Raw genomic sequence first — 71,823 nt, 5'->3', positions numbered from 1 at the left:
TTAGGACTTCCGGAGGAATGCACAGCCTTGTCTGGGACTTGATATATTCAGTTAATGCTTTATGTAAGCAGAAGGCTAGAACTATAAAATGATTTTCACAAATTTAGACAATTTGTGCTTCAATTATGTTACATCTCAGGCCTTTGCTTTCATGCGATGGCAGTATCAGCAAGGTCAGGGTGAAAGTAAAGCCCAAACTCTGGCACACAACCAATGTAGGCTGCAGGACACTGGTCATGTTCTAGCCAGCAGTGCAGAAGACTTTATCACTAAGGTGGTAAAACATGGGACATTGAACACAGAACATTTTGACATCCTGTGTTTTCCATCTTCCCATGAATCCACAGCATCATTAGCAGACATGCTGAAGAGTGGATTGTTAGCAAGTCTGTAGTCTTATAAGAGCTTGTTATGCAGAGACTAAAACTGAATAAATTAGAAAAGCTTAATAAATAGCCATCTCACAATATTAGAGCAAAGGAAAAAGTTCTTATGCTGGGTCAGATGCAGAGAGAAAACCAGTAATCATCTGGAAACTGCACCAACTCAATAGCCTGGGCACTTGTAGTCAAATATCTCCTCTCTGCTTAGAGGCTGGCAGAACTGTCTGCACAGGATCCAGAAAACAAAAAGCAGGACTCAGAAACAGTACTAGGATTTCATTTGGGGGAAATTCAGAGATCTGCCAGTGGGACATGTGGGATGCTACCTGTACTCTCTGATCTTCTAGTGTTAACACAGTGTTAACACTCTGAATAAAAACCATGAAGCCCTGCTAAAGGAAAAAAAAAAAAGAAAAAAAAAAAGAAGAATTACTTCAACATTTATGGAGTCAAGCCACAAGGAAGGGATCCAGAAGCTTTGCTTTTGCTTTGCATCCAGATGTGCTTTTTGTTGATATCTTCCCTAAGGGGATAAACATTTTTCTGTCTGTCATACTGTGGTTATGTTAAATGCTTTAAACCCATGTCTCATAATGAGCACCACTGCGAGTACTGGCTCTGTAGAGCAGATGGCTGCAGAACATGAGCGCCCTGAGAAATCCAGGGGACGGTCTTGAGCTGTGGTTTTATGTTATCTGCCTTCAGCTGGCACTGGAAAACCAATACATCACTTTGACAGCAAGGGTGCTAAGCCTCACCAGCATAACACCCCAGCAGAGGTTCTGCCTTCCTGAGGTGCAGGGTTTGGAAGTGTGATTTCACTGCTCGTGCATGCAGTGGTCATTTCCACCTGTAAGGAAGGATAACTTCTGTGCCTCTTATGACTATCTGCTATTTTCTTGGCACATTTCACATTCACACCTTTCTGGGCATCTTTGAAATTAAGTGAATAAAGAAGTGGATCAAATTTCCTGTCTTTGAAAGAGGGACACAAAATAAGCACTGTGTTTCAAGACTGGTTAATAATGTTCATGGAGGGCTTGATTCCACCAAAGTTAGTCATGCTGAGTAGTTTCTTTTTCAACAAGTAGCCTATTCATCTCAATTAGATTAGTCACAGCACGAGGAGAACAGAATTGGACTTTGAATAATTTAAATTAATTTTCTGCTGTAAAAAAACACTATTAATTAATATTTCCCATTTCCTTGGCATTTGGCAAATATGTTTTAACTATGCACAAATATTACTCATTTCTACATTTTCTTCACATAAAACATTTTGGATAGTTTGTCAAGTTCCACTTAGCTTTTTAATACAGCATTTGTCTAAGCATAATTCACTGCATGATCTAAACAGAAGTGCCAGCCCAGAGCAGGCATTGCTTTATTCTGCTAAAGTTTAGAGTACTTGAAGTGAGGGCCAAATTTTTTGTGTACAGAATTAGGAGAATTATTTGACTGATCTAATGAAATTGCTAACATTTAATATTATCTTTTCTATGTCTTTGATACTATCTTAGCTATGTAGAGATGTGCTGAGTTCTGCATTTAATCCTCATGGTCGAACACAAAGCAATTTTGAATCAAAACTCTCTTTCACTCTTACATGCTGCTCTGGGTCTTCTTCCATGTAGGATAAGATGTCATCTTCTGAAAACTGCAGTGTGGTAAATAAATTGCAGAATATCAGTGTGCAGGTATCTCTGAAGATAGGAGAAGGGGATCCTGTGGGGTACCTAAAGCATACATATGGCCTTAGGACCAGACGTGGTGACTTTGCTCCAAAACCATAACTGAAGGAAGGAGCTGTGCTTCCAGAAAGAGGTGCTACAGCTGGATTAAATTCCTACATCAGAGGGCAGTGATTCCCCTGCACCCAGGCAGGAAGAGAGGGGGTATTGACCTCCAAAAGCAGGAGTGAGATGTTCCTCAGTTTGGCCCTGCTGGTCCCACATGCTAAAGGGCTCCATTTCTCTATCTCTGCTTCTGATCATAAACAAGGGCATAAACAACTTAATGAATGGTCAGCATATGCTTCCAGAGAGAATTGGAGGGAGCACCAGAGGGACAGAGGTCAGGGCAGTCAGGTGAACTTTGGGATTGGGGTTCTGACAAAGACATTCCTGGACCACTTCTGCAGACACAGATGTTCCATGACTGGCTACTGTGGGAAAGGGCCAGGGAGCACAGGTTGTTTGCCTGATCTGCTGCCAGATAAATGCCAATACTTAGTGGCACCAAAGCATTTTTCCATCAAAAGTGTCTTCAGCTGATGATGATATCTGGCCAGTTCTGCCCAGAGGAGTCTTCTGCAAGAGCCTCTGGAAATATCTGAACAACAAATTTCACCTGCTATCTGCATATCCACAGGGATTTTAGGTGTCATTTGATGAAATCCAAGTCTGTGCTCATTTCTAACAGCTTGTCTTTGACATGCAACAAGTGACCTGTAAAGGTAAGGGGTAAATCTGAAAAGGGGAGAAGCTGGTTTCACTCGATGCTTAGACATCTCTCTTTTTAACTTCTCCTGGGAAACTGATACCTGCCAGAAGTTTCACGCTGTTTTCTTACATAACTATACCAGTTCTCTCCTCTGCATCACTGCTCCTGACAGACACAAAACCATTGCCTCCCAAACAAGCAGCTGATCTCCATGAGACTAACCAGAAACGTAAGGAACCAGATCGAGAACCACAAAGCAGACAGGTATCTCACTTCTGTTAATTTCTACAGATATTAGGCTGTGTTACAGATAAGGACCTTATTTATTCTGAACACAGAGTGTAAGCAAAAGAAAAACACGTGTTATGAATACAAAAGAGGTACATTTGTTTCACAAAGCTGCGCTGGGTTATACAGATGACATTACAGAGGAGTAGCTTCAGGGAAAACAATGTTATTCAGCATCCTTGAATACTGAAAATTTAAAATCCATGAGCAGAGAAACTAAAGAGATGATCAGACCTCTTCAACCAGTCATCCAGAATGCAGTATTAATTTGCTGCTCTACCAAACCCTGAAATGCCATTCTTAATAGATGGGAGTGATTTGTTAAGATCCATGTTATATGCCTCTGGGATTTATAGAGATAACAGCAGGATCAGATAGAATTAACACCTTATCCTATAATATCTCATTTCTCTGAGAACATCTGAAAACACTTTACAAGCAGCAGTGATCCTTCACTGATTCATGGTACACTGAAGACACTGTCACCTCAGAAAAATGGACAAAGGACCACTGTTGTTCTCCTCCTTAGCAAATATAATCATTGGCAAGAAACAAGTATAACTTTTCACCACTGCTTTGCTTCATGGACATTTCTTTTAGAGTATTCCTTGTAAAATAACTAAAAAGAAATGGTGCACATAGGTGCTATTTTCCCTTACCATAGAAAAGGTTTTCCCACAGGACCAGTAATGGCATACTACAGCAGTGACGCTGGCCTCCATTATCTCAGGAGCTGCATTTTCTAGTTGCTGACACTGAACAGCTGGTCTGATTTGTTTCATATAATGGTATAAATGAAGTTGCCATGTGAATCAAGAATGAATCCCACCCCCCCCCACAAAAAGATATGCAATGCCTTTTATTTAGCTTTGTGCACTAGAAGTGTTCACAGTACTGAAACCTACCATCCTGTAGTGAGGGAGAGATACATATTGGGCCATTTCTTTGAACACCAAAGATGTTCCTTTAGGCTTTGACTCTAAGAGTAGGTGAATCCATATAAAATATGGATTTTTACAGCTTTAAATAAATTTCTGTAGTATAGCTGTGTTTTCCTTCAGCAGCGTAGTTTTTCTCTTGTCATTCACACAAACACAGTTATATACAGAGGTTAATGAATATCCAGTTTTCTGATGACACCCCGGGGACCTGTGTTTTATTGTAAGGATGCTCCTTCAACAAATATCTCACTTAACTGTCAACTTGGAGATGTAAGACTAAGGATTTCTGTATTCTCATTTCATTTTTACAAGTACTGCTTTTAAAAGAAATTGTTTCTGGCAGCAATCCACTGGAGTTTCTGAATGACCTAGTTCCCTCCTGAGGCATGACTCCTAAAACCACTTAATTCAAAGGCAGTTATCCTTAATTCTTTAAAAACACTTTGAAAAAAAAAATCCCAAATTTGGTGTTGTGTTTACTTTTGTGCTGACTCAGAAGTACCTTCAAGACAAAGTTCATTTTGGCACATCCAATCAAGTAAGGGATTTGTGCCTCTCATGTGGGAAAATAACAAACAGGCAGCTTCAAGGAGTCATTGCACTGCCTTGCTCTTCAATCATTCTTGCTGTAGAATATTGGCTTTTGTCTGCCCTTCCAACTGCTGGCAAGGGAGGCAACAGGAACCTTGCAAACAGAACAAACCAAGCCTAGCTGGACCATGATCTTCTTTCCCTTTTTTGAGTAAAAACCTCTCTGAACCTGTCAGTGCCCTTTCTCTCAGATATTTGAGCATGTATCTACATCATTTCCTCTTGTGGAACAGTGCTGTCCTGTTTCCCTTCTTGGAAGCATTTTCCCCGTGTGCAAAGGTCCTTACCAATGTGCAGCCTCCAGTGAGGGATGTGCTGATGGCTGTACTGTCTGAGGAACAGCACCACTGCCATCCAGCCCACAGCCAGAACCTGCTGCATGGGTGCCCCCAGCTCCCCGTGGGATCATAGGGAGCTCTCGTGGAGTGAAAATGCTCTCTAAATCCTGCTTATCTAGCAAGAAGATTTGCAAAGGAGCCCTCTGCCCCCTCATCTTGCACATACGGTCTGACTCACTGGACTCAGGATTCCCATCTGGATGTCTCTTTGAAAGATGGGTGCAAGCCAAGGATTTCGTCTATTCTTAGCCTTATCTGTTATAAAGATAGTTTTCCCATAAAAATCTACTGTCATTCAGCCATCTCAGAGAACACCTGTCTCTAAGCAAAACCAGCAGCAGTGTGAATCCTGCTCCCTGCTCATTTTAATGCGGTGTTAATATCAGAGCCCGATGGAGATTATATAAGTGCTGACATAGCTGAGGAAAACCACGAAAGAAACAAAAATAAATGGAAGTCAAATAATTTGAACCCTGTCACCATGCAGTGCCAGCCACAGGAATGTGAATGGCACTTGGAGGCAGAAAAATCTTCTTACACCTCCTGTGCTCCAGAAAATGACACCACTTGCTTGCCAGCTTCTCCGACCAGCATCTTCCCACTTTCTCCTATGCTGCCTGAGGACATGGCATGTTCTAGCTGACGTGATCCATAAAACTGTGCCTCTCTCTGGTTCTCTGCAGCTCTGCTCCCCTCCCCTTGCACTCGGGATTGCTGCAGGAGCTTGGCCCCCCGGCAGCCAGGCAGCAGCAGAGGGGGATGCCAGAGGGGGCAGTGTATATTAAAAAACAACACGCAGCCTCTTAAACCGCCTGGAACAAAATTGTGCAATAATTGGCTTGTGCAACCATGTGATCTTATCACTGTGAGCCAGGGTTTTCAGAGGAAACTGAAAGGAGTGAAACACCCACTAGATCCTGCTTCAGATCATCTGAAAAGCTCGGCTGTTTCTTCATCCTCCTGTCTTCATGTTTTACATTTGCTCATGGTGGTATTTCTCGCTGAGCTCCTGGGAGGCCAGGCTCTTTGCCAGATCTGTTTGTACACACTCCCAGGGTGGGTTTGGGTTGTTGGCCAGTTTCCCTGTGTCCTGGCTTTCCCTGTAGCTTGGAGCTGAGGCAGCCCCCATCTTCCAGCAAGAGGCTGGTATGACCTGGCAGGGCCAAGCATGCACGGGTAACATTGGCCCTGTCCCTAAAGGGCTCTGCAGGCTGCCACCCTAACAGGACCAGGGGTGTGGGGGGCACCTTGGAGAGTGATGTCTTGAGACAGACAAGATGTGGAGACTTAAAAGGCCTGAAGAGAATGAGGAAAGAGAAATCTTCCTCACTGCACAGTTAAGACAGAAAAATAAGAGTCTGTATAAACAGGAAGAAATTATAGCAGAGCACACTGGTGTGCTGTGTAGTTCCTGTGCTGGGCTTATCAAGAACATTCTGGATCACTGTGTTTCAGTCTCTTGGCTGTCCATGACCAATACCTGAGTCTGTCCCTTTTCCCCAGATGTATCTTGCAGCTTGCCCCACACTCAGAAAGGACCTCTGGTTGCAGCACTGTGTGTTTCTGCCGGGGTTACATGGTGAGGCTGACCGTGTTTCCTGCACACACGTGTTTCCTGTGGAAGCCACAATCACTCAGGGATGCAGGGAGACACGAGTGGCAGGGGGAGCGGGAGGGTTGGGTGCTGGGATGGCAGCTCCAAAACAAAGCTCTGGACTCCTCTGATAGTCAGGGGAGAGAAATCAACATATCCAGAACCTGATTCCTCTTGCCCTTGTGCACATGCAAAAAGAACAGGCAAAACACCTTCTAAGTGCCTGTTTCTCTCTACACTACAAAGGGAGCCCAGTTGCTTAACTGAGAGATGTGAAAAGCCCTGAAATCAGATGGCATCAATCCCACCACAGCTTTAAAAATCAGGGCAATTTCATGCAAGGGCTTGATATATGGCACTTATATGTGGACACCATTATGTGTGGAGACACTTGCATGTGTAACATTATACCAGTGTGCATGAGGAACTGTCAACCTCAAGATGGTATAAACATACCCTTAATAGCTTTACTGTCATATGGCCACTTAGTACTTAAAACTCTGTAAAACACCAGAACGACTTTAAAGAGTCATCAGGATAATGCCCAGCAGTGATCTGGGATCACAGGGACCCCAGAGCTGCCAAACCCCAAATTGGAAGAGTGTGGGGCATGAGGCCTCATCTAGAAGTCATGCATGTGCCACAATTTTTGTTCTTTTTTAGTACATACTGCCCTTGATTAGTCATCGACCTGGTTTAGAAGTTGCACTGCTGCCACTCAAGCTGTGAGTGGAGTATATAGTTAAATATAATAGACTCTGCAATCATTTTAAAACTGGCCTAGATCTAAGCCCACAGGGAGCTATAACTAATTTGATAGAAGCTGTAGCTTCTAAATAGAACCACCTGAGACCTCTCTAGAGTTCAGCCATGGGGTTCACTGTTCCAGCACAAACTCTCAGTTCAGGTCCCCAGACTTTTTCATGGCCCTTCTCAGCAAACTGAGGCCAATTTGGGGAGCAGAAGAACTCAGTTTCCTCATGGGTATCCTTCCCAGTGGGAATTATGAACCAGAGGGAGGAGGGGAATTATGACTTCAACTCCCCAAACCATCAGAGGGCTGCATTTTTGCACAGTTTTGAGTCAAAACCATATGCAGCTCCACAATTTTGGCTGTGATTTGCCTTAGGTTTTTTAAGCTAACTGCAATAGTGACTGATCCAAAAGGTAGGAGGAAGTAAAGTCACCGTATGTTTTAAACCTTCTATACTCAAATGTTTTTCTCAGTGTTCAAGTCCCGTTTTTAATGTCAGAAGCACTACCCACCTTAGATTTTCACTTCTTCAGCACTGACTGAGCACCTCTGCATACTCAGGACTAAATATCTGCCTTTTATCTGCAAGCACAACACTGTCAAGCAATCAGGTTTGTGTATCTGTAGTGATTTTGGTTGAATTATTTGCAATAGATGGTACTCCTATACCAGCTACACCTACTAGAGCTACCTAGAGCTGCTCCAGATCAGAACATCATAAAGGCTGACTCTACAGAGTGAACAAAACTTTGGCTGATGGTGGGTGGCACTTAATGCTACTGAAGCAAAGGCATCAGCCTTCAAACAGCACCATAGCTGAGATTGCCTTGCCCATCTCTGATGTCTGCTGAAGTGGAAATCAGCCATTGCCCCAGGCTCTTTATTCAAATTTAATTTCTTTCAAATTTCATCTGTTTCCTCTCAAAAAAAAAAAAAGTTTAATGGAAGATTTGTGTGAGAGTGCTGCTCTGTTTGCCTCTCTTTCCCACTCCTCTACCATAGTATATATACCACAAATCCATAAAAAAAGAAAAAGTAAAGCAAGTGTTAGTGCTATTGAGTTCTAGGATCATTTTTATTCACAGAATCGCAGAATGGTTGGAAGGAACCTCTGGAGATCACTTAGTCCAGCACCCCTGCTAAATCAGGTTCACCTAGAACAGGTTGCATGGGATCATGTCTAGGCAGGTTTGAATATTTCCAGAGAAGGAGACTCCACAACCTCTCTGGGCAGCCTGTTCCCCAGGTTTTCTGTCACCCTCACAGTAAAGAAGTTTTTCCTCATACTCAGATGGAACTTCCTGTGTTTCAGGTTGTGCCCATTGCCCTTATCCTGTCACTGGGCAGCACTAGAAAGGATCATGCCCCATTCTCTTGACACCTTCCCTTAAGATACCTGGGTGCATTGATAAGATCCCCTCCCAGCCATCTCTTCTCCAGGCTAAACTGCCCCAGCTCCCTCAGCCTTTCCTCATCAGAGAAAAGCTCTCTCATCTTCACAGCCCTCCACTGGACCTGGTGCAGTAGTTCCTTGTATTTCTTGAATTGGAGAGTTCAGAACTTGTCACAGCACTCCAGATGTTGCCTCACCAGCACTGAGCAGAGGGGCAGGACCACCTCCCTTGACCTTCTGGCCAAACTCCTACCACCCCAGGGTGGCCACAAGGGCTCACACACTTGTGGCTCAGGGAGCCACAGGTCCTTCTCCACAGAGCTGCTTCCAGCAGGTCAGCCCCAGTCTGTGCTGGTGCATGGAGTTATCCCTTCCCATTTATCCCTCCCCAGGTGCAGGACTCTGCACTTGTCTTTACTGAACTTCTCTCTAGCCTGTCCAGGTGTCACTGAACAGCAGCACAAGGCTCTGGGCTATCAGCCACTCCTCCCACTACAGAGCCACCAGCAGACTCACTGGGGATACACTCTGTCCCTTTGTCCAGGTCACTGGTGAATCAGGTGAACAGACTGGCCCAGTTCTGACCCCTGGAACACCCTGAGCTGCAGCCTCCAGCCAGGCTCTGTGTCTGTCCACAGCCCTCTGAGCTCTGCTGTCCAGGCAGTGCCCAATCACCTCCCTCTGCTCACCCAACACACCTGAGGCTTCCTGAGCTTGCCTGTGAGGATGTTAAGGGAGATGATGCCAAAAGCCTTGGTGAAGTCAAGGTAGACAACCTACACTGCTGTCCCCTCATTGACCCAGCCAGTCATGACAGCACAGCAACCAGGTTGGTCAAGCATGATTTGCCCCTGGTGAGTCCATGCTGACTACTCCTGATCACCTTCTTTTCCTCCATGTGCTTAGAGATGACATCCAGAATGAACTGTTCCATCACCTTTCCTGGGACTGAGGTGAGGTTGCCTGGCCTGTAGTCCCCTGGGTCCTCCTTCTAGCCCATTTTGAATACTGAAGTGACACTGCTTTTCCTCCAGTCCTCAGGCAGCTCTCGTGTTCTCCATGACCTTTCAAAGATGATGAAGAGCAATGACATTTGCCAGCTCCCTTAGCACTCATGTGCACATCCCATTGGGCTCCATGGATGTGTGTGTGACAAGTTTGCCTAAATGTACTCTAACCTGATCCACCTCAAACAGTGGGAAGTTCTCATTTCTCCAGGCTTTCTCTCTTGCCACCAGGCTCTTGGATTCCGGACAGCCATCTCTCACAGTAAGGACTGAGGCAAGGAAGTCATTCAGTAACTCCACCTTCTCTGTAGCCTCTGGCATCAGGATGCCCACCTCATGCAGAAGCAGGCCCACATTTTCCTGTTTTCTTTTTGCTACTTATTCATTACAGATGATGCTACAACACATATTCTGAATTCAGTGCTACACAGCTGACCAAATATTCCAGTGTAGGTAAGGTTCACTTATAAAAACATAAATATCAAGTGCAATTTATTTGCTTTTTGGCATCAAATGAAAGCAGACACTCCTAAAATGTTGATTATGTTATGCCCTCTCCACACCAGCACAATCAGCGTTGCAAAGTCTGCAGTATTCATAATAAACTCCTCATCCCCTAGACCTTTGTCATCAGAACGGCATCATGCCCTTTCTTGCCTGGGGCACAGGAATTATGCAAAAAAGAGACTTTCCCCCTGGATTTGAACGAAGGAGGGATGTGGTTCACTATACATGCTGACAGGGTTAATTTTTTCTTCTTCCTGCATTCTTTCGAACAGCTATCCCGAGGAGAAGTGTCATATTACCTTACCTCTCACTCTTAAGCTTCTAAGCTGAACCTGGATTTGAATTTCCCTTGCATTAGAAGTTTCAGTGTTCTGGTTTGGGTCCATCGCACAGTGGTGGGTGGGAACTTCACATGAAGGGAGTTTAATTTGCTTCTTCCCCTTCCAGCCTCGTGTTTTACACAGATCCTCTGTCTAGTCTCCCCCCTTTTGTGCAGCTGTGGAAGATACAGGGACGAATCACTTCTTTAAAGAGGAAATGAAGCATTGTCTTCCCATGGGAGAATTCCTGAAGACAGAAAGACAGGATGGTTAGCACTGCAGCCTTGTCCTGGCTTGCCTACACATGAAAATTATTCCAGAATAAGCCAGGGGTTGAATGTAAAGCAGCATAGGCATTCCACAACTGCTGTGTATGTTGCTGAAATCTCAACAGAAGCGATGGGCTGAAGTAGCTGCATGCTGATTCATTGGGACTCCTCTGTGTCTTCTTTATTTGTGTCCAACAGAAAGAAACAGGTGAAGATTTTTGGAACTCTGTGTGTGGTACAATATATACAAAAGCAGAAGTAAACTGCTGCAGAATAGTCAGGATTAAATAAAGAATTCTTATTTTCCTAACTTTATAATACTAAAGCAATGAGACATCTTTAGGACTTCTTTTCAGAGTAGAATGAGAAATCAAGGTGAAGATATGTGGAAAGGTGACTTCAAACCATTTTGTTCCTTCTAGGTCCCATACCAAAGATATTTCAGTCCTGCATGTGTCCCCTTCAGCTGCACCATACCTGGCTCTGGCACACTCAGTGGGAAGCTCTTCACCACTTGAAAGGCACAGTGTGGTGCAAGATTGCTCAAAGGAGCCAGGTCACAGTGCAGAAACATCTCCTCCATTTCCATATCACCACAAATGCAATCCAAAGACAAACACTGCCAGGCATCAGTTTAGCCAGATTTCACCCAAGTATTCTATGCTAACCTGAAGCACCAGGTTTACAGAGATGGCTTTTAACAGAAACTTCATCTCCACCACTTCCTGAACAGTCTGGCAGTGCACCTTTGACTCCACCTCCATCCCTCCCTGCTGCTTGCTGCAGGACAGAAGAAGGGCACTCAAACCAATATAAACCCCAACTTGCAGGTGGAGAGGCACTGGCACAGCTTGGCCAGAAAAACTGTGGCTCCCCCATTCCTGGAAGCATTCCAGCCAGGCTGGATGGGGATCTGGGCAACCTGGTCAAGTGGAAGGTGTCCCTGCCCATGGCAGGGGGTTGGAATTAGGTGATCTTTGAGGTCCCTTCCAACTCAAACTAATCTGTGATTCTATGGTAATATGTTGGAATAAAATGTTTTCAGAAGAGTGACTACTGAAATGAACACCATTCAGCATGTTCAGCATAAAATTAAATATGTTTTTAACATACTCACCTCCCCCAAATGTGGTAGACTCCAAATTTCCCAGCTGGCTGAAGCAGAAGCACTTTTTGCCCCCCAAATTTAGGAAATATTTCCCCTGGATTTATAAGTATGCACTTTTTTTCTTCCCTAGAATGTTATCAGAGACTAATGAACAAAATTTAATGTAACAATGGCTTAAAGACTTGTTTGTTGTTTTTTCCCCAAGAAGTCCTAGGCTGTCTTTACCTGGAATAAAAAAAAAATGTATTTTAATGCACCTATAAAATCCAAATTGAAATAGGTTTTCGTACTGTTCTGCCACAAACTGACTGCTAGAACCAAGGTTAGGTTCAATTTTAGAAGGTCTATCAAAAAAAAAAAAAAAAAAGAAGAAGAAAGAACACTTAAACATTTTTTCAGCTTCCATGGAGAAATCTGGGGAAAGTGCATTATATTACCTGGGCCTCATTGTGAGAAACACCTCCAACTGTGAACAATAAAGTAAAAAATGTGTCTGAACAGACATAACATTTTTGGAGGGGGTTGAAAGAAAAGCTCAATAGATCACATCAATTTGGTAAATCTGAACAACACTCTCCAATACCTTTCACTTGACACATTGGCAGCAGTCACAGATATTTTCTCCTCTATCTGGAGCTGCTCTGCAGTGAGAAGCTCCTGCCCTCTCCCTTCCCTGATCTCCATTTTCTCCAGCTCAGAGAAATGCAGTCAGGGAACATGCTGATGTCTTGCTCCTGTTTTCTGCAGCAAAGATATAATTCTTTAGTCAAACACATCAATTCTATAGAGGTAAAGCTTCAAAAACAGACATACGCAGAGTGCTCCAGAGAAGATGTACCATCTGCCTTCCCCTCTCCTCCTCCTCCTCAAAGGAAGGAAGAAAGAAATGTAGCAGAGGCTCAGCTTTTCATTACCTGCTTGCACTGACATTCATGAGATTCCCTGCAGGATTTTTCTTGCTAACCAGGCAGGATGAACACCCACAAAAATTGGCAAGGAGATGACTTTTAACTCGTTTTCACAAACTGGCTCTATTTCAAGTAGACAGTGTCTCTCTGGTATCAAACCAGGAAAAAACTTGGCTTTGCTTTCCTCTGAAAAATAGAAAAGGCAAGTAGCCATCCTACTGGTTGCCTTGAATACTAACAGTGAAACATGATGTTTCAAGGATTAAAAGGAATTAGATTTCACCTCTCAAAGCCTGAGGATGAAGTTCCATGTCGGCCTGATGATATATTTTAGCCGAGAATTGTAAAAACCCAAAGTAGAGTTTGTTTTCTGCATTGTCTGCCCCCTTGCCGCTACTCTAGAGGTGCAGACACCCTTGCCTGCAGCAGGGAACACCCAGATGTGGAATTCAGAGCTTGGACATTGTATCAGGAGAGAGCTGTCACTGCTACACCAGTGGTTAGAGTGCAACATTCTGCAACCACATGATATTTGTATCCTGGGAAAATTAGACTCTTGGTACAGGAGCAAAAATGTAACTTTGTTGGGATAGGTTCTTAGACTGAGAAAAGTTAAACCTTCTCCTTCAGAGAAAAAAAAAAAAAAAAAAGGAACTCGGAGAAGAAAACAAAATAAAACCAGCCAAACTTCTTTTATCCAATGTACCCTGAGTAAGGAAATTTACTCTCTTGGCAGAGCTATACAAGGCTTGACAAGGCTTGAGATAGACTTGACAGATGACTCAGATCAGAAACACAAAGAAGCAGTGGGTAAGAAAGTACTGTTGTAGAAGTGTAGCTGCAGAGCTACTCAGTACAGGAAAGCATGTGCACTCTCAGATAATATTAATCTTAATTAGCTTTAATTTAAGTCAATTTCTTGTCTGGGTGCTACCAAGAAGTGTTATGCCAAACAGGTTATCCAAGACACTCCCCTATCTCAGAATAGTGACTTCTGGACTTTGAGTTACAGCTTGTCTGATTTGAGTCTCCTGGGGCAGTGAGGTTTTGTGACTGCACATAGGAAGTGGCATGTTGGAGAGACAACAACCAAGAGTTGTCCAGAGACAACTGGAAATGACCAAATTTTCTGTACACTATCTCTGTTGTACAGCCGCTATTGCAAGATCAGCAAGCAAGGCTCTGGGAGGAAGCAGAACCCAACAGAATTACATGATTGAGGCTTTTATGAGTTACTGGAAGTTTTCCACAGCCCAAAGAAACAGTTGCAATTTATTGCATCAATAAGAGTACAGTTTACATTAGAAAGTAAAAGTACGTTGTTTGTTGCAGGAAATTATTGCCATAGCTTGACACCACTTACTGCCTTGAAGAGCAATCTCACTACCTGGTAGTCATTAGCAATAATTGTGAACACCTCATCAACTTTAATACGTCCTGTGGCAGACAGGGAAACTTTGACTGCAATTGCTACCATGTATGAGTAAGGATAGCAAGTAAACTGAATATTGGTGACAGTGGGATGGATGATACTTCTGTGTTGCTACAAATATATGCAGCACTGGAATCAGTTACCTTCCACCACTTTGTCTTGATCAAGCTTTTTGATTTTGACTTACCACAGGAATTTATATGGTTGCCTTTTACCAATACTTTCCAAAAATATTACAAGAAATATTGATGTTTCCTGTTTAAATACCCTCTGTTTCCAGGCTTCTTTTGTGTTTCTCTAACGCCACGTTAGGTATGGAGTTGTGTTCCAGTTAAACACCAGTTGAATGGGCTTGTCTTGAGTGTGCTTAGTTAGCTCTAGATGGTCCCGCCACTGCATCTGGCTGCTCTTTGCTTCAGATTCAAAATAAATCTGTTGTTCAGATTTACCACCACTTCTGGCCTGGACATGGTCTAGAAACAAGAAGAGATTCCTTCTATTTCATTCACCTGTAATGAAGGTTTGAGGCTGAACTCCAAATCCACATACTCCAGTCACTGCAGTCATTTGCATTTTGATCCTACACTACAAAAATTTTGCTAATAACTATACACACAACTTCCGTGTAGGATGGAGAAACATTTTACAGTAGCAATGGAGACCTGTTGCTGCTGACAGAGTTAAACCATCTCCCTGAAAAATTCAGGCTATCTAGCTTTTTTCACCTTTATGTGTTGTGTCTGATTTGGCTTTGAGTTCCAGGAGAGGTGCCAGCAAATCTTTGTTAGTGAGAATATTAGTTTTTTCTACTCCTGAGCCAATGGGGCTGCTGTGCTGGGAAAACTTGGTGTCCAGGACCTGCCTATCATGACTCCAGTCCACTTTCACATCTCTCTGGGCAGACTTTACAACAAATGATGTGCAATATCTCACTGCAGGCATTTCACCACATCTCCCTCCCCAGATCACTGCAGCTGCTAGGAAAACCAGTATCCCTCAAATTAGACACCTACTTTAAAGAAGAACAGTGTGCTTCACAGCAACAGACATGATAAATGCTGTGAGTAATGACAGATCTGTGTGTTAACAGCACTATCAGCCACCTACTGGCTCCTTTCTTTTGATAAAGGCTTTTCTCCCCGGTTTTGCATGAAGCACATACTTCTGGTGTCAAGGTGGATCTCTCTGCAGAAGCAGTGGGAGCAGAAGGCAGAAGTTCTGAAGTCCTGACTGCAGCAATGAAGCAGGCTCAGTGCTGATCAAACAACTGGGGTTCTTTGCCTCAGTTTCCCCACTTGCAATAGGAATAATGTCTGCATTGCAAGCACGCTGCAAGGTGCAGTTAATATTTGCACAGTGGTGCTTGGGAGATACCAAACATCAGATATTCACAGGATACACCAGTAAATCAATTGTATCAATGCAATGAGCAAAAGCAGGCACAGATGCTAGCATAATGTTATGTATTTTGCTACAAAGTGAAATAAAAAATCTTGCCTTCTGTCCCCAGATTTCTTGTCAAACTTTCATTGTTTCACATGCTGAAGCAGTTAGTAATACAAAGCACATTTCTATCCCACTTTATTTTACACTAAAGAGTGAAGAACCGTGATTGAATCTTAATAAAAAAAAAGGGGCTTAAGTTACATTCTCCTGGGATCATCTGTAGCAAAGCATAATAAGTTTCTCAATATCTGACCTAATTATATCTGTCCTTCTAAGTTTTGTTTCCCATAAGAGCTAAATGTCTGGTTAAAAATAATATTTGAAATTCTTCCAAGTTCCAACAGAACTTTTTCAGCCTCTCTTAAATTTAATACCTATTTTTGCTTTAATTTTCACCCAACTTTAAAAGTTATGGTTTGAAGGCCAGCATTCTGCTCTGTTATCCAGTTCCTAAATATGTTTGCATCAGATAAAGTTGAGAAATAGGGGGGAAAATATTTTGTGTGCTTATTTCATGTCAGAAAAATATGGCAGCTATCGAAACAAATGACAGATACACATGGGGAAGGAAGGATGTCTTTGTGGTTGGAAAGGAATTGGCTGTGTTAGAAATGTACCTTCTGATTCCCATCAAGGTATTTTGACAGAAAGCACCAGGCGATTCTACAGTGGTTGTTTGTGTTTTCTGTCCTGCCTAAGCAGCCAGTGTGAGCCAGTGCCCCAGAGCAGTGGTGATGGAAGGTGACACAGGCCCCAGACCCTGTCACCCATCAGTCCTGCTTAGAGCTCCCCATATCCAGGCAAGAGCTGGCAAACCGTGCTACTGTTGGGATGGCAGAGTTCTTCACACTGATCTCTTCCTGATGGCCCTGGTACAAGAGGGCTGGCACAAACCTGAAGCTGAAATACTTTGCATCTAAATTCACTTCACACAGCAACCAGGGATGCCAGTGGACATTTAAGACTTCTATGCCTCAGTGTCCCACCTGTAACCCATGGATAACAGCACCGACCTTCCTGAAGAAACACCACAAGGCTGAAGTGCTAACATTTGCCAAGAGCTAGGTCTAAAGTGTTAAAGAAATACAAAGGATTGTTATAAACAGTCCCACTCCATTACCAAGGAAAATGATAATAAATAATCTTTATACAGCACCCTCCACTGTGAATAGGCCAAGATACAAGAAAGTCTGTAAACAGAGATACAAACAGGATTTCTGGATGGGAAATTCAGATTAGCTCTTTTCTGTTCAGAAGCTTTTTAGGCCTTGTGGAAGGAAGAATCTGGAGACCAGGCTGACTATTTGAACGTCAAGCTTTGTGCACCTGCAGGAGTTTTGCACCCATCACTGAGAATGGGTCATAAAACCCCATCCTGGAGGTTTATAAATGGTGCTGCCTGCTCACAAGAGCAGAGCTGGTGTGAGCTCTGTTTTCACGGTTCAGCTCACGGGAGGGGGGCGCAAGCTGAACAACAAATGCAGGTTTTAATTGCCCAGTCGTTCTGCTTCAAGGGTCTGGGACATTTAAATGTCACAGTATATAAATGGGAATTGTTGGAAGAACTAGAGCAAAGTGATTTCAAAGGCACCTGAGTTCAGTGCTTTTGCTAGCTCATAGTACAGGTTCAAGGCTGGAGCAGATTGCCTAAATTCCCTCAGAAAGAGGCAGTGAAGGGCTGGATGATGAGGCAGCAACTCCTCAGCAGGTCCTGTGGTGAAAAGGTCTGGTTTTGCTAGATAGGCAGCAGCAGAGTTTGGTGGTTACATTATTCCCAATGGATGTGTGCATTCAGATCCCTGCTGGCTGAGACGGGCCAAGCTCTCTGGTTTCCTTGCCTTAGCTGTGAGGTTATTCTGCTGGTGCAAAACCTGATTGCAAGCTCTGAATCCTAATGTAACTTAAGCATTTGTCTTTTCCTTAAGACCTCCTGTGAGGGACACATTCATACCTTTCCTGTGCGTGGCCTTAGCACCAGAGGCTGCTGTGAGTCCCCAGCTTTAACTGCAGCACTCTGCTATGGGGAATTCAAGGCAGAATCAAACAAAGGCTCCTCAGAAGAGCTGGTGGTACTGAGAATTGCTATCCTGAGAACAAGGGGCCAGGGCTGAGTCGCTCCTGCTGCAGGAAAGGGGAAGGAAGGGCAGCACTGTGACAGAAAACCAGGCTTGCCACTGCCACCCCTACTGCAGAGATAGGAAGGGTGAAGACAGAAATGCAGTTGCAGGATGGGGCCCTCCCTTTACCCCCAGCAGCAAACACTGGAGCTCCCTGTGTTCCTGTGCCAGCCACTGCAGCCACAAGCATCGAGCACCAAGCCTGGCAGTGTTCAGGAAGTGTTTGAACAATGTTCTCTCACACATGGTGTGGCTCTTGGAGGTGGTGCTGTGCAGGGACAGGACATGGACTCGATGATACTTGCAGATCCCTTCCAACTCAGCTTATTCTGTGATTCTGTGATTCTCTGAACCCTGTTTCCCAGGGCTGATGCCTTGTGCTGCTGTGACAGCCTGAAGTCCTGTGCCTGTGCTGTTTGTGCCCAGCACTCACCCCGTGTGGGGAGCATATGGCAGTGTACATTTCCCTGGGGAGCTGGGGGTCTGCATCTGCAGCATGTCTGCACTTGGTGAAAAAACACTGTCTAGCCCCTGCAGAAGGCTTTGCTAATATCTAATATCTGCTTGGACTAGATGATCTCTGTAGGTCCCTTCCAACAGAACTATTCTTATTCTTATTCTTATTCTTATTCTTATTCTTATTCTTATTCTTATTCCATTCCATTCCATATCTCAGAGCTGTCTTACTTTTCCCAGTGATAGAGTCCCACACAGGAGTCACTTTGCAAAATGTCTGGATCAAGGCCTCCCTTCCCAAGACAGAAACTGTCATGGGGTGGATGGGGCTGGCAGGGAGCAGAAAATCCCATGTTCATCCCCAGAACAACAAAACCACCAGGCAAAGGAGGGAAGAAGAAAAGACAGCAACAAGACATGGGCTTTACTTACATGGCATTCCAGTAGCTGAGGAATGGAATATAACAGTGGTACCCTGGCTCACTTTTAATGCAAAGGAGATGTTACCTGTGAATTAAATACCACGTGCTTCTGTTCTCCATTTTCTAGCTATTCTCCCCTGTCTAAGGTGTTGATCTGAGTTTATTTCTTTCATCCATTTTTTAAGAGTAAAGTATGGTAGAAATTAAGGATCCTAGACACTGCTGAAGGTTTAAGTAGCCCAGATTCTGGAAATTGGAGGGGGTTCACTAAGATGTTTTCTAATTAAAAGTGGTTTGCAAGCACTGAGCCCATTATGTTATTTGATGATCTGTCACAGCTCTACCACTACCACTTTGGGAAGCAGTACATGGGGAAACGGCTGCTATAGAAAAGCCAGTGAGATAAATCTTGAAATAATTTTACCAACATTAGGCATCCTATTTTGGGAAGAAACAGAAGAGATTTTTTTTTCCACAGAAAATACTGGTATTTCCAAAAGTAAGATATTCATAGGTGATGAGACTGATTTACAGCAATAGTGCACACACACATTCACTTGTTCCTATATTTTGAGCAGGAATGTCAGACTCATTTCTAAACTGGGCATTTGCACCTGTATGTGTAATATTCCAAACACAGTTGGTGCTTCTTACTGTTTCCCTATGTCTAATTTTGAAAAATCTCTTCCTTGCTAGATTGAACTCATTGCTCCTCAGCTATCTTCTTTAAATACAAGTTTGTATGTGACATTCGTCCAGGAGTTCTCTGCAGATTCAGTTCTGGTGCTGTACTTTCAGATGTTATTTGTTTTCATTCTTCCATAACATTTTTCAGTCCTCCCTTTCATTTCTATCTAGCTCTCAATAAACCTTTATAATCCTGATGTGCTCTTTTCATAGTTTCTCCAATAATCTCTTTGAAGAAGCTGGACAAGCTAGACTATCTCTCAAATGATACAAAACATTTTTCTAATGTGGATATTATGTGTGCCAAGAAATTCCTGAATTAGTTTGAGTACTGCCATACTGCATTAATGAATGTCAGCAGCAGTCACAGGAGCTGTCTGTCCTTGCTGGAGACTCCTTATTCCCAGGAAGGGTATTTTGCACCTCTAGGTTACCACATCTGCCACTGCCAATTCTAATAAAGAGTTTCCCATCCCTCAACAGGAAATATACTATCACCCACCCAAAGCCCACCAGGACTAATTCTATTCAGTATCTAAGCAACAATTCAGACAGCAAATGTTGGGGGGGGGAAGGAATTTATGGCCTAATACTGTCCCAATGTCTCTTTCTAAACAATTACCTTTTTTTCCCCCTGCTTCTTATCTAGACTAAGTTCTGATCACCCAGGAAAGGCCAAAGCAAAGACACTTTAAGCAGAGAGACATAAAACCGGGATCGTGTCCCATGGTAATTTTGGATTTCCAGCAGAGCTGCTCTCCAGCTGTTGCCTTTACACAGTCACTGTTCCTCTGCTCCTTTCCCTGCCCTGTAGGGAGGTTTCAGCACCCAGGCTGTCACAGCCTGGCTGGGCCATATGTGGCCGAGGTGCAGAGCTCTACTGTGCCCTGGCAAGGAGGCAGAGCCCTGCCCCTGCACCCCTGTGCAGGCAATGGGGCTCCTGCTGCTCCCAGCTGCTGCAGGCCTGATAAAGGGAACGAGGGCTTGTTCTGCTGTCTCTATTTGTGAGAATGTTCAAATACCAAAGTTAAATCCAGGCTTATCCTCTCTTTTCTTTACATAAAAGCTTCCACTCAAAGCAGATGTTCTCAAATCTATTATCCTTTATATTGTTCATATTGGTTCTAATTTTTCCCACGTTGCTCAAAGCTCTATCCTCAGGTGACTGTTCTCTGAGCTTTCCCAGCTCAGCTTTACCTTTCAAATAAGATTTATCCATTAAAAAACAATTCTGCTGCTTTTCGCAGCTATCATTTTGTCACATATGGATTTATTCAATAAATGCTTTTAATAGCAACATTTCTAGGCTTTGTTTGTCAAGAGCTGCCAGGCTTTTACAAGCCAGGCTTGGCACAGATGCAGAATTGCCTCTCTGTACCCAGGGGAGAGTTTCCTGCTGGTCATGACAGAGGTCCTGCAAACACAAGAAAATGAAAGGAAATTAAAAATATGGGTAGCTACATAATTCACAGCCAGTAAATGGTGAAGAGTATCAGGTTTCCAGCAACTTCTGGACCTCATCAAAGCTTCTAGTAAAAACAGGGATATGTGATTTTAATTTGCACTTCCAAGATCTACTGAAAAACCTAAAAGCCCGGTTTCAACACAAGCACCAGGACAGGGAACTACAAAAAGGCCATCAACAAGAGCAAATTCAGCCAGCCCAAGGGCACTGGGAAGTAACAGCTGACAGGACAGAAGAGAGGTCAACATCAGTATGCCAAAAATCTTTCATTCAAGGGTCAGGCTGAAATTAAACAACCTTGCTGTTGCCTGCCTGCTGTGTGCTGTGGTGCAGTGGATGTCCAGTATTTGTGTCTTGGTGCATCCAGCATCCACCCATGCAGGATTTCACAGGTGTCTCTTGAGCAACTGTGGAAGGTGATGGTTAAGAAAAAAACAGGGAATCTTTCCCTCTGTTCTGTTTGCCCTGTCACTTCTGAGGTCCTCAGATGTCTATTGCTAAAGTGTACTTACTCCTTGAAAGTGGCAAAGTACTAAGTTTGTCTAAAGCAAAATCAAAAGAGAAAATACATTTCCTAATAATATTTTTTAGGTTTCTCAAGAACTCTAAACTTGTTTTGGTGCATCTTTTGCTTTCTTTCAATGAAATATTTAATATAGCCAGACATTAATAGGATTGCTTTTTGCTCGTCTTTCTCCATTCTTTCCATACTCACCCATTCAGTCCCACAAGGACTTATTAATTAAATTCTCTCAGTACAGTGTTATCTCTCTTTAACTATCTCTATTTTCTGTACTGCAGCTTGTGTACATTGTAGAGAGGAGCCAGAGAGAGAAAAGAACCAAATAAAAAGATCCCTCCAGGAATACAGCATTCGATTATACAAAGAAAACCAGCAGTTCCGATTGCTCATCCTTATTTCCCAGAGGAGGCCTCAAATGTCTTTGTTCTTTGGCTCTTTAAAAAGAATTTCCTTTTCTGGTAAAATCCTTTTACCTGTGAACTGCAGGCCAGGCTTTTGGTCACATTCACCTGCTTTTCCATTAGCAACTGTTAAAATTCTTCTTCCCTATGCTCAGCCTCCAACAAACAGCCTGGGGTATTTTGCAGCTCACCAAGGCTTTGTGCCTGGGCTCCAGGACCTTCCACCAGACCTGGGTTTCCAGGGTGGAACATGGCCTCATGTGAACCACACAGTGGGCTCCTCTCACAAACATCAGAGTATCATAAGTGTGTTATTGCTGACAGCAGTGATGATGAGATCCTGGAGAGGCCAGGGAAGGAATGAGCATGGGGTCCCAAGCCCTCTCTCATCTCCTGAAGGGCTGTACCTGTTTAATGGACAAAGAACAACTTCTGCTCCCAGAGCTGTTGAAGTCAGCTCCCCCAGTGCTAAAGTGGCCACAAATGACAGAATAACTCTTAGAAACTTAAATGGGAAGTACAGTGGTAAATATAATTAACCAAACTTTTCAAGCTGTGAACTCCCTGTCTCCTTGAAGTCTGCAAGTTGTATGACTCACAGCCATCACACCTAGGGTGTATGGGCACACAGATACGTGTCCTGATATGTTCAGTATTTTGTTCTCGTCTAAAAATAAGGTTGCAAAATGGAATGGTAAAATACATTTGCTCCCTTACACTGGGAACCTGATATTACCCAGTTTACAATTTCCCAGCTGGGTAGATATCATATCATTATGTCGGATCTCCCCCAAGATTAACAGCATCATCTGTACAGTGTTAACAGCCTAATCTTGCTAAATCTCTTTGTTTTGAAATTTGATTGCACCTGATCTTCATTATTCTAATTGTTTAATATATTATAATTAATTAGATCTAACAGATTCCAATTCAGCCCGACCTATTCACATCCCTCAGTGAGCTGTGGGAAGCACAAGACAAACCAGGCTGATTTCAGGCTGGCTTTTCAGTCCAAAGACCAGGTACTATTTTTGCCACTGTCTTGTTTATCTGCAGGCAAGTCATCTATCTTCCTGTTTCTCCAAGGGATTCCAGCTTGCTGTGTTTATAGCCTAACTGGATCTCAGCACAGGTTGACATCTTTACACACAAGTGTTACAGAAGTAGGAATAACATCCCACAGCCCATCCCATACACAGCTGCCTTCTAAGTAGGACTGGCTCCTCTTTAAACCAAGCGCAGCAATAAAGACTGTGAGCATGGACACTTGTGAATATGTATGTTGTTTCAGCACAAGACATGGAAACCTCCCTTTCCTCCCCACCCACCTCATGTCAAGTTCTGGCAAGATTTTGGTACTTCCCAGAGGACAGAGTTTCTGCCTACACCTTTTATTTGCTGTGCATGACAGAGCCCCATCAGAGTCATATCAGTTTTTTCCTGAAAATTCCTCTGCTGCTGCTGCGTGCACAGGCCTGGCATCCAGAACCTGAACCATCTCTCCAATGGTGCATCTTCATTCTGCCCACATCCAGGTTGAAAGGAAGAATATCTTTTTGCCAGGGATTAAGAGCTAGCTGTTCCTTCTGAAGGTAGAGCTGTGAGAAGTGCTTTCCTTTCCAACAGTGAATGAAGTTGCGTACCTTCTCTTCCTCATCACCTTAACAAAGTACTTCAATGGGAAGAGCACTCACCTAGGACATGGAGGACCCAAATTCAATTCACTCCTCCACTTGAGAGAAGTCAAATCCATCTCTTCATGACACACTCTTGCTATTAGTCCCCACAAGGGGATCTTTAGCTCCTGCTAAATATTTGTCATATTTGTCCAAAAATTAATAATAGAGCATTGAACCTAAGAGCAACAGCAACCTGTGGTCTTCTGTTCTGAGCTCACAAACAAGGCTGAAAAGATTTGATTCTGCCCTGTGCCCTAAGGACTACTTTTGCATCTTATCTGGTAATTACTGTGTAAAATAAATTCAGGATATCTTTCCAAGGAGTAACAGGGTTCCCTAGCACCCTCCTTGCAGCACTAAGCAGTATGATGAAAGACCAAACCCCCCTTATATGTAACAAATCAGACCTTGACTGAATTCACCACTAAAAAGAAGATGGGAGGAAACAAACATATGCAGAAACCTGCTGCTGCCATCCCCACAAGAAAACCACATGTTAATGCCCCCCAGCCTGATAAAAGACATTCCCTGCGGTGCTGTAGACAGCCAGCTGCCCGGGGTCCCTTGACAGTGACAAACAGATGCTCCAAGGAAGACACAACAGGTGTGATGTGAAAAGAGCAGCATGCACTTGGTCCAGCAAAGATCCCCCCTCAGGGGCTACCAAGCAAGCTCCCACCAGTTCCACACCTCAGAAATACTGCCTTTGCAGTATCCATGGTTTGGGGGCAGCCAGTCTTCCCTAGAAATGTCTAATCAAGATTAATTAAGACCTTCCCCCAAAAACTCCAGGAAAAACGTTATCTTACTTGGGGACCTTGGTACAAAAGAGCAGAGAAAAGGATTTCTAGATGGATTTCAAAACACTAGGGGAAAAAATGTACCTCCTGTATTTTTGAACCCCATTAATAATTGTCCGATCTGTAAAAATATGCAGTTAGAAAAACTGTAATCAAAATAATATACTGTGTGGTTTTGTTGTCTTGTTTAGGGATTCTTTTCCATTCCCGAAACATAACAGGCTTGATTTTAGGCAGAGACACTTTTCCTTTTGCAATTTATTTTTCCTCTGAAGAAAATGCGCTTTCAAATTACATGCAGGATGGATTCACGAATTTGAAGCAGTTTGCAGGCTTTTGGGGGTGCAAAGGGAGAGTTTGTGGCTTTGGGGACAGGTATGCTCACACCCACCCCAGCAGCTATGACCACAGATTGGGAGGAACCCGGCAGGAACTATTGTAGCCAAGGGAGAATTTGTCAGAGCAAGAAGTTTGCTGGGAAAGGGAGGAGCAACACAAAATCACCAGCAAGGCTGGTCTGTGGGAGGAAGATCACGGCAGGAGGGAGAGCGGGAATTTTTGGTTGGTGGCAAAGCACCAAGACACAGGAAAAGAGCACTTTAGTGCTGCATATATCCAAATGAATGTATTGAGCAGTCCTCGACCACCCTCTGAGCTGCTATGCCATATTTACATGGGAAGCGATCTGCTGGGGATATAAATCGCTGTATGAATGTCACAGTGGTGCCAGGGAATGTGTGAGCCAGGGGCAGGACATGCCAAGCAAACTCCCAAATCCTCCTGGGAGTGGCACACTGTACAAAAGTGCCAAGAGAGGTTTCATTTACAGCCGAGGTGAAGACACATGAGCCTAGCTTGTTACCCAAAAACCTGCAGGAAGAAAGTCTTCCCAGAGTTTGTGTCCAGATGCTGAGGAGTAGGTTTGGAGTCACAGACCAAGTGCCTATGCACCCAGAACTCAAAAGCTTCATCAGAAAGAGAACTCCTAACTGTGCTTTCCTCATCACCAGCTAGCAGTAGGAGATGGAGAAAACAAAAAGTTCAGAGAGTCAGAGAGTTTCTTCATCAGTGCTGAGCAGCTGCAGCATAGTCTGCATTGACAGACGAATATAAGCCTGGAATTCAGGACACTTTGAGAACTTCCTGCCTGAACATCAACCACAGCTCTAGCTGGACACCTCCAAATCTCTACTTGGTCCTGTAAACTGCTGCTTAAAAAAACTCCACCCCATGTGCTTTCTATGGATCTCATCTGTTAGTAGTGATGTTTAGACTTTTATTGCCCTCCTTCTTTTCTGTTTTCACAATAAGTGGAACATTTTCTTCATCAGATTTGTTTCCCCAAATCTTGTCCTCCACCTATTCTCCTTAAAAAGGCACCCAATCTCTGCTTTTGAGTTCTGAGCTTTCCTCATGCACACCATCTTCTATGAATAACTGGATTAATCCATAGCCTAGCAAGTCTTCCTGCATGCTGTTGTCTCCATACAACTTTTTGCATTTGCAGGCGTGAGCTGTAACCAGCTCTGGTGACAGTTTTTCTGTAAAAGAAGAAAAATGACATTGTAAAATCTGGAGCTGATCAACAAATCTGTTGGTGAAGCTCAGAGCAACTTGCAGCATTCTGAAGTTAGTCTACTGCTATTATTGCTGCTCACATGCTGCTTATATCATAGGGATCATCTGGTTACAGCCTAGTTGCACTCTTAATTAGCCAAACCAGGAGTCTGCCAAGTTTGAAAAAAACAAAATAATTTAACTGAGAAGTGAGACATTAACTATTTGAGAGATAATATCATCTACAAACTTGGTAGTCTTGTTCAGGAGTTTAACCTTTTTCTCATTAAAACATCCTTTTCAAGTTAAGTAATACAAAAAAGAGAACCCAAAATTTGGGAGAAAAAAAAAAAAAAAAAGAGTGCCTGCCCTGTGAGACCTTAGGCCTGGATTTTTTTCTTCAAAAATCTTTCTTTGGGGCTTAGGTTTCGAAGTCTGCCCTAGATAAATGACAAGAAAGATTGTCTTGGTAACTCTGGCACTAGCTTGCAAATACAATCTCAGTCCCTTTTTCAGCCTCAGGTTTTTCCATATAGCCACAGGGAAATCACATGGACATTTGCCTGAGAGCTCTGTCCCTACAGAGCCTTTCCCTGCAGGACTGGGTGTAATGTCAATTTGCTGCTGACCTTTAAACGACTGTAAAACTATAACTTGGCCACACTGCAAGTACTCCCACTAATTTTATACTTCCTGGGGCTTATCTATTATGCAAAACCAGTCAGGTTTCACAAGCTGGAAGTCATGTAGAAGAGCAGCTTTTATCACAACCCAATACTATGCATGTGTGCTTTGACATCAGCTCAATTGTGTCCTGTTTAGATAATTGACCAGAGAAGAACTACAAAAATTTCCAGGCTAGATAAGTTATCCATCTTGTGGAAGAATCTGATAGAAAAGACAAAGGAGGCAAGGCATTTTTCTTTGTTTCTCCAGCTAAACTGATTTGTAAAATACACAATTCTTACATGTTTTTTAGAGTAATACGGACCCTGTAGGACAGTAGCAAAACTCCATATAAGAATATTATAAAACCATTGCAATGTACTATTTGAAATGTGCATACAGATTTAAAAAGTAATAATTTGCTTCGTTCTAGTTAGCCTCTCTTAAACTGGATTCATTAGTTCCCACACACAACAGCTGGGTCTTCAAAATGTCAGGTAGCTGACAAGGGGGCATGATAGGAATCCACACGTGTTTCAGGAGTATAAATTACAAAGCAAGAGCTTCTCCAGTCAGGATGGAAAGGGTAAGTACCAATTAGTTTTGTTACAACTATTGACAGGAGGACATCCTAATGGCCTGGCTGAACTTCTTAGATGAAGAAACAGCCAACCATTAACTGGCTTACACCAGGGTGTATTTGAGACCTTATTTCTAAATCAGACAGGATTCTTAGACTGGTTAAGTTACAGGAATTGAGGCTGAGCCAGGAGAGCAAAGGGAATACAAAGATAGTAACAGGCTCCAGAGATCCTGGGAGGAAAAAAAGGTGTTCGGGGCCAAAAGGAGGAAGAGGCAGGGCAAGAAAATCGAGTTGTTCTGTAAGAAATTAAACAAACAAGGTGGGGTTTGATTGATTGTTTTCATAGACTTAAGTTCCTTGTCTCCTAATATCTCTTCTGCCATTACAACCTCAGGTTCTCTTCCAGGGCCCACTGTCTATAGGGCACATGCTATGCTCAATCAAAAATCTTTGAGCCCTCTCCATCAGGCTGGCAGCTCTCAGCCTCTGTGTACAGGCTGCATCCACCTGCCTCTTCCTTAGCACGGGCATTTCATTACATGCTTTGTCCTCTGTACAGCTGCAGTTCCTCACAGACCTTATTTATCTTGAGATTTCAGCTCATCTTTCAAATTTGCTTGAAACCCAGTCCCAAAGATTTTCAGGGGAATTGCTGAATGTACAGAGAGACAAACAGCACAATATCACGAACCTAACTTCAAAGGCAACCAGGCTAAGAAAATGCCAGGTTTTAATTTCTGATCCTGTTCCTGCTAAATGTTGTCTAACACTTGGGCAGCAATATGTGGCCCCGAGATCATACTTCAATATCCTATCAAGAATATAAAATAAATTCCGATAAATTTACTCAGTATGAAATAAAGTGAGTTAAAATTGGTTGCTGGGATGCAAAACTGAAGCTGACAGGCAGTTGTGAGGAAACTTGCAAGAAAATGCTTATTTTATGTATTTCTTTGGGGCTTAGCAGCCTGGAGCTGTCAAGATGGTTTTGCACATGCTCGGCAGTGAAAACAAGGGAACTGAGAGATTTTACCAGTAGAAAATGTTAATTCCTACTGCATTAAGCAAAGCTTCAAGATTAGAAGTGCTATTAATGCCTATAACTTGAATAAAGTTACTTTAGTATGCATTTAGGGGCCTAAGTTTTCCTTGTAAAACTGTATTTTGAATTTTAGTAGCCTGTTGTGATAATTTTGCCAAGGGCTCGTGGAAATCTAAAGAAAATATATCAGTAAATTTACCTCCATCCATAGTTCTATCGAACTGTTCAGATACCAGTAAGTGATTAATGAGATTTTTTATTTTTTACTCTAGAAATTAAAAAGGACCACCTTGTAAAATGACCTTTGAAGGGCTGTCTCATTTTAATTTTAACTTCAAATTATCTGGTAGCTCACTGTATTAATAATTCCTTGGAATACCTTATAGACATATAGGTTCAATACATTACCCATTGATCCTTTTAATAGCAAATATTCAGAGTGAGAGTTTATAAGTTGGTATGTATCTTATAGGAGCTATGTTGTTTCACTTTTTAGGTCCTCCAGAAATCCTCAGAATATACTGAGACTTGCACCTTAGCATTTTTTTTCCGATCCTTCAACACTAACAACTATGTTCTATTTCTAAAGAATGCAAAGAAAATAAATAATTTATCTTTAAAAAATAAGATACAAACTCGGGATAAATGTATGCAAGATGAGAAGCCCTGAAATTAAGTGACACAAGTGATCTGAACCAAGACATTATGGAGCCTTTCTCCTGACAATCAACATTAAAATAACATTAGCTAGTAAGAAAAAATAAATAAAAAATAAGTCCAAAAATAAATCAAAATAGGTATAATAGGATGATGATAGTCTCAAGTTTGCTTCAAGGCATCCTGTCTCTTCTGGCAACACTTTTTAAGTGTTATCCTGCTCATTCAAGACCAGTTACACATAGTGGAAATGAATACAAGCTGAAGAGTTCCAAGTTCCCAAATCCCAATGGCTATTGTTTGCAAAGAGTAAAGAACTGTATTCATCTATAAATGAACAGGATTACTCTGGACTCAGTAATTCAGCCCTGTGTGAAGGATTGGGATAGGGCTGATGCACAGTTAATTTATCAGTGCCATGGCAAATTCACTCAAACTCGTACTTGCAGCCCCAGAGGACTCAGGTTCAGTCAGTGCTCCCACAGGAGCAGGTGCCCAGTCATACATCCCAGGGCACAGCGTGTCCATTTTGGCACCATCCCCCTTGCTTCCTGTTGGGAGAAATGGTGCAGAAAATAGATCGGATGGGCTCTGTATCTTTGGAAGACAGCAAATATCTTAGCATTAGGCAATCAGATAGGAATGAGAATATAATAAAATCATAATATACTGATGCCTTAGCATTTTAGCTTTTCTATTTTTCATATATTTGTAATCTGCAATTCTTTAGTGTATAACTCTCAACTCCATATGGAGTGTTAGCTACTGTCTTTTCATTTTGGTCAGACAGAACAATTCCTCTCTAAGCCTGGGAATCAAGGACATCCTACAGCCTCAGGCCCCGAGAGATCTGAACAGAAGTGAGTTGGGGGGGAGCAAACCTGGGGTAAACTACTTCATTACCCGAAGCTGTAATTGGAAGATTAACCCCCAATATGCAAATGGACCAAACTTATAAAAGTGTGAAAACCTGTGACCTGTCGATCATTTTAGGTGCAGTGCCTGGGGGCTTCATCTGCCCGAAGTGTACCTGAAGGTCCTTCAATAAATATAACCACTTTTTATTCCCTTCATTTTGTCTGGCCTCTGTTTTTAGGAAGCCAGATAAGGCATCATACAAGCCATGCATATTCTACAAACATTCATGTTAAATCTCCTTCTTGTTTCTGATGGTGGGGATATTTCATTTGGTTTCTTCAAAGTTCTGATGACTGCAGCAGCATCCCTAAAACACTTACTCCCTAGCTGCATCTCAAAATAGTCTGATTAACCAACCTTACCCATGGGTGATGAACTTGTTTCTTACATGCAACTTTTGAGTTCATATCTAATATTGTAAGATCAGTGCAGGTACAGAAACAAACTGGATTTTCCTTGAGAAAACAGATACACCCAAAGCAATGGCACAATGCCTTTTTCAAAATGAGCTCTCAACAACTCAAGAATTTGTACACTTCTACAGTGTCACTAACATACTGGAACACTACAGTGAGAGAAATAAGTGAGATTCAGGACCTATACAAACATACAAATATACTGGTATGTGACAGCCTCACCACCCAGACCTGTCAAACCCTCCTTTCAGCTAATGGATTATTGGAAGTTATTGCAGCCCTGTAAGTGCAGCTAATTCTTGATGCTTACCCCCATTTCACATACTGAGGGTCAGAAATAAAGTTCTTTGGAGTAAATTCAGCTCTTAGTAACCTCTCAGCAAACTTAGAGTCTTTCATAAGTTTCAGGAGCTTTTTCTAAACAAGGAAGACCATCTAGATTCCTTTCTCCAAAAGGTCAGTTGGAAGCAAAGTGCAGTGCTGATTTATCTTCATCACTTGGTGACACATTCTGAGAAAGGCAGTTGCCATTTTACATCACTTTTTTTCAGAATCAGGGACTGTGGTAACCTACAATTCATCATTTCTATGCCATTTATTTTTTGGGTATCCTGCCCTCCTTGGATACTTGTCACTGTTGACAAGATGTTTGCAAACATTTTATAATTATTTTGGTGGAAAGTGTCTTTGTATTGTACTGACAGGTGAACTAGAGGAATGACCCTTAGGGGACACTTCAACCATGCACTAACTTTCTAATATATATACACACCTAAATCCATCCATATACAAAATCATTTAAGGATTTGAATCCAAGGTAAAGTATTGCTTATGCAGGACTCGCTGGTAATGTTGATTCTTTGGCTAGGTAGATAATTTTTATTAAATAAATAGACTACAAACAGACAGATGAGGAAATTACAGAATGTTTGATGAGGCAGAGAGAAAGGCCTTGTGAGATCCAGCAGCTCCAACTACTTTCCACTAAGTGATGGAAAATAGTAGCCTTATCCACAATTCATGTTTTATCACTGGCACCAGACAGAGTCAGAATCTGACTCATTTTAGAACACTGGGGATGGGGGAGGAAACAAAAAAAGAAGAGAATTCTCTAAATGCATGCATCCTTCACTAAAGTCTTTCAGGTGGGTCAGCCTACAAGAGTGTCCTGAGAACAAAGGGTTTGCATTGATCCAAAAGCAGAATACAAAGAAGGTGAAGAAAAGATCTCATTCCCTTGTGCAAAGCTTGAAGTTTGGCTTGCAAATCCCAGGCAGTGGCCAAGGAAAGAAATAAAGATAGGTACCATATATTCCTAAAAATGTCAACAAATGTTTTATTCCAGAAAGATTATAATAATTGAAGGATCTTACTTTTGCTAAGTGGGGGGAAGGAAATTCAAAACCCTACAGAAGCACACAAAGGCTGCATAAAAATACACCCATATACATATGATCATGTAGCCTGAGAACCAGCACAGAAAGGTATGTAACAAAATCACAACAGTCAGGATTTTAAGCAAGCAGCTTTTGGAAATGTAGCTCTTAACAGTAGGAGAGCACACAACAGAGCTGCCAGCTCTTCTTCCTTCTGCAGGCCGTAAATTTGCAGCATCACCTCCTGGTCTCTGGGGAAATGCCCTTTGCTGGGCTGCCTTTCCTCATTTTCCTGTTCCCAGGAAAAAAATAAACAAAAACAAACAAACAAACACAAGGAAAAAAAAAAAAAACCAACCAAGAAAAACAACAAAAAAAAACAACACAAAGACCAACCAACAGTAACTCAGAACATCTCCATTTTCTAGCAGCAGCCTGGTTAGCACCAAGAGTCACCACCACCGAGCCTTCCAGTCCTGACAGCATTCACCCACTCCTAAGTGCTATTCCTATGGATTTTCTGGGTTGTCATTCCTGGTGTATGTGAGGATGACCTCCAAAAATCCTGCCATTCTCTTCTAGTATGGGGATAACCCTACCTTGTACTTGTATAATTTTAATCAATTACATTTAAGTACAAGAAAGAATAACTAAGCACTTGTGGAGAAAGAATGGGAGGGAAGAAGAACTAAAAGCTGATTTAGAGGGGAAATAAAATATTTTTGGAGTCATTTTCTCCCCTCCCCATCCCTCCACTTCTTCTTCTCATGTAAGAAAGTAAAGTAAGAACGAGTGTAAATAAACATGCATATATGTACTTTCATATGCAAATGTTTCTAACTCTACAAATGAGTTTTTCCTGCTGGCTGCCGCCTGACAGTCTGAGATAGTGAAAGTGCAAGTCATCGAACAAAAAGCTGTGAGGAGAGCAACAGAGAAAATGCATCTGAAGAACAGGAAAGCTGCTTAAAGCCTAGGTTTTTAAGAGACCGAGTTCCCTGGTCAAAACTGCAATAAGCATGACAAAATATAACATTCCACAATGGGGGAAAAGTGCAGGAAATATGAGAATAGAAAGCAGCAGGCGAGTATCTGTTTAAGAGACAGCACATGCAAAGGTGAGTAATGTCTAATTCCTTGGATCTGTTTCAAATGGCAGCATTCATGAAATCCAGAGGAGTGGAAATGGTGTTTGGCAAAAATAGCCCGCTTAAAGGGGAAAGAGTGCAGCATCTATTGACGCATGGGGCTGATGGTTAGTGGCAATTAGGGTTGTTGCAGGAGATGTTCCATTCACTTCAAAACCAAAAATAATGGGAAGGACAGAATGGAAAGGCTGATGTTTTCCTTCCACAAAACTATTAAGGCTGCCTACAGTATTGCAGCCTACTTCACACGGGGTTCCCCTATATTTCCTGGAAATGTCAAAAAGCAGTACACACTTGTGCTACATCTAATGCAGGCTCCAGTCTGCGTTCTTTATGCACTTTTAAAGATTATAATTTTTCTTGTATCAGTTAATTTTTTCATCATGTTACCAGAAAATATTCAAGTGCCTCTGAAAATGTATGCTCTATATTTGGGTGGTTGCCATTTCAATGAGACTTTTCTACAAAATAAGGGTTTTTTAGCTTATGTTAAAAATGAACTCTGTAACATAACTTGAAACAAGTTGCAGCAAATGCTGTGCCATCATACCATCTGTGTTCAAGTACAGCTCTAAAGCTCTCCTCCTATTGCTTCCTAAAGTGGAAAATAAGGGTAAAAAATAAAAACAGATAAGATGAAGCATTGTGTATTGGAATAGATTATGAACCTGAGCTTTACAATGCTTGTTCCAAAAACCCTCCTCTGTACCTGTATACTCCAACAAAGCATCGTTCGGAAACCAAAGAGGAGGGTTATATTCCTCAAAATTAAATTAAGCAACAGTGATGTTCTCACCTGACACAGCTAGTAAATTCTGGTGAGTTTCACTCTACACAATATTGCCTAATTTGCTTTTTTTAGCTCTTTTCACAAGCTTTCCAACAATATTCCATAGGAACATGAGTAAAATTCATAAAACCTTGGAGTTAATTGAAGGAACTAGAACTGATGAGAAATTATTTTTAAATATCCCACTGTCAAATTAATGTGCAAGATAACAGAGATTGGTGGGCAAAACTTAGGTGGAGTACAATATACATTGTGACAAACCCCAACACGCATCTTAGGCCACGAGGAAGGGCAGTAAGGAATCCAGAAACAAACTCTGCAGGTAAAATGCTACCGTGGAAGAACAAACTGCTCTTTATATGATACAATGAAAAAAAAAAAAAAAAAAAAAAAAAAGAAGAAGGCTAGTTCTTAAAAACTCAACTTTGTCATGAGGATCTTAAGGTAGCACCTTTCTGATATTCAGTCTAAATACAGAATCACCGTTTTGAAGATGAAAGTGACCCCGTTCTGATCACTTTATCTCACTCTCAGGTCTACAGTCACTTTGTCACTGCAGGGTGCAAGGAAAACAAGGACCACGCTGGGAAGCTGTCCTGGAACTGCCTGGGAAAGGCAGAGAGAGGCGTGCAGGCGAGAGCAGGAGGCAGCACATCTGCGGGAGAACCTGTAGATGCTGTTTCCTCTGGTACCGAACCAACCTGCTCCCGGCCTCTCCAGAACACACATCCATCACCTCCTGTTGCTTTCCCAGCCCCAAACACCTCACTCTGCCCCACCTACAGATCTGTGTGCCTGTAGACACAAACACAGGCCCGTCCTGCGCCGAGCTCTTCCGGCGGGAGTTGTTCCCAACAGTCGGTGGGAACAGCCCCGCGATCCGGCGGGATCGCTCCGGGAGCCGCGCGGCCGGGATACGGTCCCGGGCATGTGAGCCCAGCCCGAGGTTTTCCGGGAGGTTTGCACCGAGCGGGAGCGGGGCGGAGAGGACGGAAGCCTGCAGCAAACCCCGGGAGGGAATCCCCCTCCCACTCTGGAGATGCTCCTGGCCCATGGCACTGCCAGGTACAACATGAGTCTAGAACAGAGCTTTTAGCCTACCTGGCCCTTCCAAAAACATATATCGAGGTGCTTGCTCCGTTTTACTGTTCTCCATTTTATTCCTAATCCTGTGAGACCGTGCTGATCCCAGAGCCCAGGAGAATGCAGGAGAGGTCAGGACACTGCATACTTGAGACAGGGATTCAGGCTGGGGCTTGCTGTTCAGAAAGGGGACAAGTGAATTCCCACTTCCAAGACCTTTAGAAAACAGGGTGGGTTTGTGTTTTTTATTTTTTCTTTTTTTTTTTTTTCAGAAAATGAGAAAGTATTCCCAACAACAGCAATATTCATTAATACTCTTCCTACTCCTGTCAGCACGTTCTCATCAGCGTTTGGGTGGTGCTGTCCGAAATGCTCGCTTGCCTTTCCAAGGGCAAGGGAGGACCAGAGGTCCAGAGGGACCGTCCTTGGCCTGCCGAGCCGCTGAGCGCCCATCCACCAGCCCCGGGAGGACGGCCCTGCCGCCATCCCCGGGCTCCCATCCTCTTCTGCACCTCCCGTTTCTAACCCCCAGCGCGTGTCGCGCTCCCGGTGCACGACGAGGCTCCGGGGCGCGGTTCCATGCGGAACCGTCCCGCAGCCGCTCCTGTGCCGGGACAGCCCCGGTACCCCGCACCCGGGGGGCTCAGCCACCCACCCACGCAGGGGGCTCGGCGGGGCTCACCGGGGACACCGGGCGCTCTGGGCGGTACAAAGCCCGGAGAGCCCGCCCGGAGTGCGCGGGGGGCGGCGGTGGCATCCGCGCACACCCCCGCGGCCGCACGAGGAGGCGGCGCTGCCGCCCCCGCTCTGTGCCGCAGGCGCGGGCGGCGCTCCGCCGCCCACGGGCGGGTTCGGGGGTCTCCCCGCCGGTGCCGGTGCCGTGGGAGGGCCGGGACGAAGCCCCGAACCCGCGGCGCCCCCGGGACGCCCCGCTCCGCTCGGGGTGGGGGCGGGGGGTGCAGGCGCGCGCCCGCGGGCGGGGCCGCCGCGAACTCTGGGCGTGACCGCGGGGTGGGGGAGCGAGCGGGGGGGGGCGGCGGGAGGAGGTTCGCGCGCGCCCTCGCGCGCCGTTGCCATGGCGCCGCTTGACGTCACGGGCGGCGCGCGGCCCGCGAGGAGCGGCGCGTTGATTGGCGGAGACGCCCCGTGCGCGGCGCCGGGAGAGGGAGGGAGGGAGCGAGGCTGCAGCGCCGCGAGCGCCAGAGCCGCACAGTCCGCGCCGGCCGCCCGCCCGCACCGACGCACCCGCGCCCGCCCGCCCGCCCGCCGCGCACAGGTAACGGGGCCGCCGCCCGGGACCGGCCCCCCCGGCACGCGGCAGGTCGGGAGCACTGAGCGGGGCGGCCGGGAGACAGCGCCCAGCCCGCCCCGCTCCCAACCCCCCCCCCCCCTCCGCCTTCCCGAGGCGGCTCCGCGGGGAGGGAGCGGGGCGCGGGGGCCGCCTCGGGGGGCGGCGGGGTCCCTTCTCCGCCGGGGATAAGCGGGAAAAAGGGGAAAGCGGCGGCGGAGGGGGCGGCAGGTGAGGGCGACCCCGCGCCCGCAGGGAGGGGAGCGCCGCCCCCGTCGGGCGGGGGCCGGGGCGCGGGCTGCGGGCGCTGCCGGGTGCGGTCTCCCGCCGGGAGCCCTGCCCGGGCGCGGTGGCGACCGCCCCTCGGCCGCGCTCGCTTCCCTCCCGCCGCCCGGGCCTCCCCCAGCCCCCCCTCTTCGTCGCCCAGGGCCCTCCGCCTTCGCCCATCCTCCCCGCCCCAGCCGAGGGGTCCGGGCGAGAGCGGCGGCTAACCCCGGGACTGGTGGGGGCTCCTCCTCCGCCGCTCCCCCTCCCCCGCGCCGAATCCCCCGGGGATGGGACGGCGGGCTTTCCATATTCCGGGGCGGGGACGCGGCATCCTCCCCCGGGGCCGCTGGGCGGAGGGGAGCGGGATCGGGGCGGGGCGGGCCGGGCCGGGCTCCGGCGCCCACCCGCCGTGACAAAGGCGGCGGGCGCGGCGCTCGGTGTCCCCGCGGCGGGCGCGGCGCGGGGAGGGAGGAGCGGCCGCAGAGCCCCGGGGCCGCCCGCCCGCCCCGCCCTCCGCTCCGCCCGCCCCCGGGCCGCTCCATTTTCTGCTGTCACCGCGTTCGCCGTGCAGGAGCCGCCGCAGCGCCCAGCCCGCGGGGGCGGCGGGCGGCCCGCCCGGGGATGCTGCCGGCCGGGGATGCTGCCGCGGCAGCCTGCGGGGCCCTGGGGACTGGCGGCGGGGCCGGCGTTGTGACCGCGTTTGCCCCGGTCGAGCCGAGTGGTAAATAACAACCGCCGAATGCTTGCTTTAAAATGGCTCCTTAACCCCGCCGCGCGGGGTGGGGGTGAGTTCTTCAACGCGCGTTTGCAAACAAACGCTGGGTTTGTGCACCCCTGTTGGGGACAGGAGCTAACAAAACTTGCAGTCACCTGGAATGTTAAAATGTGCTTAATTTATTCCCAAAGACGGAACATAGCCCTGCCATTGTTTCTCCTAATGTCACATAAAATGGCAAAAGTCTTAGTGGTTAAAAAATGAAGATGCTTGGTTTGGGTGTGTGGATCATACATAAATATATAAAGCACTCATGACCAAAACTGGTAAATGCTTTTAATAATCATGTTAAACTTTGAAGGATCATGTATCCCCAAAGCACATTACCAGTTCCTCCAAATGATAAAGTTAGGATACACGGAAAGGGGGGGGGGGGGAGGGGTAGTGGACAGGTATATTTTTTTTTCTATGCAAGAAGAAATTTCTCAGTATCTCTGTTCAGCAGACTTTGATATTTTTTAAAGTGCTGATAAAGACAGATTATGAAGTATTTCAGCCAGGTTGTGCTATCTGAAATGCTGATGTTAAAGTAATGTTTTCAAGTAGTAAAATTTCCTTTTGTCTCTGTAAACACAGCCTCCTGGGCAGAGCAGCAATACCTGACACAGACCATCCCATTATGGGGATTCCCATTTTGGGAAAGGGAGTTAGAATTGTGGGAAGGTGTATAACATGCAATTTAGATATTTGTTGCATTCTTACTTTTTAACATCCAGTGGGGGATTTGATTTGCAGATGTTTGTGAAGTTCCTCTGCATGTAACTGTATGATTCTGTTAAGGCTCAGAATGCTGCTTGGTATTTTTTGTCCAGCCTTTATTTGGCTGTCCCATGTGGAAAGCTTACTACTGCGTATTTTCTTTGTCAGTTTTGCTACGCTCATAGTGTAGTCTTTTGAAAGAGTGGTGGCAAAGAATTAGGATCATTTTTGTGTATAAGATAGAAATTATTTGCTTTCAGTTCACCTTTGGATGCCTTTGTTTGTGTTTATTAGAATAACATACTTTTAAAAGTTTACAGTTTTTCAGGAGGAATCAGTGGCTTTAACTCTCTGCTCCATGTGTGCATGTGTTTGAGTATCCAGTGCTGCTAGTATGCCTTGTTTTCTGGATTTCAGTTGTAGCTCTTAGAGTTCCAAACTACTTAGAGAATACAGGTTGCTCTGCCTATGAAGTTAAAACACCTTTCTTCTTGACCACTGTCTGAATAATGCCTCACTATTTTTCCTCTTTAGAATTATCAGCATGGATAAAAATGAGCTGGTGCAGAAGGCCAAACTGGCTGAGCAGGCTGAAAGATATGATGACATGGCAAGTTGCATGAAATCTGTGACTGAGCAAGGAGCTGAGTTGTCCAACGAAGAGAGGAATCTTCTCTCTGTTGCCTATAAAAATGTTGTAGGAGCCCGTAGGTCATCTTGGAGAGTCGTCTCAAGTATTGAACAAAAGACGGAAGGCGCTGAGAAAAAACAGCAGATGGCTCGAGAATACAGAGAGAAAATTGAGACTGAGCTAAGAGACATCTGCAATGATGTGCTGGTGAGAAATAATGAAACTGTTGATCCATTTTTACTTGAGTTGCAGAGTAAATGGTGCTGACCCTCTGGGATTATTTCTATTCTGTCAGTAGTGCTGTGGTCTCCTGTGCAATTTCTGACATAAGGTTTTTAAAATGTCTGAATTTTTCTTTCCCTCTAATGTGGTGATTATTTATATACAATTTATAGTTATGAATGCTAATAAAATTTGGGGCATATAGAAACATTATTGTAAGTAAAGTTATGGAAGGTCAACATATTTTCCTGAGTCTGAACTGTATACAGGTTTTAGTTTGGGAGTTTCTCCTTCCCCCTTAATGCAGTATTTGTATCCTTCATCTCTTTTGGTTTCTTCAATTTGAATGTGCTGCTGTGGTTGTAAGAGGTAGTTCTTGCTCTACGGAAATTGTGCCCCTCCCTGGGTAAGATGATGTAATGTTAGTTATGACTCAGCCGTGCAGAAAATTGCCTGCAGGAAGAGGTAGTAAAAGTGCTGTGATACCTGCTTAAACTTAAATTTTTTTGTAACAAACCAGAAGGGTGTTCAAGTTAAACATTTTCTGAGACTTGTAGTTACATTAAAATGTGCATGTGCACTGCAAGCAATGCTGTATTTTCACTGGGAGGCTGGTTTATGAAATCCAAACCTCTTCCAAATGCTTATTCTAGATTGTCAGGTTTTTTCAACTGCACACGCTTGTGGTGCTTCAGTGAGCACACGAGGAGCAGCTGTTCAGTCCTGCAACCACTTGCGAGGTAGAGGTGACTGTCAGCAATAGAGCTGTCTGCTGCACTGTGGACACTGCTGTCATCCCATATGTGACAAGGGATCACCTGCAGGTGACAGAATGACGTGCGACGTGAGGGAAGTGTTAAATAGCTAAGTGCCTGAAGATCTGATACCAAATGAAAGTTAAGATCGATGAGTAGCATAAATTTTGCTTGATGTGTGAGACAACTAAAGTGTGATGGGTGGTGATAGCTTCTAGAGCTCTGGTTCTCCAAGGGTTTGTAAGAGTCAGCATGGGTAACTGAGTCTCAGCTTCCAGTTCAGGCTGGCTGCTGTGGTTGTTGTAACTCACCCAATTTTGTATGTTTTGTTAATCTTGTGTAAGGATAACTCTTTAACTTCTACTCTGAAAATGAAATGCAAAAGTTACTCATCGGAAAGAACTGATTTACTAGTACTAGTGTTGTAAAGTGGTGGCTTATCTGTTCAAGCCAAGGAAATGAGGATCCAAGTCTGGCATTCCTAATTGGTTATTTCTTCCTTTAAATTTTTTTACTAATGGGAGAGTGAGGGTGGGTGCTTTCAGTTCAGGGTGATCTGATATTCTCTTGTAAGATACATTTTGGTTTAAGAAATTATTTTAATTAAATCTGGGGTTAGAAACCATGGAAGAATTTAGTGTTTGCAATTAATTTTTTGTCTGATAATGGAAACCAGGTTAAGGTAAAACTAGCTTTTGTTGTGCGTGCTAAATACAAAAACTAAAACAAAACCCAGCTTTTGAGTTTGCTGCAGTGCCTGGGAGGAGAGGAATATGGGTGGAGAGTCCTGTTAAATCTTCTGAATCTCAAAATGGACTTGAATTTCTCTTTGTGTTAATGAGACATACATTATTCAAAGAAGTTATTGTTCTTTGACATGTTACTATTTTAGGAAGCTAATGACTGACTAATTTTTAACATTGCCGGTCCAATTTTTCTTATTACGTTAAAGAAAAATTACTGTCCAGAAGAGACAATGCCTTAGGCAGCGATTAGCAGTAATAAAACTATATTTTTTTAGACTTGCATTTAAAAAGAAAAAAAAATGAAACTTTTATGTTCAAAGGATAGGATTTAGAAACACTTTCAGATGACATGTTCTACCTTTGATGTTGCCAATTACATTGAAGATTTAGATCATGCTCTTTTTTTCTTTCTTGAAGTATCCTATGCAAGTACATTCTTGCTCACCTAGAAACATGGCTGACTGTGTTGCTTTATCCACTTTGCTTTAACAGGGAAAAAAAGAACTGTGATGACATTCAGTTGTTTATTATGAACAGGAGTCTGCACTTTGGTTTTGTCTTTGCTTTTTTTTCCCGGATCTCTGTAATTTTTATACAGCATAATCTAATCTATAGCTGTTTATAGAAAAGCGAGGCTTACCCATTCTTAATTGGTGTGAGGTATGCCATTAATTAATGAGACCTGAAATGTTAAATTTTCAAAGCTTTTAATCATGAGCCTAATCAATTAGAGTACAAAAGCAACTCTGCAACTTTTATACCTTTTACTGAGGCTGTGGGTCTGTTTGAGCTGTTTTTGTGCCTGCAGTTGTCTGCTAGTGTCTTAAGTAATGTTTAATGCCCAGGGGTGTTATGTCACAGCTGAATATGAGTGCTGTCCTAACTTCAGTGTTGAAGGGAGGAAGGCAATTTAGAGAGTGTGTTTGTGACTTGAAGAGTGTGGCCAAAGCTAGCTCCTCTGCAGCTTCCTGCTGTCTTCCCTCATTTATTGGAATGAAGTCTAGTGTACTGGAAGAAACAGCTCCTCTAATCCTGTAGATACCAAGTATACCAAACTGGGCTTTGTTTCCATCTCTTCTACTAATTTACAGAGAGACTAAGAGCAATTAAAGATGAACTTCTTTCTTGCTTTGTTCCAGTCGGGCCCAATGATAAAAGTTTTAGTAGGTATTTAGTTAGGTCAGAATGTTTATTTTTCTCCTTTACACTGACCTTGCAACAGGAAAAGACAGCATCTGCATCCTTGCTGCTTCCTGAACCTTTTTTTCTTCAGCCTGTCATAGAGTACCTCTACAACTCTGCAAGGAGTTGAACTTATCCTCCTGTTTCCTGCAGCCTCAGAGTGCTGCTGTACAAATAAGAGACACCTAGAATATCTTGTTCCAGCAGCAATTCTGTCAGATATGCATTAAGTATATTAAAGTGTAATACTACCAGCCCTAGTTTGGAGTTGGCCTGGTAGTGTGGGTAAACATTAAATAATTGTGACACAGTGAGTGTAGTACAAGTTCCTTGCACTGTGGCAATGAAGGCTGTATTTCCAAATTCTTCAACAGCAATATAGTATGTGTGGTGCTATGTGTAAGGAAGTACACTGCCATACTTGAGCATCTGAAAACTGCTTTTGAGTATTCTAAAAAATTTCCAATTGATACAGGAAATTGAGCTTTTAGTTAAATACTTTTCCTCATGTTAGCTAAGTGTGTGCTTCACGTTCTGTTTCAGTTTTTATAGTAGAAAGGAGAGTCTGTCTAAAGTACCAGTATAATGATCTATAGTCATCTTTTATTTGTCATTTTGATAATAAAGATCGTTATTAATATAACAGGTGTGGATTTTCTTTAAGCTGCTTTTTGCTCTTGGTAGAAAGGTGAGTTGTAACTGAAGTGATTCCAATTAAATCTGCAGTAAGCTGAATTTTTCAGCTAACAAGGGTTCTGAAGTATAGAGAAGAATGCAGAGGTCTTTGAATAGCTACCACCCTGCACTGCTTGTCTGTTAGAAGTTCTCAGGAGCTCTGGTAGCTTTCAGGAAGTCTTTTACATGAGCCAAATGTAAATTAATAATTGAAAACATGACTGGCTATCTTCACATTAATATGAATGTTATTCCAGACAGTTACCCTCTTCCTTGGGCTGGCACATAGTGCAGCAGTCCCTGCGTATCCTCCACGTGCACAGTATATGACAGTTCCCATGTTCTTGCCTGATGCCCAGTCTTCTGGGTGATATTGCTTCCCACTCCAAGTTCCACTGTAGAAATGCCCTAAGCAGATCTCTGGCATTGCCCAGGCACCCTTTCACTGTTTCTTTGCCCTTTCAGTTGTTAAGGTCTGGGTAACTTCTGCAAACCTTGGCTGCCCTTCAGCCTTCTGCAGTTAGTGTTACTCGTAGGTGCTATTCAGCACTTTCCCCCCACTCCTTTCCTGCCAGAAAAGCAGCAGGTTAATGTGTTGTTTAGGACCTTCCAGTAAGATGAACTCTTCTGCTTTCTTCACTGCATTATTTCTTCCCTCGGAAGTGTGAAAACGTGTTCCTTGTGTGCTCATACTTGAGATTTCTTTGCACTTGTTATGCATGCTTCACTTTTTAGAGGTGGTAATTGTGAGTGCAAAAGGTTCAGCTGTGTCGTAGGTTAGTGACTTTAGGTTTACATTTCTTTTTTATGTATATTGTTGAGAGGGGGAGTAGAATGTTTAATAACCTGTCATGGGGCTGCAGTTCACTGGGGGAAGGGAGTGTAATTCCATTCCAAATGCATCTAAATGGCTTTTAAAGAACATACCACAGAATTAATGCCTATTGCCATCATTCTCAAATTACTGTGGAACTAGTTGCCTGCAAACATTAATAAGTTACTATGTTAACTTCTATAAAATGTTTAATAATTGTTTATAACAGGGTTAGGAAATTTGGTCTTCTCCTACAGGAAACCAGTTTTTGACATGCACGCATGAATTGTCTTTTTTAAACTTGGCTACTGTATGCTCAGTGTGTCCTCCTGATGGTTAAAGTGCATAGCTAACCTGTAGACTGAGAATACTGTACAACCTTCTTGCTGTGATGATATCTGATGCTAACAGAAAATTCAGTGTTCTGACTGAGAATCGCTGTCTTCACTTCTGCGCCTCCTTCAGGCTTGCTTAATTTTTTATTTTTTATTGCCCTTTTCTTTGAGATCTATGTCTTTTTTTCTTTTCTTTTCCAGAAAAAAAAGGGAAGGCATTTGTATAACCTTCTATTTGCAGAAATGTCAGTCACAGAAGGTGGTGATTAATGTGTTGAAATCTAGAAGTTAGGTGCCCAAAGAATTGAGGTTAGAAGGGAGGTCATTGTGTTCAACTCTGCTCAGAACAAATCTGGTTTGATCACTTTGCTCAAGGTCCTGTCAGTCATTTTTTATTATCTTTAAGCATGGAGATTCCACAGTCTTTCTGGGCAGCCTGTTTTAATATTTGTTTAGGTTTATTGTTAAGGTAAGAATACTTGCGTGTCATCAGAGCTTCTTTCAGCTTATTGCTGCCTCTTGTGATGTCACTGCAGACCTCAAGGAAGAGTCTGGCTCCATCATCTCTAGGCAGCTGTACACAGCAGCAAGATCTGCTGGTCTTCTCTGGGCTGAGAAAACCATCCTCTCTCAGCTTTGCCTTGTACCTCATGTCCTCCAGCCCCATAATCCCTTCAGTATACCTGTGTTCTACTTGTGCTGTGGCGCTCAAACCTGGACACAGAACTCAAGTTGTTAAAATTTGCATTAAAAGATGGTAATTGGTAATGTGTTAGTAGCATATGTGAAAATCTGTGAGTACTCTGGTTCACAGATGCTTCTCTGAATGATCTTTCATATATTGCAGAGCAAAATGTAGCCAGGATTTGCTAACTTACAAGCGTGGTTATCATTTAAGCTTTTGATTAGCTCTCCAAGTCTGTTTTTTTTTGTTTTTTTCTCGGTAAGGGTTTGGTTGGTATCATTGCTCATGTCTTTTGAAGGTAGGAAGCAGAGGCAGTTTGTATCAACTTCATGATTTCACTCACTTCCCCAACTGTAGCTACACCCTTTCAAATTTGGGGGTTTTTTTTGGCCTTTGGTTTTTTATTTTGGTTTGGGTTATTGGTTTGGTTTTTGTTGGGTTTTTTGTTTGCCTGCAGTGAAAGCAATGCCTAAGATAGAGTAATTTCCTTTACTTTTAAAAGCAATTAGGCTGTTGGAAAGCTGTTCAATCTTTGATAATTAAAACATTTTTCATGGATCAGTTTAAATACAAGATTACTTGTGTTTCTCATTTATTCTAATCTTAGCAAGAAGGGCATCCAGAATGTTGACACGTATGTTTAATGCTCCCATTTATCATAAAATCGGCTAAGGTGTTCTGCATAAATGCATCTACTTCTTATATTAACTCTACTTGCACATGTGCATACACATATGTACATGTATCTATATCCTCCTGAATTTACTGAAAGTAGAAAAAACCTTTATTATAACCACTAGCCTGCTGTAGTAATTTCATTTGGCATTAAAATGTTTAATAATTGGCTTTGATTTACAATAAAAAGGTACGGAGTGTTTACACTGTTCAGAAGCATCAAACTGACAACTTGCTTTATTTGACAGCAGCCTTCATTGTTCAAGTACTTTATGTACCTACTGCTGATACTCAGTTCTAAACAGCAAAATAAAGTAAGTTGCTAGTTTAGTCACCTATGACAGAACTCTTCATCTTTGAGCTGCTGAAGGAAGAACTTCATTGCACGTACCTGCAATTTTGTGAAGCTGCTAAGTATTTGTTTCACTGGTTGGTTGCTTAGAAGTCTAAAAGCAAAAACACTGCATTGCTAATGTATCAGGTTTTTTTGTGCCTGTGGAAGCTGTAAGTGGTAGAAACATAAAATTTAGAATATGAGCAGAGTTCATGCATTATCTCTGCACAGCTGGACAAAAAAATTACTGCACTAACTCTGGTTTTATCTGGAAACTTTGGTCTTGTTACTGTACATGTGATGGAAGTGCATTTCTGAAACAGGTTCTTAGATGCTTTATTTGTACATTGCTCTGGGCAGACATTAGCTCCTGGCTCTGAAGCTGGTCATCCATTCAGGCAGTAGTTGACTACCATTTTTAAATAGGTTGGATAAGCTTGTGCTATTCAGGTTGATTGAAGAGAATTAAGATTGTGATTATTTCTTAAAATTAGGGAGTTTTTTTACTGAATGTTAACTCTTGTGCAGTGGATTATTTTTCTTGAAATCTGACAGAAGATTGGCAATGCCCCTTCAAAGGAGAAGTAATAATAAGTCATATTCTGCTGAGACCAAGTAAATTCTTAAAATTTTTAATCAGATATAATATGTTGGACTCAATGATCTATCTCATAGGTCTTTTCCAACTTACTTGATGCTGTGATTCTCTAAGGCAGCTCAAATGAGGCAGAGAAACGTTGTCAGTTGTTTTTTGTTGGTAATGGGTTTTTTTTCCCTGGATATTATTCCATGTGTGATTATGTTACAAAAGATTTTACAAAGGTAATCTGATCTTTTAGCTGGTCATTTTCTCCTTGTGCAGATTAGGTCTGCATTGCTAAAATGGCATTTTTCCTAATAAAATGTTTTTATTAACACTCTGTGCTATAGCGAACCCCAATAGCTTCATGAGCTTTGAAATCTGTTCGGAGTGCAAGCTGCTAAAAGATAAATGGCTCCTGCTTCTATTTCTGAGCAAGGATAAAAAGTATTGCATCATATTTATGGGGAGTTTTACTAGTATTTGCTTAGAGACCAAAACTGTAGAGTGTTCAGACAGCTTAAGACGTGTTCTGGTTTGGAGTTCAGTTGCAATAGCTGTAGCTGAGACCTACATCCTGGGCAGAAATCTGACCCAACTCGGTTGTTTTCAGTTTTTTATTATTTCAAGTTTCTCAGAGGACGTTGTGAAAAGAGTAATGATTGATGTATCTGGTACCATTTTATTTTGATGCAAGTTCCCAGTATTCAAGAAGCAGTTTAATGAGGTGATGCTGAAAAAAAAGGCCCAGGTAAAAATTGCATATTGACTTTGATCGTCAGTGGAAACTGTTTATTAAGATCTATAGCAATGCCTCAAAAAATTTAAGACTTTAATCATAATGTTTTCTCTTGTCTGTACAACTCCTCAGAGTGGGTTACTAAAACTGGGGAGGTATCTTTGTGCTGCAGAATCTGGTTCCTTCACAATCATGTTTGTTACGCATGTTTTGGTAAAAACAATAATGATTGGCATGAAACACCTGAGGAATCTTTTGGTTTAGCTCAAGAGTATCCTGATATGAGGCACACTTGCCTCCTTTGCCATAAACACTAATTGAAAAGCAGAGCAGTAGAAGAAACTACCTAGTAAGTACATGGTAGTCTAAGTTGGGGAAAGCAGATGTGCCTCAGGTGCTGTCTGTTTCTTGTTTTGCTGACCAGTTGTGTGTCCATGCCAAGCACCCTGTATCCCTTCTTGTCCATACGCCTTCTTCTTACTGACTTGTATCTATCCCCCAGCATGTCTCAGCATGAAGATGATTTTTCAGGGTGTTCTTGCTTGTTTCCTTTCTAGATCTTCACTGGATTGATTACAGCAAAACTGCTAATGCAGTGTACCCTTCTGCTCTTAGCAATTCCACATGTCTCTGTGCATATCACATCTCCCACTGTTGCACAAATGCTGCAAATTACTCCACAATCAAGTTCTTCCCTACCCCTTGAAGATTCTTTGTCTCCCAAATTCTGAATTCCTCCCCTGCGAGGGTCATGCTTTTTGTTTCATCTCTTCTAGCCAGCCTTGTCACTTTTCTCAAATTTCTGCTGCTGTTTCTGTGGGCAGCCAGTTTTGTGGGAAGAGAGAGTAACTGGTGCTGAGAACAGGCAGCAGGCTGGTTTACTTCTTCAGCAGATGTTTGAGCAGAGCTCTCCAGTGCCTCAGCAGCCACTAATATTGACAGCTTTTCTTGTATTCCTGTTCTAGTGAGCAAACTAGCAGAGAGAATTCTGTAGGTAACTTGAAACTGTAGCTTCACTTTTGGCTGGAGTAGAAGGCTGAGAACAGTTCTTTTGTTTTTCATAAGAGGGTTGGAGGTCACCCATGAGGCAGCAGTTGCACAGCCCTTAATCCCAAACTCTGGCCAGAACTGTAATCAGGAGCAGCATAGTAAGCCTGGGTCAAAACAGCGTTTGGAAAGGGATTGTCTAAAAATATACCTCTTAAAATGCAAATATTTGTTTCTTCTCCAACCTTTCAGATGGATATGTGTAAATAAAATCACTGGCCACAAATGGTTTAATTAAACCCTTTGTAGTTAGTGTGTGTGCCAGTCCATGCAGTGCAACTAATTGCGTGTGTTATTTTATAGCTTGTAACTTTCTTAATCCTCGTGGAAAACGGGAATGGAAAATCATTTGCTAGCTTCTAATGGGAATTGATAGGTGTCTTCTTTTTTTAAAGACAAAAGTCACACTCATGTACAGCTAGACAGGTATCTGCAGCTTCTCTTCTGGTGCATTGTGGGTATTAAGGTTATTTTGATGTAATGAGAGTTTGAACAATGTGTGGCATGTGAACAAGAATCCTGTTAAAGGCTATTACTTCCAGAGAAACCACATCTGGCTCAGGAAGTCCCTGGGCATTGATGGAGGCTAACAGAAGTGTAACACATTCTTGCTTTGTTCAGTGGCATCCTCTTTTGGGCAGTGTTGCAGTGAGGTTGGCAGACAGAGGAGTCTTGCCAGCTGGTATGATCCCTCTTATATTCTTATGTCTTGGAGAAAGATAGTGGAATGCTACTTACATAGTGAAAATACCAGGCTGTTGTCATTTAATATTAAATTAGTTTCAGGCTGAGCTTAAAAAAAATAGGTAGTTTCTTTCATGAATTTAAAAAACAGGAGTTCTACCATGTCATCTTCATCCCTACGTCACCTACCACGGGTGGGTGATAAGTGAGTTGAAGTTCAGCTAGTCTCCTGTGTAATTTATTCTCAAAATCAGAAAAAAACCCATCATAACTATTGTTAGATATCTCCATACTGCATGAAAACAAAAAGCCTGCTTCTTTATTAAATAAAAAGCCATGTTATTTCAGAGAAGAACTGATGCTATTTAAAGTACTTGAAGTTTATCATGTATTCTTTTTGAGTTTTGCCATTCTGCACCGTGGTTATTTTGTGCAAGAATAGTGTCTTTTTATTTCTCCTATAGTTCTAATGTTTTTATTCAATTAGATATTTAATTAATTTTTTCATATTTAAAAATAAGGCTTCCTGTTCTTAGTACTTTAACTATGTATTATCTTCTAATTGCTACTACATTTTCCTAGAATCTGATGACTATTCTTTGCCTTCTTGTCAGGAGGGAAATACATAAATAGAAAATTGAGTTGTTGTTGCAGTCATCTCTGATGCATTAATAATTATCTAAAGTTTCTAGCCAATGACATGTACTAAGACCAAGCCTTTAATAAGGGGAAGTAAGCACTGAACTAGAAGCAAGAAGGCGAAGCTGAACATTAAAATAAAATTCATTTAATGCTCTTATGGTGGATTTGGGAATAGATTTAAGTCATTTACGCACAAGACATTTGCCAAAGATGCAAATGCTTTTAAAACAAGAGTAGTTTTAGGCTTCAAGTTTCAGGAAAGGACTCTTCAATCTTTGTGTTGGCTTCCTGTCTTCACCTGCGGGCCTCACCACAGTTTGACAACTGAAGCATGTCCATTTGAAGTAAGAAGCAGGCAGACTTTTAGGAGAGGGTTGGCTATTGGGGTTTTTTCTTATTACTTGTCAGGCTTCTTCCACATTCCTAAATCTGATAACTCAACCTTTCAGACTTACCTTGGAAAGGTTTAGGAAAAGTACATAGAGCCTTTCATCAAAGTGGCTCAAAATGTGATGTGCTTCATGTTGCCACCTGTTGACTGTATCCTGTTCAGGTGGTAGAATATGTGCAAGAATAAAAGAAGTCAATCTCTTTCCAGTTTAGTGTTTAAAATATGCCAGGATTGAAGTTGACCATTAGGGTAATTCAAGTTGTGTGCAGACAGCTTCTGGTATGCCTTTGGAGACAAAGCCTTTTCTGTAGTACTTGCTGAGGGTGAGGGAACATACCAAATCTTACCAATGGCATGTGTGAGTACAGCTGACATCTCCCGAGTTTGAACATGTTTGTTGGCCAGTCCAGAGGACCAGAAAAGCTGTTAACTTAGTCATAACCAAAACTGCAGGTGTGAAGTGTTGAAGCCTGATCTTTGAATGGCCAGCATATTAGTAAGAGTTGATATTTAGATTTAGTACATTAACAAAAAAAAAGTAATTCCCATTAATTCTTTTTGAAAAGACTTATGAAAAGCGCTAGAAGCACTTGTACAACAAGGTGTTATAGGTTTGGGCTGAGAAGTGCTCTAAACTGCTGCTGCCTAGTTGACTACAATGGTATGGTTTGTTTCACAGCAGTTAGTCTTGCTGTCAAAAGCCCTGACAACTACTGCTGTGTCCTTGAGGGCTTTCAAGGGCAGGGAATGGTCATTCAGTTTTGTTCAGTAGACTGTTCCTACCAGATGCTGATCAAGGTGCTGTAATTAACTGCCCATGTGTTAGTATCTGTCACACCTGGATGGGAGTTCAGTGTGATAGCAGGACCATCAAGCTCAAGCATGAGACCTTAATTACATATAATGTAATAATAGACATGTGCTGTGTGGACTGCAGGTGCCCAGGCACTGTATGCCTTGCAGTGATGTAGATCACATCAGCTTGGTAAGTACAGATCACTTAACTGATCCAGTCTTGGACTAGCTGCTACCACTTTAATGGCCTGTATAGAGATCAGCTCTATACTGATAAACACTGCCCTATCAGCTGGTAAAGGAGAGAGAGGATGGGCATGTATTGCTGGAACTGCTGAAGCTTTGAACAAATCAATAGGACCTAAATATCAAGATAGTCTTACTCATGGAAAAAATTGTATTCTCCAGATACCCCTATTAGAAAAATCTGCTATTAGAAAAATCCACAAGATAAACAGTGTTCTCCATAAGCTGGTGTGTTGGCAGATAACAAATTGTTAGATTTGTTGTGCTTTTGATTCTGCGATCTACTGTAATTGAACTTTAAAAGGTTAGTAGTTGTATTGGTCTTACCTGTCTGGCTTTCTGTAGCCACACCAAGTCCATGCAGGTTATGCTTTCACAGCCGCTCTAGGATAAATCTGTGTACCCTGAATCTTCAGGCTAACTTTAAAGGAGTGGTCTGTGTCTACTTATGCCAGTAAAAGAAAATTGATCCTGAAATAAATGGACTAAAACAAACAGAAGAAACTGAATTTATAAGACTTAATAGGGTAGAGATCTCCTTTCAGTCATTTCACATGCTAGCTTTTAAATATTCATCTGCTTGCAGGTTTTATTGTTGCTGTTCATGTTTATTTGGCATAAACAAAATTCTTCCAAAGATACGTGGCACACCAGTCCTACATGTTGTTTGTGTAGAATAGACTCTTTCATCCAAATATGAGTGAGCTCCCAGTGCAGTTTGAGTTGGAGTCTCTGCATGGGCTATATTCTGTGAATAGCTGTTCAAAGGTATTTTCTCAGTTCATCAGTCTTTTAGAAATTCAACATGGCTTTAGAACTTCTTGCAGTACAAGATTTAGTGTTCAAGCTCCTTTTGCCCTGCTAGTGTTGGTTTGTTTTAAGAAGACAGTTAGTAGTCTTTCCTCCTATCTGTCTGCTGGTGCAATTCACCCATTCAGTTTGGAAACAACTTCACCTCATTTGTGATCTAAGTGAAACTTAAGTCTTGAAGCTTGGTTGCTGATGTGTGAGTGAGTAGAGCTGCACATTTTAATCAAATGACCTTCTATACAGATGAGGAATAATTTCTATTTCTGGAATCACTGAAAATATTTTGGTCTGGCCAATTAATGAAGGATGCAGAAGGAGGGCAACCCCCCACGGTGCCAGAAGCTTAAGTGCAGACTGACACACCTGGCTTAATTGAAGTCTCACAGAGGAAAACTAATAAGGAGCCTTGTTCTCAGTAGCTGGTAACCTTCAGTTGTCCTTGGAGCTTACTGGCACTTGTGCAGATGTTATAGCTACAAACCTTGAAGCTCTCTAGTGGTGAGGACAGAGTGTGTAAGGAGTTACAGAGAGCTGAGGTGTGCAACCCATAAACCTGCTGGCCTCCTGCTACATCCCAGCCTCACTGGGACAGAGCTGGCTCTGAACTCTTCTCCTGGCGTGGTGGGATGCCCTCAGAAGGATGCCTTTGGCATGGAGCAGCTTGGCAGCCCATTTGACTGTCTCCAGAAAAATACTTCTGCTGACTGGCTTGTGTTGAGTTCCTTCTGTTGCCAAAGAATTGTCTCTGCTGTCATTAGGATGGGAAGCAAGGACATGCAGTATTTTTCACTGTCTCCCTGTGTGGTTATAAAATGAAGTTATATACCAAGCCCCACAGTACTGGAGAGGCGTAATATTAAAGATGAACAAATAAATCCACCATGTAGAAGGCACTAAAGAAAGTCCACTTACAGGTTTTTATCTCGTAGCATAGGCATAGCTGAATGTTGTCTGACTTCCATGTCTGTCAGCCCGATTTCTTTATTATCTGTCTACTGCAGTAGTAATAATGAGAGAGATGTGGTGGGTCACTTCATTTTGAGGAGTTTCACACAAGTTTGAGTCTACCAATAAATATTCGTTATTCATAAAAATGAATTAGCAGTATTTTGATTAAAGGAAAAAAGCAACCAAAACAAAAACTAAGACCAAATTTGCTCTTCTTGCTCTTTCTGTTTTGAAAAGAATTCAGAAAACTGAATTACAGTTTTCTGTAGCTTAATAGTTAGCCTGTTAAGCAGGGCAGGTACCACAGGTGCCCATGTCACAGTGCAGTAGTTGCAGCTTACCATGTCCAGGGTGTGCCTGTCCCAGGAGTATGTCCATGCTCATTTAACCTGCTGGATGGCCTTGAGAGGCAAGTGCTGTAAAGCAGCCATCATTCTGTAAGTTGGAGCTGAATTTGTTTGTCCATTTCTGTGGTATCCTTGGAAATAAAAACTGAAAAAGTAAAGCGAAACTGCAAGGTCAGCCATCTAATTTACAGGGGAAAAAAGATGGCCAAAATTTTGTATTGAAGCCTCTTTTAAAAAAATTTTCTGCATAGCCTTCACCAAGTATATGTAACAGCTTCTGATTGAATTCTGACTATTCAGGCATACTCTACCTTTTTTGACTTTTAAATACCTGGCTTTTCTTTTAAAGTCTGACTTCAAGAATTCAATATCACAAAGTTTGAAAAGCTTGTACCTTAATTTGACTGAATGTGTTGGAGCTTGTGAATTTTCTTTTCCTTTTTATTGTAATAGAATTCTTGCTAAATTACTTGACTACTTCAGCTATGTTAACTTGCTGTGTTAACAAGCAGCTACAATAATCTAGAAAAACTTGGTCTTAACTGTCAACCCATGGGGAGGATTTGGTGGAGTGATTTCAGAGAGCTACCTTTGCTTTGGAAGATAAAGGAAATACCTGTTAAGGTAGCACAAAGTCAAATAAAGGTGCTACAGAGCTGAATGTCAGGTTGTGAGCTGTCTGGAAATGCAAGAATACAGGTTCACCTTGTGGTTTCCTGCTGGTGATGACAGTAGAACATTCAAGTTAATGGGAACTGGGCTAAGGAGGCTTATTTATTGCCTGTGTATGTAAAATAATTTGGTGTCTGATTTGGCAACTGATATATCAAATCCTTTTATTGTATTTTGTGGATGCAGACTTTACTCTATGGTATTCCCTCTGCCTAGAGTCTTTGGATTACCTTATTTTTGCCAGGGTTCTATACAATAGCTTCTAGAAAGCCATCCTCTGGTCATATGAAACTCATCTGCAAATTTGACAGAGCCTCCTTCTCCCCATCAAGGCACACAATGCAGCATTCCTTTTATATCTAGAATTGGAATCCAGAACACATTCTCTAGCTGACTATGTTATGTAGGATGTGAAGAAAATAAGCAAAGAGTGAAGCTGTCTTGACTTTAAAATAAATTGAAATCTAATTGAATTGTTGGTTCAGCATATGTTCAAAACACTGTGTTCTTTGTTTCCCTTTTAGTCTCTGTTGGAAAAGTTCTTGATCCCTAATGCTTCGCAAGCAGAAAGCAAAGTTTTCTATTTGAAAATGAAAGGAGACTACTACCGTTACTTGGCTGAGGTTGCTGCTGGAGATGACAAGAAAGGTATTGTATGTCAGCTTGTGGATTAACATTGTCCAGTTAGATTGCTTTTGGTGGGGCAGTGACACAACTCTTAATTTTGGAGTAATTCTGATTTGTAAATTTATTTAGTAATAGGCTTCCTGTTTTCTGAAGGAAGATCATAGATCGTTGGCTTTGAAGTGAGTTACAGAAATTTCCACATAGATGCTGATGGAAGTGTGAAATGGCTCCTGAGTCACAAGATCTTGAAATTGTCTCCAACTTCCACATGGATGTATCTGGTTTATCACTGAAATACAGGTTTATGCATTTCTGTCTGGCTGAATGTTAGAAGTTTTACCTCTTAGACTTAATTTTTCCATTTCTCCTGCACTTCTAAGAAGTCTGCGTAGGTTCAGTGAGCAAAGAAACTAGAAACAACCTGAAGGAGAAAAGGTTTAATACAATTATTCTTACTGTTAGGAAAATTTATTCTGCAACTACGGTAGTTTAATGTCCAAGTATCTTCCATTTGCTCAAGTTTCTTGTATTTTCATGCGGGCAGCTTGTCACAGTTTCAGGTAAGTTGCCTTCACCTAAATTTAATTTAAAAAGTTAATGTTAGGTACTCAGCATTTTGAGTTCCTTACCTGCTGTGGTTGGAGACACCCTAACAGCATTGCTGCCTCTGTGCAGAGTCCCCTCCAGTTCAAAGCAATGCAGTAGTTGAGATCCAGCTCACTGCAAACAGTGCCAGGCTGTTTCCTGGAGCCACTTGAGGGCTGCTGGCAGTGTGCCCTGAGGAGCAGCACCCTTCAGAGCCAGCCTGGAATGTCAGGCTCTCCCAGGCTGCCCTGAGCCTGCAGGAGTTGGGAATTGGGAACCTGCGGATTGGCACCTGGGGGTGTGGAGCGCTGAGCTGTGCGGGCCAGGACCTGCAGCCTCTGCCTTGCACTGCCCTCAGGATAATGAGCCCCCAGTACAGCACAGGACAATGTCTGTGGCACTTCAGAGACTAGATTGAGGTTGGCATAGATGTGAAACAGACATGGAATAATGTCAAGGGAATAGATGTGTCTGCTTTGCTGGCATGCGTTATATCCACATTACACAGTGAAGCCCAGTTTTCCCAGCATGCTGGATAATAGAGTTACACAAAGATCCTAAGACTACTCAGTATGTTAGGCTCAATTTGATTTCTGGTGTATACTGCATGCAAACTGACCCAGTCTTGGTGACTGCAGAATTGTATGTGTTACCAGTACTTTAGATCTGTTACAGAGCATTGCCATGTTTTCCTTTGGGTAATTTTAGTAATCTCTGTTCACGTGCATAGGAGGTACAATATTTTGAGACCCCAAGTTTCATTTTTTTTTTCTGTTGAGGATTGAGTTACAGGCTCTAGAAGAATTAGATTGTGAAAATCTTGGTTTAAAGTGCTTTTAAAGTTGATTTTTATTTAACCCAGTCTCCTGGCTGAGCAGTTTTTGGTGGGTTCCCATTTTTTCAGTTCATCCCCCACCTCCAGTGTATTGTGTCACATGTTTTTCCTGTATGTTGTCTGTGACCTTGAAGAAGAGCAGTTGATAATTATTGTTTGGGAAAGAAGGGCTGTTGAGTTGGACACCATTCTTCCAGCCATTTGTAGTAAATACAGACAATATAAAGCTCCCAGCTCTAGGAATTGGGTTTTTATCTTCATAGACCATGTTGTTTATTTTATTGAATGGTGCTTCCTTATGGCAGTCCAGCAGATACGAATGTCAAGCAGGTACCTCACTCTGTTTTATCCTTGAACTTTGGAGCTGTACTTTCTAAAAAATTCAACTTTTTTGAATTGTGTGAGTGATTTTAAAATTATCAGAATACATTAAATTATACACTAAGTACTCCAAATTGTTGCTCGAAAGGTAACTGTTTTCTCACATAAGGAGAAAAAATACACTTTGTTTTGAAATTGTTAACATAAAAATTACTAAAAAATAAAACTCTCAGCTTCATTCCCTGGATTTACTTGTTTTTCATTCTGCTTGTTTTGCCTTTCATAAACAGCACCATTTTCTAAGGCTTTGTCCATTTTGAGAGGAATTAAACATTCCTCAACATTTTAAAATTTAACTTGCAGTAAACCTAGTTCTTCTCAACTGTAATGTACTAATTTCTGGTCATTTTCAAGGTATTAAGGCAGCTGTCTGATCTGAAGCATTCCATTTTTAGTGATGAGTGCAGAGAGAGCATTGTTGGTGGAGTGTGCAGTGCATGTCCTCACTCTTCCATGTGGAAGAGAACTATATGAGGCTTTGATTTTTGTGAATATCTAAAGGTGAACAAATAGTGATTGCATAGACATCCTGAGTATTGGTATTCAGTTGGCTTCAGACTTAGTCTGAAAACTTACGACTTAAATCCTGCTGTATTTTTGAGTCTTTACTTTAAAATTCCTTTCTTTGTTTTTGAGTACGTGTGACTGCACTCTTGCAGCCATCCTGCTGGATGCATTTTTGGTTTGATCCAGAAATGTTAGGGTTGGAGTCCTTTTGCATCTGAATTGAATTACTTTCTGCCCACCTTTTTCTCATATGGTGGTGGAGAGCTGAGGAACAAGTGCCCCTTTGTGCTCAGCATCCAGAGCATCCCTGGCCCCTGCAGCTTGTGGGTTGAGTTGGGCTGTGGTCTCTGACTTGGGCAGGCAGAACCTGCTCTGAGTTCAGGTGTCTGCAGTCAGAGGAAACTGTTGAGCTTTTCAATCTTCATATACACATTGTAGCTGCCTGGTTTTGCTAAGTGTTAATAACTTGCATGACTGAACCAGTTAAGAGTGACAAGAGATTAATCTCTAAAATAAAGGAGCCAAATTATTTATTTTTCTCCCTTCTAACTTTTTAGGTAATAGAACTTCTAAGTTAAGTAAAAATGCTTTCCATATCTGCATTGAAAAAGAGAACTCTGTTGGAAGCTTTAAAAAATATATATTTAATTTGAGTTGAAGTATGCCACAATATCTTTGCTGAGCAGTTTGAATGGAGGCTCATAGATGACTGTTACTGAAAGGGTTCAGCAGGACAGACGAAGGTCATCAGTGTTTCCTGTTTCTAAAATGTGGTTCTCTAATGCATTGCAGTGTTTAAAGACATTGAAATTGTGGTACTCTATCAAGTATACGGTGGGTTTTATCTTCAGTGCTACAAAACTGCTGCAAACATTTGTAAATACAAGTAGTCACAGGGCATCAGGAAGACACTCAAACCTGTGATTTGGTCAGGAACAACTTCCTTCCTTTTTAATAATTTGAAAATGTAATTTAATAAAATCTTCAGTCATTAAATAGCGACTTGTTAGGTAAAGTGCTCATTCACAGGAGTTCACTCCTGATATGGTTTGTTCATGCCATGTGAACACAGTCCTGATTGTATGTCTGGATACAGCTTGTGAATTACTTACTTGTTGTGGGTTTTGTTTGTGTTTGTTTTTTTCCCCCAAGGGATAGTGGAGCAATCACAACAGGCATATCAAGAAGCTTTTGAAATCAGTAAAAAGGAGATGCAACCAACACATCCCATCAGATTAGGTCTGGCTCTGAACTTCTCCGTGTTCTATTATGAGATTCTCAATTCCCCGGAGAAAGCCTGTTCCCTTGCAAAAACGGTAAGTCAAAGAGGGGGAAATTCCATTTAAATTATTTGCATAACCTTTTGTCACATGGCTAATGGAGTTGTTTGTTTTTATAACACTAGGCTTTTGATGAAGCAATTGCTGAACTTGATACATTAAGTGAAGAGTCATACAAAGACAGCACGCTAATAATGCAGTTACTGAGAGACAACTTGACAGTGAGTATCATCAAAGTTTGTCATCATGTATAGATTACAGGATTGGTCTTCCTGGCACTTCTGTTCCTGGCTATGGAGCTGTGTCTGGCACTTCAGAAAAAAGTCATCAGGACATCATCTTTGTTAGCTGAATCTTTTTCCTGCCTAGATTTTTTGTTGTTTTGGTTTTTGGGGGTTTGTTTGTTTGTTTGCATTCTAATTAACATAATTTTCAGACAAATTATGAATTAACCACGTTTTTCAGGTTATTTTATTCAAGGAATCTAGCATGTTTAAATGATGAGTCTGGACTGCGATTAGCAAACGTACTACCCAGTGTTTGAAAAGCATCTAAGAATACAGTTGCATTTGCCTGTTTAAAGCTTGTGTTGAATTTTATATAGCTTATTCTGCATGAATGTATCTGCAAGGAAGAGATTCTGCATGAAAACTAGCTAGCAGCTAGCAAGTCCTTTTAAGGACCTATTGTTTAGAGGTTTTTTCTTTGGCTTTAATTTTGGTTAAGCTGAAATGGAAATTGATGCTAGCCAGGCTATTTCCACGGTAGTTATAACATAACTATCTTAATTCCTTTTTTTTTTTCTCCCTCCTTGGACTCACAGCTGTCTGTGGTGTAAGTTGTCATAATAATCAAAATCTTCATCTTCTGTGCAGCATTTTTTTATCCTACTTTGAACTTTTAAACTGGCAAAGATAAACATCTAAAGCAAATGAAACTTAAATGTAAGCAAACATGCAATAGTGTAATTTAATGGCTTAGTTCTCTCCTTGGTCTGTGGGGACAAGAGCTGCAAGCAAGAAATGAAAAATTAAGAAACACTTGTTGTTGCCACATGTAGCCCCTTGTTAACAATTTGTGCTTCTGATATCAGAGACCTTTGCAGAGTAGCTGCACTGCTTTAAGAACAAGTACAAGTAAAATTGTGCATTTGTATAAAATTGGAGTCACCATACTTTCTGCTTTTGTGTCTAACATTTAATTTCTCTTGTCTTTTGGAGCCCTTTCCACTGGAATGGCAACTTAACACTGCTGCAAAATCTACTTGTAATTGTTCCATTTGTTGCTTACAAAACAAATGGAAGTGATTTCTCAATATTGGTATTGGAGACAGATTCAGGGTTGGCATTGCTCTCAGTGTCTTGTGTACTGTCCCCTTGAGTAGGATTGCTCAAGACCTGCCCTCTGAATGAGTGGTTTTGAAACAGAGAATAGAGGCTGACTTTAATTGCTGCCTTCCCAGTAAAAATAATGTAAAGCTTGTCACAGCATTTGGAAAGCAAATTATTTCACACAAGAACAAAAGTCAGACTGAGCTGCCATAGAGTGTGGATTAGGGTAGCAGGCCTGAGAATTGACAGTAGATTTCCATTACAAGGGAGAAAGCTGTAAACAGATGTAAGGTTCTATGTTCTTGAATGAATGATGTGTCTTGCCTTAAAAGGCTTAGCCTGCTCTGTGTAAGTGCATTGATTTCATGTTTATCTTCAACTTCTCGAGGTAGAAAATAACTTTTGGTATGTGTGTGACTGACAAAGACTACAGTGAATTTCATAAATATAAAAAATGTTTGTTTTGCCAGTTATGCAAGTGGTAAAGTCTGAGGTAGGTGGGCTTTAGACAGTGATGCAGCATGTTGATCAGTTCTTTGCTGTAGCACTTTCCTCAGTTGTTGGTTCTGTTTTACCTGGAGTCTTGTATGGCTGAAGTAGTCTGTGGGGACTGAGGGCAGAGAAGTGTTCAGAGGGCTGTTTAACATAGCAAAATCTGTTTTACTAAAATTGCTAGATAATTTATTTGCTCTGTTATGAAATTTTGTTTTATTAAATAAAAGGCTGCCCTTCTTCCTATGTGTTTCCCTCCCACCCCCAGCAGATTTGTTGAGCTGATCATAGTGTCTCAGTTGGTAAAATTGGTAATGCTCCTTTCACAGCACTCGGGCCCTTCTGTCTTAATGAATGTGTATTTTAGATTGGACATGAGGAAAATTTTGATCACTAGAAGAGTTGTCAAGTAAGGTGGCCCAGGGAGGTGGTTGAGTCACCATCCCTGAAAGTATTTAATTTATGTAGATATGGTATTTGGGCACTTGGTGGACTTGGCAGTGTTAATGGTTGGACTTGATGATCTTGAAGGTCTTTCCCATCCTAAATTACTCTTAAAACTGTATTCTAGGGGTGATAATTTAGGACAGAAACTTCTGATAGAATTCTGATAAAACTTCTGGTTCCTTACGAGAATAACACTTGAAATTGAGAGTAATGCAGTAATATAATAATGTACTAAAGATTGCAGTGCGGGTTTAGAAACAGACTACTGGTGTGCTCTTGTCTCCAGTAAAATAACTTGTTGTTTAATGCCTTCAGCAAGGAGAATTAAGTGCATTATATTCAGAGCAGGGACAAGGCTACTGGTCTTGTACAGGTTTCACTGTTGCCTTCTGCTCCTGAAAGCATGCAGTTTTTCTGATGATGGATTTTTAAAATAAAGGAATTCTGTAAGACTTCAGTGGTATAGCACTGTCAGTGGAGAGAATTGGTTGGTTTTGTGTTTTACCACGTTATACTATAGAGCATGAATGATTTGATTAATGCTTCTCTAACTCCATAGAGATGGCAAATCATACTGGGCTGGGAATAATTTGGAAACAGCCAGCATGGAGATACTTGGTTCTCAAAATAATTTCTTGCCCCTGACTGTTCTGGAACTGATGCTCAGTTTCCTTAGCTAGTACTTAATCTTGATATATGGTCTTTAGTATGATTTTATGGAGGTGAAAATAACAATCTGTGCATAGTGCATGCTTAGCCTGATTTTTCTTCCCTCCTTGCCCTGCCTTGCCAATTTGGCAGCTCAGTTCTGAAAGTTGCTAAAGAGGAGCACACCTAACTGAACAGAGCCAAGAGACAGAGAGAGATCTTGATGAAATATTTTGGAGTTTAAAAAACAAAAAACTTTCAGATGCCTGTTCTGAAGAAAAGCTTAACATTTGCTGTAGCACTGGATGTGGAGAGATACTTGTACTGAAGCTTTTCCTTCAGAAAGGCATGTAAAACTTGCTTGAGGAGAAAGAAATTGCTGTTAGTTCCTGATTCTCACTTAGCTGCTCAGTAAGTCTGATTCTTCCCTGCTTGTTAGTCATATTTTAGTGAGCCTTGTAAGAGACTTGTGGTTTGACTGTTCGTAAACTTGCTCATTAAATGCAGTGTAGGGTTGGGTCACCCAGAATTGAATTCCCATCTTGTCACAACCAAGAAATAGATGCATGTTACTGTGTGCCTTTTCTTTATCCACAGTGCTTAGCAGGGCCTCTTAGAAGTTGTTATTATTAAGATATAGGCCTTCCTTCTAAAAATTACTTAATAATTATTAGTAATAAATGTATAATAATGTACCTGTTACTCTTTTTCTTTTCCTAAACAGTTGTGGACATCGGATACCCAAGGAGATGAAGCCGAAGCAGGAGAAGGAGGGGAGAATTAACCAGCCTTCCAACTTCCATCTGCCTCATTCTGAAATTTAAACAGTAGACCATTTGTCATCCATGCTGTCCCACAAATAGTTTTTGTTTACGATTTGACAGGTTTATGTTACTTCTATTTGGATTTCTATATTTCCCATGTGGTTTTGTTTAATATTAGGGGAATAGAGCCAGTTAACATTTGGGGAATTTATCTGTTTTCATCTGAGGTGGCCAATATGGGGTTGTGAAATTTTTATACAAGTTTTACATGTTTGGCATAGTACTTTTGGTACATTGTGGCTTCCCACAAGGCCAGTGTTAAAACAGCTTTCTATGTCAGGCAAAGATGACTGCTTGCATATTGGTCTGTCATGATGGAAAAAAGGGATAATCAATGTTGCAGCCACAGGTGTAGTTAGTCTGAATATCCAAGCAGGAGCACACATGGCTGCGAATAAACTGATGTCCCATAGATCTTGCATGTCAGGTGAACATGTGACATCTGTGGAATATTCCAATCAAGTGTACATCTTTGATTGCAGCTGAAGTGTTCCTTAAGACAGTTTGATAACCCAGTCAGCTTTCTCTAGAGAAGGACAGAGAAACGGTTCACATTCCATTATTTGTAAAGTTACCTGCTGTTGCTTTCATTATTTTTGCTACACATTTTATTTGTATTTAAATGGTTTAAGCAACCTAAGAACAAATGTACAAGTAAAGATGCAGTAAAAAATGAATTGCTTGATATTCATAATGACACTGTATATCGAGCACAGCAGTAAAACAAAAACCCATGTATTTAACTTTTTTAGGTTTTTTGCTTTTGTGATTTTTTTTTTTTTTTGATACTTGCCTAACATGCATGTGCTGTAAAAATAGTTAACAGGGAAATAACTTGAGATGATGGCTAGCTTTGTTTAATGTCTTATGAAATTTTCATGAACAATCCAAGCATAACTGTTCAGAACATGTGTATTAAGTTGATGTAAGTGGAATAAAAGTTTTATGAATGGACTTTTCAACTACCTTTGGTGTAGATTTCATGTCATGTCTTCCCCACACCTTTTAGAGGAATGGCAGTACTATACAAAAATCCAATATGAAAGTGTATTTCTATTATGAAAAATTTTAATACACATGTAGGCATTTAGTTCATTTTAGGGTACTTGAGACTGAACACCCCATACCTGATTTTAAGATTGCTCTAATTAATTATTTTACAACTTTTAGGTGCCTGAGCTTTTTGACTAGAGCTCTGGAGATACCTTAAAATAGGTGGTGCCTAGACTTACGGCAACAGGCATAAAAATTTCAGAGCTGACCGTTTGGAGTAGTTCTATTTATATGGAAAACCCTCTCTTCCTACTCTTGGGTCTTCAAAGGAGAACTGAGCAGGAGCCTCCATATTGTCCAGAAGGTTCAGTCACTACAGCTCAGTTTGTGGGAAAGCCGAAGTGATGAAGCAGTGATACTCTTGCATTCCCCATACCCAGGGAGGTGCCCACCCTGGTATTCAGAGTAACTATGGCATTTGTGGATATTGGCTGTGAAACTGAAATAATTACAGGGAAATTGAGACTGATTTTCAAAATCAAGTACTAAGGATCTTGGAAAGTAACTGAATTGTATTAAAATATTAATGTTATACTTGCGTAGTCAACATGAGGGAAGCTTGAGTGGCTTTTTCTTGACTGAGCTGCACCTGTAATCACAGTCTGAGTATTTTCTAGTTTTACATACTCTTTACTGGGGTGAAAAGTTACAAGGTTAATCTTGATACTTGGAGAAAGCAGTTGAACCACCTGACTGAACATGAACTCGATGGCTTTACCCATTTGCACATTGACTTTAGCAAGTTACAGACCTTGCTTTTACAAATTAGGTATTCTTGTATTAAAAAAAAAGTTTACATCATTGCCTTTGGATCATGATGTTCCATTTCCAGAAGCATCTGAGCTCTTTATTCTGGTATTTAACGATTGAGTGGTAGTAAAGGTGTTAGGATTATGTTACACCTTTATAAAAGTAGTTAGGGACATAGTCACCATTCCTAGAATTGGAAGGGGATAATCTGTTACAGTATATAATAAGAATTAGAATCTGATAAAGAACAGGGAAAGGGAAGTGTATGGAGGGCAGAGGTTAACAAGGTTTTCTGAGGAGAGCTTGGTATATCTCTGTCACCAGTGAAAAAGTAACAGTGGCTTCTTTAATACATGAAAGCAGTTGTCAAAAGGAGAAAGCAGTAATCAAATACATTAACAAAAGAAAGGGCTACATTCCCGTTGGGAAGCAAGGCAAGTTGACAGACCATGACTGGGGATATGTGATGCACTTTTGTGGAGGACCACAGCTCTGTAGCACGTGTGAGTTCTCTAAAGAGACACTTTAATGAAAACATTGCCTGCTTTCCTTACTATAAGAAAGTGTTGAATAATAGGGTTCTGTGAAGTAATTCCATGAGTGGAGAAATCAAGGTAATCCCGAAAATTAAGAACATATGAGAGTGGAATACAGCAGAAGAAATATTTTACTCTTGTGCCTTTAAGCACAAAGTAGAAAAGTATCTTCACATAGGTCACTGAATGGTGTGGCGGGTTTTGTTTAAGAAAGGCTTCTCTGATCTCAGCAGTTACACTGATCTTTTAAATAACACAGAAGGTTCACATGGAGTCTTCATTTCCCCCATTCTTCCACTCAAGTGATCTACAATATGTGGTGATGAAAAATGTCCTGTACTGAGTGATCAGCTTTCTCTTACTAATGTGTTTTCATATATCTCGGGTCTTTGAAGCCCCTGAAGCGTGGCAGTGCTGCCTCCTGCTTTGCTGAGCACAAATGCTTCTGTGAGCTACACATGCTCTGAGTGTTGAGGGCAGGAGTGACCCCACACACTGCACTTGCTCCTCTGGGATCTGCACAGGGCTACAAAGGATGGGTGGCACAGCTTGAACAGGCAATACCAGGAGGAATGGGGGTGTCTGCACGGAACCCCTCCACTGCACCTAGGGCAGCTGAAACTCCTCTCTGCATGACCATGCAGAAACAGCCCTGACAGCCCAGGTGGTGCCTGTTGCACTTCTGGGCAGGCAGGTCACTCAGCTGGCTGCACCTTCTGCTCAGGCAGCTGTTCAGCAGGCAGCTGTGGTGGGTATGATCCCTTACTCACTAAATCACAGCTCAGCCAGGTCCTGGCAGGCTGGTATTTCCTGATTCTGGACAGAGGACAGAAGGAAGGACAGACAGCCCGCTGGATGAGAAAATTTATCGAAAGTCGAGATGTAGCCACTTTTCCCAGCTCTCTTGTGATTTTTTTAATGGTAAGTTTTATTTTTTTTACAAAGTGCAGTTAAAATTTGTTGAAATAGAGGAATTTCAGCCTTTCTGAAAATAATTACTCAAAACACCCTTTAAACATGAGAATTTGTTTGCTACTGGAATGGTTTTAAGGTGCCTCAAAACATTTGAGAACTGTTCTGAACTATCACTTGTTACCTTTGAGCTGTATACCAAGACCTTGGATTAATCCTATGGATTTCACTGAAAATAACTTTTTGCTTACCCAACCCTTTGAAAAACTGGCATTGCCTGTTACCTGTAGTAGTAGGAGCTGCTAGTTGGGATGAGTGAGACCCAAGCATGCTTTTCAACTCTTGGGGTTATGAATTCTGCAGTGAATGTTGCTTTATTTGTTTATTCTTCTGTTACAAAACCATTTGTCCTAAGGATTTTTCTCCTCTTTTTTCTATCCTTTTGTAGCTAGGTTTGAAATAACAACAGAAAACATTTTTAAACCTATCAAGTACTACATGGCTTAAGAACTACTTGATCTTTGAAAAAATCAGAAATACTTATGATAAGACACAACTTCAATATGAATCCAGATAATTAAGCTCAATTCAAAGTTCTTTTACATTGTGCTTTGCTGTCTCCAAACTCTGCTTTTGAGAGATGAGGACAGAAAAGTGCTCTGTCCTGTGTAATTCAGTTTCCAGCTGAAAGCAAAAAAAGCTGAGACAGCTCTTGGGTTTAGTCTCAGGGTTGGTGTGATTTTCCTGGAGTCAGCACTTCACATTATCACCAGTTCTTGGAGTTGAGAGTCAAATTACCTTCTCTGCTCAGCGAGGCTGAGGTGTAGCTTCAATAGATGCAAAGCACTTCCATCTTTGCCAGTGTGCTTGGAACAGAATGAACCATTCTGGAGGTGTGGATTTGTGTTACAAGTTTGGGTTTGCCAATTTTTAATATATTTACCTTTTGTTGTGAAATAGAATTAGGAGTAAAAGCAAAGCAGGCTTAAAACCTAACATGAGATAAAGAAAAACTTTATTAATAACACAAAAATAATAATAAATTCAGAGCAGATCTTCAGACCATTTCCTTCTACCTCTTTTTCATACCTTAACAACAAACAGAGACACTTCAGTCAATTCCTTGTTTAAATAATTTTTCAGTTCACTTTAGGGAGAGGAGTTTCTTTTTTGTTTAGCTATAAGGATCTTTTCAAGAGAGGAAATCACCAGTTCTCTCCTGACTCCACTTTTCCATGAATAACAGCTGCCCGGGATCTGCCATCATGAATTTCCTCCCACTTCACAGTCTTCCCAGAGCTGAGTTGCTGGCCATGTTAAAAGTCATGGGGTATTACTTTTAAGGATGAGCTACTCAAAGGCAAAAGTTCTCTTTAGCTCACTTCTCTCTGTTCATACTTCATTCCCAGGAACAGAGATCCCCCTTTTTCCCTCAGGGCAAAGGATCTTCCAAAACACTTTACACCTTACTTCACCCCCCCATGTCTTCTTCCATGGTTTAAAGGAATTTTTTTAGCGTAGTACAGTCCACCCCTATAACTTACAAAAAAGATTTTTCAGCCAACCTTCATGGCATCTCCTCATTCTCCTTCCATCTAGGAACTTAGCTTTTACTTCATTGACTTTAGTGTATCTTTTCTGTTCTTCTCCCTCTTATCCAAGGAAAGATGGCAAGTCTGTAAGTCTTGTCTGAGCATTGGAAAAGTTAAAATCTCACACCCAGAAGTTGCAGGGGCTGTGCCAGGCCATGCTGGAGGGGCAGGACGAAAACTGCAAAGTGCATCCAGAGCAGAGATGGGTGCCAAGGCCGTGTGTCCATGGCTTTCCTCCGGTTCCAGCCGCCCCCAGCTCCAGCCGCAGCCCGGGGGTTCTCCCTCTGCCCTGCCCAGCACACAAAGCCCTGGGGGCTCTCCCGAACCGGGCCCGGCTGCCTCCCCCCAGCCCGTGAGGGCGGCAGGGCAGGCCCCCCGAGCCACGGGAACACCTGGGGAGGGTGAGGATCCCAGCAATGGGCTCTGCTTCTTTTTGGCTGTCGGGGCCTCTGGTTGGAAACGGGGCCAGCAGCCTCCAGAGCCCAGCCCTGCCCGGCCCGGGCCAGGTTGGTGTTACCTTGTGAAAGGCTGGAAATGCAAGAGAGCTTTCCTGGGATTTACTTGCTTCAAATGTGATTCACGGAGCGAACCGACTTTTCCAATTGATTTCTCAGACTGTCAACAACTAAACCAGCCTCCAACTGGTCCCATCAATTCACAGAGGAAGTTCTCATGGAGAAAAGCTTCCTAGGGTGCCCTCCCCTCAGGTGCTTTCAAGGGAAAAACAGCACACTTTGCTTCCCAGGTGAGCAGGACACAAGGGGTAGGAGCCATCCCATCAGCACTGGCTGGAGTGGGAGGATCCTGGATCCTGGCGTGAGGCTCATCTGGGTATCCCTCATCTCCAGCACTGAGGTGAGGGATGCACCTGCTGGTTTTCCAGGGGGCTAACAGTTAGGAGCAGTGAAATACTGGGTAGGGCCAAGTCAATCATGCCACATGCCAAATTGTTTTTTGAGAAGTAGGGAGAAAATGACAACTTAAGATTCTGGTCCCAGGCAAAATGCACCAACAATTATGGCTTGAAAGTAGGAGTTCCTAAGGGCTTTGGAGGTTCACTCTGCAAGCCACACAGTTTTGCTTGGCCTGTCAGGAACCCACATTTCTAGAATGTCCAGGGTTCCTGTAGTAAACAAGGAAGTTTTAGATATCTTTGTAAAATTTTCTGATAGAGCTGTTCTGCAGCATTTTTTTTAAAGAAAATTAATTTTTCCCAGAAACCTTTTAAAGTCACTACTCAGACAGTTGTTTTGCCCTCCTGGTAAGGCCTCCAGATGTTACCAGACTGTAGTGGCTGAAAGTAGCCTTGAAGGAAGCTGAAACAGGATCCACCTAATTCAGCTACTTGAGGCAGATCTGGAATGCTGTAATTCATTGCAGACCCATTACTTTATGTGACTTCAGACTGGGAAGAAGAGGACAAAAAGAAAAGGGGTTTCAAGGACAGAACTTCAAATATGTCATGCATGTCTGAAAAGGGATTGGAAAATAGTATTTTCAACCACAGACTACCTTCTTTTTGTTTTGTTCTTTCTTAGGGTGTGTTTCATGGTGGTTTCTTTCGTACTACAGATGTGCTTCTCTGAAGCAACTTAGCAAATTATTTTTGTTGACCAAACATTTCTTGCCTGGCAGGAAACGTTGGTTTGAGTGGGAGACATTACTCCTTTATGTTTATTTCCTTTATGGTCTTTCTTCTTGCTTTTAATCCTGGTCCCTTGTATAAACTGTACTGGAGTGCTTTAAAGTTGGAGCATTTCATCAGGAGCCAACATATTTTGGTGAGTAAAGTGGTGTCTGTATATTAGAAGCATCCACTGGTAGTGCCATTAGCTGTAGATGAGCATGTCAGCCACATAAAACCTGAGTGTCATACACCTGAGCTGCCACCCCAGCAGACCATCCCAGGCAGACTGGTGTAGACCCCAGGTGACCTGTAGGACAGACACATCAGCTTGTCAATGTGTAAATTTGCAAAGCCAAGTCCCTGCTGCTGAATTTTTTAGGTTCCTTAAAGAGGAAAGAATTGCATAAGTATAAATCAAGGTAGAATATCCTTATTCTTAGATTAAAGTAATTTTTAATTCTATTAGGTTTTGGGGTGGTTTTTTTTACATCTAAATATCTAAATGCGATAATTTTATTTCTTTATGTTTCAAAAGTAATGCTTTGAAATGTTTCCCTCTGATGCTGATGTTTTCTACTGCTGTATAGCCACACAAGGAGGAGAGAGGAAGACTAATCCCCAGTCTTGTGCCACAGAGCCAAGTGCTTGCCCACTGCACTGAGTGTTTTTTAAGAGGCTCATTGCAGTTTAACCTTCTGGGACAGGGTATTTAAGCTGTTTTGCTGCTAATGCTAAGCCATTTAGCATCAGCATGTCTAATTCCACTCCTACTGCCAAAACAAACTGGAGAACCCTTCTAGGTCAGTGAGGTTGTCTCTGGATTGCCAGCAAGTGGCATTTAATGAATGAGAATTTTTATGACCAAAGCATGTTCCTGGGGTGACCGAAGGGGATTCCAGTAAGCTTTGTAAAAAAAAGACTGAACTTCAGCAAAGCATCTTTGAATGGTTTGAGAACTGGCAGTTTTTCTTTATGTGGCTTCACAGTTCCATTCATTCAAGGTAGAGGAAGGTTAACTCCTCAGTGCTTACAGCTGAGCTCTCACCCAAGCTGGGTGATGTCAGGCAGTGCAGTGTGACTCCAGACCATTCACCTCCACGTGCTCATCATGCCATGTGTGGAGGAGCAGTGACCATAGAGGGGTGACAGGCTCTTGCACTGGAGCAGAAGATTACTGAAGCAAGGTGCCTACCCTGTAACAGGGAAACAGAAGTGTAGGTCCATTACCTAAGGCAGGGAACATCAGCAGTGAGCAATTTCCTCCTCCAAGATGAAGCAGGTTGATGGTCATTCTGCAAGTCCAGCATAGCTTGACCTGCTAAGGCAAGAGGATGGATTTTACTTCCTGCTGCTCATCAGTAATATTAAAGAAGTGTAACATTTGCATAGCAAATTTTGTAGACTGTCCATCTTTTCCCAGTCCATTTTTGTCATGTTTGAAATTCATTGTGTGCTATAGCCCAAACAAAACAGCAGGTTGCACAGCTGGGCTGTAGAAACAGTTTATGTTTAAGTTTTAGGGAAGATAAGTCCGTGATGTTAAGTATTCTGAAAGATAAATTATTATTTTCCAAAGAATGCAAACAGGCACTTTTGTGAGGTGAGAAAATGCTGATGGCAAGACTAAAACAAAAGGAAGTAAGAAGTCGTGCTGAAAGATAGGGAAGTGAGGCAGCAAAAATTCAACCTCAAGGCACATAAGAGATTACACAACCCAACTTCTGAGCCAGCCCTCAGAGCTGGGACCATTCAAGCAGCACATGCAGTGGGACCTTCCATGTTGTAGAACTGGGAGGTGTTTCACAAGCTGCTCACACATGAATTTGACACATGAGAATTTTTAAACAGAAAGCAACCTAGAAAAATGGTCTGGACTTAATGCAAAATGGGATAAGGTTCATTAAATGTGACCTTCAAAAGCACTATTAGATTTGTACATTTTTTTCTTTTTCCCCCACCTTTTTCTAAATAAAGAATTTATCTGTCAAGCATATGTCAGGCCTGTGTTACTGACAAAACTGATGAGATGTTGATGAAAATCTGGTTTTGGTTGTACTGCTATCCACAGTAGAAATTTAGGTCACAATTAAGGTCCTAGGGGAACCAGTAAAATGACATCATCATTGGAGTGAATATACCAGATGTTGCATAGATAAGAGTTTTAACGGGAGTGCCCAATTGATTTGGAGTTTTCTTAGCTAAAAAATCTGCCAGTGCCTGCTGAGTGCTGGGGTCTGTCATCACAGACTCGACAGTTTCTCCTTTTCCATTGCTGCAGGAGCTCAAAATTATTATCCTGAGGGGTTGGTCAGCTAGGGGACTCTTGCTTCAGTGACTATTTCAGTGGTACAGTATGTACCAGGAACCCTTCTTCTCTACTCTGGAATTTGCTGTATGCACAAGGCCCAAGGTTTTGAATAGGCTTGCAAAGTAAAATGAAAATTGGACTTGACATTCCCAATTGCAGCCTGCTCAAGCCAAGGACAATCTCCAGCCATCATGAGGGAGGAGCTACCTGTGTGCTGCCCACCTGGCTGCCTTCCCTGGCTCCTGTGATCAGGAGCAGCTACCCTGGCAGACAAACTTCCTAAGGAAGCCCTGAGGCTTCTCAGCAGTGTTCAGCAGGTTGGTAGAGAGGTGTGGGGTTAGGAAAACAGAAGGTGATGGATTTTCAAGAGGGGGAAAGAAATGGTTCTAATGGTTGGTGTGTAGTGAACAGTCTTCCTACAGTGGGATAAAAATAATAATAGCAGCGAAAAAAATCTCCAAAGCCCCTTATTAAATATTTTTGTAGTACCTCATGTTCTAAACCCATGGAAAATGTAAAGGATGGATCCAGGATACTTTCTAGTCAAACTGCACTTAATTAGGGAAGCTCCTGGAAGTCAGATGAAAAGCTAGAATTCGTGTCTAGATGGCCATTTGGTGGTGGCAGAAAATGAGTATGTGGAGGGGAAGGGTGGATTGCAGTGATCATCTGGATGAAGTCTGTGATGTGTTCACAGCCTCCTGAGACTGTGCTTCATACCTCTAAAGAGCCACACTGATTCATGTGTTCACTTTCTCCTTTATCCTATTAATACCTTGAGATTGATGGCAAAGGGAAGAGAAAAAGTTTCTGGGCTGGTTTTAACCTAGTAGTTGACTTTAAAAGAAACTTTACTGTAGAAACTTTAGACTAAAGAAGATCTGGATTTTCTATCTCCGAATTTCAATATTTCTCTCTTTTTTTCTCTTTTCTTTATCAAACAGATGAAACAAGGTAGTAAATTACTGAATTGTCTGTTCACTGGTAATTCTGTATATATAGCATTTTATTGGAAAAGGATGAGGAATCTTCTTCCCTGAAGAAGTTCAAGAGCTCATTCTCTTGGTTCTTCTCCTTAAGTTGTGCTGCTTCCCCATTTCCATGCACCTGCTGCTGACCTCAGGAGAGTCCCAAGGGCTGCACCCCCAGCTGTGCCTCACTTCTGTGAAACACAGAGCAAATTCCATCAAAGCCATGAAGTTCCCCTGGCAGCAGGCCAGCACAGTGGATGCCTGAGGCAGTTTTGCAGATTAGCCAAGTTAATGCATTATGGTCATTAAGGTTTGGGACATGAACATCCTGTCTGAGGCTGACAGTGTGAATGACAAGTCAGCCAGAGAATGGAGAGCCAGTCCTGAGCTGTCAGGACAGCATCAGTGTATGGCCATCACTGTCATCACTGATGCAGTATTCCAGACTGGAATATTCCCCAGGAATCCAGTCCCTTTGAACCTGGAGTGATAATGTGACCAATCTCCTTCCCCTGCCTGCCAGCTCCTCCTTCACTGGGGAAGGCACCAAGGGGAATAAATCCCCCAAGAAGCTGGATGGATTTCCTGCAGGCTGCAGTGCTGACTGCAGGGGACACAGCTCACCCATGGAAGGCCAGCCAGAGAGGGGCCAGCCCTCCGTGCTGCAGTCACACCAACCCCCACTGGTGCTCTCTGTGTTTTGTGGGATGATAACAGGAAATTACATTTTCTTGGAATGATAATGAGGAAGCCTAAATTTTTCTCTACCCTTAAGAGCTGTCCTTAAAGGTCACACCTGAGACACTGGCAGAGAAATTCAAGGTGGCTGATTGCCTCGCTCCTGTTCCTATCCCCTGGCTAAAGAATGGAATTCAGTCTGCAGGTTTGACTTAAGCTCGTGTAAGAGATCTTTTAATTGAAATGTTCAATTAAAGCATTTATTATTCAAACAAGGAACTTCAAGATGTAATTAAAATCTTATACAAAATCACAGATATTTTCGAGGGTGTGTAAGCTGAATTTGAAACAGACTCCATGTCACATATGGAGCAAAAGCTACATCACACTCCCTAACAAGGTTCCTGGAACAAATTAAAGAATCAGTTGAGAATCCTTCATGATTAAATAAAATGTCCACAAGAGATGAGCCAGGTGACCTTCTCTTGATTCAAGAAATGTCTGTTACACTCTGATGATAAATTTTTCTTTTACTTGCAAGTCCTGCAGAATTGACTCTGATGCTGTTTTTTTTGTGACAAGATCCTCTTTAATTACATCTCTTCTATCATATGACATGTGCTAAGGCTTAGATATCAGACTCTGTAATGCAATTTCAGTGGCATATTACAGCAATAAATAAAATCTATGTTCCAAAAAATGAAAATGTTGCTTATGTTGTTGGTTAAAAACCAAGTATTTTTGTAGTTACTTAAGAGCTACTGTTGAAAGTATTTGACACCCACCTTCAGCTGCCTTTCTGAGAAGAGCTTGAGAGTGCTGTGCAGAGGTCTGACTATTCTGTAGCTGAGGAAGGAACACTGAGAGAAAGGTATGTTGTTTGTCAGAAGCCTCAGAAGATGCAGAATTATCTGAGAGAAGAGGAAAAGCTCTCAAGAAATGCTTCTT

At 42.3% G+C, this 71,823-nt stretch overlaps 1 protein-coding gene across 3 annotated transcripts; it reads left to right on the top strand.

Moving 5' to 3' along the window:
* Positions 1-35,760: 35,760 nt before the first annotated feature.
* On the top strand, positions 35,761-61,402 carry YWHAZ (tyrosine 3-monooxygenase/tryptophan 5-monooxygenase activation protein zeta). 3 transcript variants are annotated; one of them, XM_062490608.1, is made up of 6 exons: positions 35,761-35,783; positions 38,071-38,374; positions 53,016-53,139; positions 56,579-56,742; positions 56,832-56,927; positions 60,349-61,402. In XM_062490608.1, the coding sequence occupies exons 2-6, from the start codon at positions 38,081-38,083 to the stop codon at positions 60,406-60,408; spliced, it is 738 nt and encodes a 245-aa protein (XP_062346592.1). In that variant the 5' UTR covers positions 35,761-35,783; positions 38,071-38,080; the 3' UTR covers positions 60,409-61,402. The 3 variants fall into 3 exon arrangements, with proteins under 3 accessions (XP_062346592.1, XP_062346582.1, XP_062346572.1); XM_062490598.1 differs by lacking the exon at positions 35,761-35,783 and adding an exon at positions 36,643-36,783; XM_062490588.1 differs by lacking the exon at positions 35,761-35,783 and adding an exon at positions 36,685-36,847.
* Positions 61,403-71,823: the final 10,421 nt, after the last annotated feature.

The sequence above is a fragment of the Cinclus cinclus genome, chromosome 1 (assembly GCF_963662255.1).
Source record: "Cinclus cinclus chromosome 1, bCinCin1.1, whole genome shotgun sequence".
Taxonomy (NCBI): domain Eukaryota; kingdom Metazoa; phylum Chordata; class Aves; order Passeriformes; family Cinclidae; genus Cinclus; species Cinclus cinclus.
The sequence above is the reverse complement of the archived record's forward strand: the minus strand, read 5'-3'. Positions and strand labels throughout refer to the sequence as shown.

What these genes read in the sequence shown, in the direction of transcription:
- YWHAZ (XM_062490608.1), top strand. Translation starts at nt 38,081, where the DNA reads ATGGATAAAAATGAGCTGGTGCAGAAGGCCAAACTGGCTGAGCAGGCT. An exon ending in TGCTGGAGATGACAAGAAAG is followed by an intron (nt 53,140 to 56,578) that starts GTATTGTATGTC and finishes TTTTCCCCCAAG; the next exon opens with GGATAGTGGAGCAATCACAA. An exon ending in CCTGTTCCCTTGCAAAAACG is followed by an intron (nt 56,743 to 56,831) that starts GTAAGTCAAAGA and finishes TTATAACACTAG; the next exon opens with GCTTTTGATGAAGCAATTGC.